A 65,030-nucleotide genomic window follows, 5' to 3' on the forward strand; every position below is an offset into this window, starting at 1 on the left:
AGAAGATGGTCTTGAGAAGAAAAGATTTTCCCTCCTTGGGACACCTGGGTGGTTCAGTTCAGCTTGGCCCATGATCCCAGGTTCCTAGGATCAAGTCCCACATCAGGATCCTTGCTCAGGGGGGAGTCTGCTTCTCCCTCTGGCTGCTGCTCCCCCTGCTAGTGCTCTCTCTCTCTCTGACAAATAAATACAATTAAAAAAAAAAAAAAAGATTTCCCTCTCCTTGCTTCTCATACCCTTCCCCACCCTTTTACAAAAGAAAGTGATGTGTTGGTGAACTTTGAGTCTGCAGACTTGGATTTGTGTCCAGGCTCTGCCCTTGCCCTCTAACCACTTCAGTTTCTCTATATGTAAAATTGAAGAGCTAGCCCACCAGCCCTGAAATCATAGGGTCTGATACTGGTTAAAACTCTAAGTTTTGAGTTAGGAATACTGGTTGTGAACCCTGGCTCTGCCACTTGCTTGCTGTGTGACTCAGGGTAATTACAGAACTTCACGGAGCCTTGGTTTCCCCTTCTGTAAAGTGGGTTTAATGATCTCTACTTCATGGTATTGTTACAAAAATCCAGTAAAACAATACACATCGATTACTTAGTACACAGTAAGTGCCTAATAAGTGGTTGTTACCACTACCAATAATGAGATAGAGAGACAGGTACAATTATTTCCACTTATAGTCAAAATACAGGAGGGTCACAAAGGTTGGAGGACTTTATTGGTCTAGAGCAGGCCCAGGTATGGATTTTTTTTTTAATCTCCCTAGATGATTCATTCTTTGAGAAACTCTGCCCTAGAGAAACTTCCACACACATGCCCAAAAAATCATACAAGAATTTCACTGCCATGTGTTTGTAACAGAAAAGGACCTGATTTGGCTTAGGTCATGATCCTGGGGTCGTGGGATGGAGCTCCACACTTACCACCGAGTCTGCTTGAAATTCTCTCTCCCTCTCCCTCTGCCCCTCCCACTCGTGCTCTCTCTCTCTCTCTCTCTGTCTCTAAAATAAGTAAATAAGTAAGTCTTAAAAAAAAAAAAAAAGAAATAGATCATATTACCAATGCTCTGAAGCCCTGGGCATCCTCTCTGGTGTCACTTCCCCTTCCTTCCCTCCCAGAGACAATCACTGTCTTGAATTTGTTGCTTTTATATCCATACATGGCTTCTTGTTTTTAACCATATGTATATACTCTTAATAATATATAGCAATATTCTACACGCTTTTACATGTTATATATACATTGTGTATCCTCCTGCATTTTTTTTGGTTTAGCATTATATTGTAGAGATTTATATTAATGTTGATACAGTTAGTTTGAGCTCAGCAACTGTCGATTGCTGGGTTGTACTCCACTTACGATTTCCCATTACCTGTTGATAGCTATTTGGATCATTCCTAGTCCTTTTTTTTCCTTTTTAAAGATTTATTTATTCATTTGAGAGAGAGAGAGAGAGGCAGAGAGAGCACAAGCAGGGGGAGAGAGAGAGGGAGAGGGAGAAGCAGGCTCCCCACTGAGCAGGGAGCCCAATGAGGGACTTGATCCCAGGACCGTGGGATCATGACCTGAGCCGAAGGCAGCCACTTAACCATCTGAGCCACCCAGGTGCCCCAATATGGTATTTCTTAAACTGGAGACTTGGCACACAGGTACCCATTTTATTATTTATGTCTTCTGGATGTCTGAAATACTTCATAATTTAAAAGTAGACATGCATAAAAAATATCTAGTACAACTGCCCATGGGAATTTTTTCCTTATTATTGTTTGTGACCCCATTTTGCTTCTATTCTATCTGTGATCCCATTTTGCTTTTAGGAAATAAAGTGGTTGTAAAAACCTTGTAAGGTGATGGACAGTAACTGCACTCTTCATGGTGAGCACTGAGCGAGGTACAGAATTGCCGCATCACTATGTCATATACCCGAAACTAATATGATATTGTATGTCAACTACACTTCAATTTAAAAAAAGGGGGGGGGAATAAAGTAGTTGGTTATTTTGGCTATTTAACAAGAAAAGAGTTATGTTTAATTTATTGAAAGTAAGAAACATCACTTCCCCAAGTGATTGGCTCTGAAAGCAACAGTTGGCATATCTGAGATCATCCTGAATCCAGAGCAGGAGCCTTGGGCCCAAGGACACCTACGGGGTGTTCCCCCAAACCCTGCCTCTTGGGGATGCCCCAGGCACTGGGCCTGACCGCACTGGGTATACAAACTGAAGATGTCAGTAGTCAGGGAGAAGGGCTGCTGGGGTGGGGGTGGGGGGTTGCTCTTCGGCAGCAGCTCTAAGTTAGGAGAGAAAAAAAAATCCAAGCAGGCTGGGAGATGAGAGGAAGAGGGGGTGTCAGGGGAAGGGGGGACCAGTATGGTGCATTCTCTTTTAAATGAAGTTGAGTCATTCTGGAGCCATTTCAAGGCAATATAGCCTCCATTTGGGGAGTTTTGTGCTTCCTAAGCAATAGAATCCGACTCTGCCTCCAAGAAGCGCTTGACTGCTGTTTCTTAAAGACGCATAAGCGTTTGTTTTGTTTTGTTTTGTTTTGTTTTGCAGTTGTCAAGAGTCAAGGTAAGCTTTTAGAGAACTCCTCTGTAGGCCACGAGGAGTGCCATTTCCACCCAACATGGAATGCTTAAGGTGGAGCAAACCAACTTTTGAATATCGCTTCAGGGACCCTGTTTTGTGCATTCAATGCAGCTGAAGGCAGTCAAGAAAATTGAGAAGGTCTCCTGACAAAGAGACTGGATGGGGGAAGTGATGCCCGTGAAATTACTACCCCCTAGTGGTCACAGGCAGTGGTGCGATCATCTGCCGAGAGGCATCTATGACGTTCCTTCCTGTGTTCCACCAGCCACCATCTCCCGCCCATTTTAAAAGCCTAAAACGGGGATTACGGTCTGGCAGCCCTCCGTAGCCAGTGGGCAGACATACCAACTGTTTGAAAATCTGGAGAGTTTGCTTAAAAATCTAGGCCTGACATCTCTCTTGAAAAATTAGAAAATCTGTCAACTTTTGGACTTAATACATTTTTTACACAATAAATGTAGGCTAGAGCTGAGAAGTTGCTGCCCCCTTTGGATAAGGCAGGTACTCTCACCTTCTCCACACTCCCCACCTCCCCCTGTTGTCTCATGCCCAGGCAATTTTACTCATCCATGGATCTTGTGTAGCCTCTGGGCTTGCTACCCATCTTTCTAAGCTCATTGAAGAGGCGACGCTGGCACCTCAGAATGTGGAAAGTGGATGGTGCCTTTAAGTTTTTTAATTTTTTCTTTTTCTTTCTTTTTTTTTTTTTTTTTAAAGATTTTACTTACTTGAGAGACAGAGACAGCGAGCGAGCACAAGCAGGGGTGAGGGGCAGAGGGAGTGGGAGAGCAGGGAGCCTGCCACAGGGCTTGATCCCAGGACCCTGGGATCGTGACCCAAGCGGAAAGTAGATGCTTAACTGACTGAGCCACCCAAGTGCCCCAGACAGTGCCTTTATAAGCAAATGATGACATCACCTTATGCCTGGGAGGGGTAGAGGTCCACAAGCCCAGGATACCCAGTTCAGTGGGTAAGAGACCTGCTCCAGGACACACAGCTAATAAAAGATACACCCTGCAACTGAACACCTACCGGCTGGACCCCTGAGTTTCAATTCTTTCTACTCCACCAACCATTCCCCATAACTAGCTGGTTGCATAGTAGGCCATCTTCTGAGGAAAGTTTTTACAACACTACTGCTTGGGCCATCAGAAGCAAAATTCACAAGACTTCAAGAGAACAATGTTGGATTCTTTGTTTAAAAAATAGAAACAAGAAGCCCCAGAAATAACCACTATCCTGATTTTGTTTCTTAAAAACAACATGGTTTGTCCTGCTTTGGGTATTTCTTATTTGAGTCAACAAAATTTCTCAAGCATTTACTAGATGCCAATTTCCATGCCAAGGCTAGGAGCTGGGGGAATGGGGAATGGTTACAAGATATAAACAGGAAGCACAGCCAGCAAGGGCCAAAGTTGTTTGGTCCTTCACTTTGCAATGACCCCCACCCCCGCCCCATGGTGTCTTTTACGACAGCACACTTGCCTAAACTGGAAGCAGACTGAGACCTATGAGAGGACACGGAGTCAATCCCCAGGGACTGGAGCCACCTGCAGCTCTGACAATTTCTTCTGTGAGTAACAAAACAGCAATGACTTTATGTCTTCTCTAGGAATAATTGCAACAGCAGATACTTATCAAATGTTTGCTTTGTGCCAGACATGTAGGATCTCACTTCCCTGTCACACTAAACTTTATGAGGAGGGAATGTCATCACACTGTCCCCCTTTTACAGAAAAGCAGACGGGACCAGTGAAATCAAGTCACTTGCTGAATGTAACTCCGTTTCCAAGTGGCAGAGCTGGTATTAGAACCCAGGGCTGTGTGGCTTCAGTGTGACACCCACAGCCACTGCCTGATAGGGGCTCCCAAGGGAATGTGTGTCGTGGAGGAGGTCAGATCTTGAAGGTCAGGCCTTCTGCAGATCCTGAACTTGGTGGTGGTCAGGCCAAAGGTGGGATTGGCTGTTTGTCCCCATTTTACAAATGGAAAAACTGAGGCTTGGAGCAACACCCAAGATCACACAGAGCTTAGGTGACAAAGTCTGGATTGAAGCCAGGGTCTCTCTGCCTCCAGAAACTATAGGCTAACATCTAATTGCTCAGCATTTCTGGGCACGTCCTGGATGTTGAATTCCAGTATTTGTGAACAAGGATGCAGGTTTCAGCTCTCTGCTTCGAGGAAAAATACCAGTCTCTCTGAGAAGCTAAATAAACCAGCCAGTTCCTTCTCGAGTGGATACAAATTAAAAAGTTTGGGAGAAAAATGGAAAGAGAGGTGAGAAAGAGGGGGAAGGGGGCAAGCCTGGTATCACAGGGTGGTGACTAAGAGCAGGAGCTCTGAAGTCAGACAAAAAGGGGGCGGATCATCCACATTTTCCACCTAAGGAAACGGAGGCCCAGGAGAGCGGCCCCGCACAATGAGCAGAAGAACAGCACTTCACAGCAGGTGGAATTGAGAGTTTCCGGTCGCGGAACCTATCGAACCCCCATATAGCCGCCCCGCGGGTTTTCCGCCCGCTACTCCCGCCTGCCGCCGAGCCCCGCCCCTACGGCTACCTATTGGCTGCTGAGTGCAGGAGACCAACACAGGAGCCAGCCAATAGGGGTGACCCACGGCGCGTCTTTCCCGGGGAAGCAGACACAGGGGCTAGAACCCGGAAGTGCGAAGCGGGGACAAGTCGGGTAAACCAATCCGCCGCGACGAGGATGGCGGGCCGACCAATTGCGAGTCGCCGGGGGCGGGGCCAGAGGGGTAGCGGCGGAGCGGGGCCTGGGAGCCGGGGGCTGCGGACCCTCCGAGCGCCTGGAAAGCAGCCGCAGGGGTCGGGCAGCAGCGCGCGCGGTAGGAGGGGGCGAGCCCCAGGAGCTCGGAAGGGGCAAGCTGGGCAGGGGGCAGCGGGGAAGTGAGGCCTGGGCGGAATTCAGAGGGACCTAAGTCCAGCCACTGCGCCCCTCTGGGCCTCAGTTTCCCCCTTCCTAGAGTAGTGAGGGGTGAGACGTTCTTATCTCCTGCCTCCCCCGCGCAGACCTGGGTCCCTGGAGAACTCCAGACCTGCCGCGGATCCCGTCGCTCCGGGAGCCTCTCAGAGCACCTGGACGAAGCAGTGACCCATACCCTCTTCTAAAGCCCGACAGCATGCCCAGCGTACCCCGGTTAGAGCGCAGACCGGGCCACTTCAGGTTTATCAACGAGCCAGGCTCCCTCATTAGACTCCAAGCCCTGGGCAATCAGAAACCTAATCAGTCATTTTTGGGTCTTGGAGGCCCAGCACCAGGAGCAGGCTGGAGCAGGGGTGCATGGGTCCTGGTTGGAAATAGAGGCTAAGACCTGGGTGCTCTTCCCAGATGTACTGGGGATGCCATTCATTCATGGCGCTTCTGTTTACTCCCGTGGCCTTCTAGAGACTGACTTACTCTGCTTTAGTTTCTCTTGTCTGTAAAATGGAGTTGGGGGTAGCTTTCCTTCATAAGGTATTGATGTTTGAGATAATGCATGGCTAGCACTCAGCTTAGTGCTCAGTACACCACAGTTGCCCAATAAATGCTTATTGTTAGCATAATGGTGCTTGCATACCTGACCCCTCCACTCCCAGCCCAAAGCACATACCCACTGTCATGTGGGGGGTGAGTGGTCACCCACTCTAGCCCGCAGCTTGAGTTCCTTTTGAGATGCTTGGACTGCCCAAGCTCTCGGTGAGATCCTTTCTGGACAGGTCAGGGAAGGCAGGCTAGAGAGGGGAGCAGCACTGCAGCTAATCCCAGGATGTGGGCATGAATTGACAGCCACCATGAGGCAGCAAATCAGGCCACCAAACAGCTGTGTGTATCAAAGACTAGACCTCAGAACTGCTTTGGCCAATCTGGGTATGTGTGTGGCCAGAGACCTGTGGTCAAGGGAGGGGACTTCAGAGCCATGGGTTCCTGAATTCAAGTCCTAAGGCTGTCACTTACTCACTGGGTGACTTTGGGCAAGGGGCTTCATCTCTCTGAGCCTGTTTCCTCATGTGGAGAAATGGGATGACTGTAGCCATCAGCTTCTGTTGAAGATTGCAAGAGATAGTGTGAGGTCCTTAGTGCTTGGCCCAGGGCCTGGCATACAGTAAGTGCTCAGTAAATGTTGAGTGCCATGGCATTATTTTTCAGAGTCACGGGGCCCTGGAAGTGGCACCTGTCCTCCAGGCTGGCCCCTTCCCATTTATATCCACTTCCTGCCTTGCCCCAACCCCCTGGTCATAGTGAAATAGGAGGTGTGGGAGCCTCCAAGCCCCCACTGAATTCAGAAACTTATCTGGTACATGCCCACTTCCCCTGCCTCATCTACAACTCTTGGTTCCCTGCAGATCTTGTTCTCAGGCAACTGAGTATGTGCAGGGGCCCACCCCTGAGTCCAGATGACACTCATGCCGACGGCTTCAGTGATGGCAGTGACTGAACTAAAATGGGTCTCCATCTGGGGCCGTTTCCTGTGGGTTATGCTGCTGAGCATGGTGCTGGGGTCCCTGCTGGCGCTGCTGCTACCACTGGGAGCCTTAGAAGAGCAGTGTCTAACCGTGCTCAAGGGCTTCTACCTGCTCAGGAGCAAGCTGGACAGGGTGCAGCATGCCGTCACCAAGTGCAGCAGACCATCCACAGAGCTCAGTGTCACCGCCAGGGACCCGGCACTGCTGGCGGTCAAGACCAAGGCCTCTCCAGGTAAGGCAGACCAGACACCGCTCCTCACCACTTCTTAATTGGATAGCTGTGTGGAGTGCCTGCAGTGTCCCACGTGCAGGGTACAGGGTACTCGGCGAACAAGACTGCCCAGAGCTCCCAGCCTAGACAAACGGACAGTCAGCTAAGATAATAAGCATCACCAGCGGTGATGGGGAGACAAGGGAGCACACCAAGTAGGTTCCCTGGAGGGGATGCCTGAGCTGAGACCCCACTGTAAACAGGAAAATGACCCAAAGGAAAAGGAATGGGGGGCAAGTACAACCAGGTGGCGACCAGAGGGTGAGAGAGCCTGAGGATGTGAGGAAAAGCAGCCCCGTGTGTGGCGGACACACAGCGGGTGGGGGGCTGGTGATGGGAGGGCTAGATCTAGAGCAGTTTCTCTCCCTCCACACTGTCCTCTGGGGTGCATTGCAGGATACTGAGCAGGATCTCTGGGCTCTACCCACTGGATGCCAGTAGCACCCCCCCCAACTGTGACAACCCAACAAGTCTTCAGACACTGTCCCCTGGGGGGGAAATCACCCCTGGTTGAGAACCACTGGGTTAAAAGACTTGAAGAACAGCCCAGAGATGGGGAAACCTCCAGAGCCTAGCATCAGCTGTAAACAGCCTAGGCCTGAGGGGCCAGGGGCCAGGGACCAGGGCCAGGATCACCAGGACTGACACAGGACAGCAGAGAGTGGAGAATACGGGAGAAACACCTAACAGGAGCTGTAGCCACAGCCACTCACTGCGGCACTCAGAGGCAGGGGGCCAGGGAATCCAGGCGGTATCTCCCAGGGCAGAGAATGGCTTTGGGGACACACAAAGACCAGCTGCGGGGCACAAATGCATCGATATGTGTAGCGTGGAACAGTGAGCAGAGGGGCTGGAACGAGCACACTGAAGGCCCAGCACAGGGGACAGCTCCCCTGAACATTCTTTGCCCACCCTCCAACCCTCTCTGCCAACGCTTCTCTGGCTCTTTTCTAGCTGGTAAATTGGAAGCCAAAGCAGCTCTGAACCAGGCCCTGGAGATGAAACGCCAAGGCAAGCGGGAAAAGGCCCACAAGCTCTTCCTGCACGCCCTCAAAATGGACCCGGACTTCGTGGATGCCCTCAACGAGTTTGGCATCTTTTCAGAAGAGGATAAGGACATCATCCAGGCGGATTACTTATACACCAGAGCGTTGACCATATCGCCCTACCATGAGAAAGCGCTGGTCAACCGGGACCGTACACTGCCGCTGGTCGAGGAGATCGACCAGAGGTATTTTAGCATCATCGACAGCAAAGTGAAGAAGGTCATGTCCATCCCCAAGGGCAACTCCGCGCTGCGCCGGGTCATGGAGGAAACTTACTACCATCACATCTACCATACGGTCGCGATCGAGGGCAACACCCTCACCCTCTCAGAAATCAGGCACATCCTGGAGACCCGCTACGCTGTGCCGGGGAAAAGCCTGGAGGAGCAGAACGAGGTCATTGGCATGCACGCAGCCATGACGTACATCAACACAACACTAGTCTCCCGCATCGGGTCTGTCACCATCAGCGACGTGCTGGAGATCCATAGGCGTGTGCTGGGTTACGTGGATCCAGTGGAAGCTGGCAGGTTTCGGACGACACAGGTCCTCGTGGGACACCACATCCCTCCCCATCCTCAAGATGTGGAAAAGCAGATGCAGGAGTTCATCCAATGGCTCAACTCCGAGGATGCCATGAATCTGCACCCAGTGGAGTTTGCAGCCTTGGCCCATTATAAACTGGTTTACATCCACCCTTTCATCGACGGCAATGGAAGGACCTCACGCCTGCTGATGAACCTCATACTGATGCAGGCAGGCTACCCACCCATCACCATCCGCAAGGAGCAGAGGTCTGAGTACTACCACGTACTGGAGGTCGCCAATGAAGGCGACGTGAGGCCATTCATCCGCTTCATTGCCAAGTGTACGGAGACCACTCTGGACACCCTGCTCTTTGCCACAACGGAGTACCCGGTGGCACTGCCTGAAGCCAAACCCAACCACTCCGGGTTTAAGGAGACCTTGCCTGTGAAGCCCTAACCCTGGAAATCCTCCCTGGGTGACAAGGGATGTCCCGAGGCAGGGGAAACCTTAGCATTTCTAGAAACCTAATTGTCTCCTAAAGCAAAAGGAGACAGAAAAAGAACTTAAACATTCTTTACCTCCAGATGTTTTAGTTCAGAAAAAGAAAACCTAAATTATTAAGCCTGATCTGTAAGGTAACTTATAATTCAGCCCAAGTTATTATTTATTTTCTTCTGTGGGGCTAGTAAATGTTGTGTGGTGTCCGCTGTCTGCACTGGTGGCCCGAAGGAGGCTTTGGGGGCATCAGTGCTCTGTGTGTGACCAGAACACAGGTTCTGGAGCAGAATTTGCACTCAAGTGGGGAGAGGCCAGAAGTATGGAAGGAGGTCCAGAAGCCATAGGAGAAACTCCTCCAAGTGCCCTATGACTTGACCTGAGAGGTCAGCACTCTTGGGGAGAACCTGGTCCCGGTTTTGAGAAATGACTGAAAGCTTGCTTCTACAAAGAGATGGGCGTTGTGACTAATTCTCACTGGTAGAGCAAACTTTGGAGATACGAAATAAAATTAATGTTGACAACATTTCTAGTTAGATACCTTGCTCATTTCAAGGAGGTCCTTGAGTCCTACCTAGTTAGTTCGCAGACTCTAGTACCAGAGGCTGTTAACATTCCCTCATCAAGACTGTTTTTCTAATTAAGAATAGGGGAGTGGCCAGTTAGGTTTTCTCTGTGTATAAAATGTTTCTTGCACTTTGTTTGCAGCAACTCAGACCAGACGTTTTAGTCTACAAGTCCTCTGCGCTTGTCACACAACTGAATCCTAGCGCAGATCAGGTATTGTACGAGTATCCAAGTCTGCCCTCACTGACCCTTCGGTGGAACACCTCATGTAGGTAGATATTCGAGAACACATCTAAGAAAACAGCTGCCACGTCAACACCAAATAAGCCTTTTCGATAATGAATTAGAGGGAGCTGCTAGCAAACCAAGAAAACCCTTTCACCCAGCCAGGAGGTGTCCCTTTTGTCACGCAGTCTTCCCCACTTACTGACTCCGCGCCCACCTTCCCCAGCCCTGGTACTGTCCCGCATCCCCTAGGGGAAGCTGAAGAGATTGCCTTGGAGTGGCCTTATTTTTCTAACAACTTGTAAAATGATAAAATGTCCCATGTAACGCGGCCAAGTTTCCAAGTCTTCATTCTATGGAAGAAGCCTCCTCTCTACCAGTAGCATGTTGGCCCAGGTGCCGAAATGGCCACTGCTGTGCTGCTCAGACTCCAAATGGCCACAGGCTCCTTTCCCAGCGGCAAAGCATGCTGTCGTGCCCTGGGTCGGCGTCAGAATGTGGTGAAAACATGCAAAGTCACACCCTGACAGCAAGGAGGTCACTCTTCTGAGGTGGCAGGTGTTTCTATAGTTATTTAACTGTGTAATAGGCACAGAGTAGCTTTCTGAACGATTAAGAAAAAGCTGTGTGAAGTGGCCCCAAGGGATATTCAAACCTTTATAAAAAGTATTTTCATACTCGTATGCTGCCATAAGGTCTCTCGGCAACCTGAACTCTCCTATCGTCTTGGTTTTATAAGCACACCAAGAAAGCCTGACAGAAGTACATGCTTTGTCATAGAATCGTGCACTTTAGCTCTGTTGTAAAGGAGGTTATTTTAACAGATTACTGACTCTAATAAAGTATTTTATTACATAAAGGCCTGAGACCCTGCCATCTTATTCAGGCAGTGTTCCCGTCTGTCACAAGGATGAAGGAGGAATCCTCTCGGAACATCAAGCCCCGTTTGTACTGTGGTATGAGACACCCGTCTCGACCAGCAGATGAGACGGAACTATGGGGGGACGCCACCTACCTGCGCTGGCAGGCCTGGTCTTCTGCTAACACGCCAGTAACGCAAATGGTGTTTCGTGCTTCTCTTTACCATCAGTTCTTGATTTCCTGGGGAAAACACATAAACCCACTCACATGTTCCTGACAGTCCGTTTCACGGACCATCCACACCCTGAGCCCAAGTCTGAGTGGGTTCAATTCTGTAATGAGCCTGTGCTGACACAAGAAAGCATGAAGTGAGGGCCGAAGACAGGCCAACAGCAAGAGAGCGGAACAGTGAAATGGGCAGTGGCAGGAGTGAATCCATGTCAGCCTGGACTAGGGAGGAGACACTCAGGGCTCCTCGATTGCAGGCCCTGCATGTCCCCCGTCTGCTCACCTCACCAACAAGCTTCCATGGGGTGGGGGTAGGGGGTTGGGAGAGGTTGGTGCCCATTCCAAGGAACACAGGAGGGACCAGGGACACAGCATGTGTTCTTCTGGCCACTATGAATTTAATTCACAACTAACACCTAACAAAAAATGTTTTGTGAAAAGGAGAGACAAGGTAGAGGGGACCTGTTAGATTAAAAGACTTCAGATGTTTATCAACCTACCCTAACTTCCCAGGGTAGGTGGGGGGATGCACTTATAAAACAGGAAACTAGGAATTTGGATAGTTGAGGACCTTAAGGCATTACTGCTCATGTTTCTAGGAGTAATGACAAAACCATGGCCTGTAGGGCCTTATCTCTTGGAGGCACTTGCTGTAGTCCCTGGTTGGGAGGGCTGGCGGGCAGGGGGTGGGGTACTGTGATGTCTGACACAGCCTTCAATGTAACAGGGAGGGCGGGTGCAGCAGAGATGAAGGACCCTGTGCTAGACGGATGCTGAAGCTCAAGGACGGGCACTAGAGTTCCTTTTGCTCTTTTGTCAACACTTTTGGATGACACTTCCAATTTCCCATTAAAAATGTAGTAAAGGCTGATGTACAAAATTAAAAAACAGATAAAGTGGGTTGATTTCTAGCACGCATGAAAGCATTTCCTGATTTCTTCTCCCAGAATGTCTTGATAAAAAAGTTGTGTTTCCCTACTGAACTGGGAACATGGCTTTTAAAATAATAAATATTTGATAAGAGATGAAGATAAAAAGTAAAGAAAGAAAGAAATAAAACCCTAGAAACTGAAGGGCCAAAATGCAGGAAAGCCAAGTTTAAAACTGAAGACCCAGAACAACTGAAATGATTGAAATCAAAGGGACAACGGGATCTGACTTACAAAAGTTCTATTTACACATCTGTTAGGTAACACAAGTGCACCCATTTCAAAATCCATCCACGTTTGAATGCACATCTGAGTACCATTCAGCAAGAAGCTTTGAAGAGAACTTCAGTTTAATAAACAAAGCTAAGTGGGGAGAATTTAAGTTTGCACTTGACGTGGTATTTAAACAAAACCAAAGGGCTGAAACTCAGTATTTAGACAAAGAACACGGTTCACTAATCACTAGGCAAAGAAAATGGTCCAGAGCAGGTGGCACACACAGCTCCCATATAAAACAAAGGTCACAAATATTTTGCTTTTAGGAAACATAAAACAGTGGGCTGATGTGTCATTTACAAATACATAATATAAAAACGCACAACCCCCCCCCCCAACAAAAATCCATCAAATGTTTTTTATGTGACTTCCCCAGTCCCCACCACCCCTTTACTAAAATAGGCCATTCTGGTGAATTACTAGCATCTGCCATTTTGTCTTTTAAAATTAAAAGAGTGACGGGCACATGAGCTGTGCAGGCTGTTAAGAGAAGTGTCTTATAAAAGGGGGCCAGAGCTGACCAAAAATGTTTGGACAAGTAGGTCTCAAAATGGTGTGTTTGAGTTTCACTTCTGTTTCTCACTCTGTAAGACACAAAAATAGCTTAAGAAACTACACACTGGGCTCAACCCGTGGAGTGGTCACTTTCCTCCCCTTGCCCTCAATATGAGGGAGCACTTCAAGCCTCTTTCCTTGGACACCCTCATCCCTTTCTGTCTAACCGCGAGGAAAATACACAGGACGGGTGCTGCCCCGGGCCCTTCCATACCCAGAGTACAGCTGGGTGCCGGCTGCTCTTCCTGGCCAGCGTGCAGTAAGGCATTTCCCTTCTCCAGAGTCCCATTCACTTTCTCAGAAGCAACTTGGCAAAATCGGCATTGGACATCTTGGGTGCCTCGGTGGCTGCTGAGGTGGTGACCGCTGGCTGCGGAGCAGGGCCGTTCTCGGCCTGGGCGACTGTCACACTTGGGCGCTGCAGGGCACGAGGCAGCAGGGAGAGCTGGGTTCTCCCCTTCCCCCGCCTGGAAGAACAAACACTGGATGTATCCTTGCAAAGCAACCACTCGTGGTCCCTGCTTCATTTGCAAAAATAAGCGAGGATGGTCTTCAATCACTCGAAGCTACAAAGTGAAGACCATACTTTCTGGGCTCACTTCTATAGTTTATTAGTAGTAGAGAACTTTCTCAGAGCGTGTAAAGTATCAAGTTAATAGGTGAAGAGTAAAAACCAGAGAAGGAAAATGATTCCTGTCCTCCGTAACTTTGACTAACAGGTAAAACCAGTTTAACAAACCGCCTTTTCCACAATTTGGGGAAAGACCACCCTGTGCAACAGTTACATGTAGCTACGCTAGACAGAAACGCTATCCTCTTTCAGACCTCACCAAGCCACCTCACAATTTCGCTGTCCCCTTCCAACCAGGTGAAAAGCCAGGTTTCCTCTGGTTACAGCCAGAGTGCAGATTACCGCAGCAAGCACACAGCTGTCAGGTTCAGAATCCACACATACGCATTCTACTGCCAAAGGAGACTAAAACAATCACTGCCTAGAAACCAAATGACCTCAGATAAGCCACACCTGTAAACTGGCAAACACCAGGAAGGGTTCCACTTCCGGGCTTGCGCTCTGCGTGGACCCGCTCTGGGGAATGGCAGTGAGCATCCGCAGAGCGGCAGGCCCTGGCTTCCCGCCCCAGCTCGCTGTACCGGCAGGAAACGAATCCACCGTGGTGCCGGCCAGAGCCGAGCGCGTGCAGGGCACATGCACACACTTACGCTCCATAAATCTGCCGCGGCACCATGGCGCCACCTGGAGCTTTCCTTGCCTCTGGCTTCTCTGGAACCTTCCTCTGAGGGGGATTGCTGATGGCCACTTTGATGACATTCTCTTTGATAGTCATGCCATCCATCTTCAGTACAGCCTGGGATGCCTGGGACTCATTTTCATACTCCACATAGGCCAGACCCTGAAAGAGGCAAGATCCAGAGTCAGATCAGGTGCGGGTGAGCCAGGACCCAACTTCCTGCCTCAGTCCAGAAGCCAATACTGGGCAGGCACCCTGACATCGGGTTCCCTTCTCCACCACCATCCTTCGTCTATAGGTTTATGCACTGGCCCTACTCTTCCTCCCTGTTTCTGCAACTGACTGTAACTTCAGATAACCTTTGTGAGGTCAGTATACCTTGTGCTTGCTCCAGCAAAAAAAAAAAAAAAAAAGGAAAATATAAAAAAAATTAAAAAGGAACAATACGGAGGGAGGGAGGGAGGGGAGGGACAGACAGACCAGTATAAATCCAGCAAGAGCAAATGAATGAGGCGGTTGGACACAGGGTGAGATCTCATGTCTGGGCCTTGGCCGCTCCTTACTTCATCCTCTTCAACTCTCCTCTCCAGCAGCCCTCTGGGGGCTGGGGGAAAGACAGGTAACCCAAATTCGTGCCTAAACAACTAGTCAGAATGTGGCATGAGAAGAGCTAGTGGGCAGACAGGATGGGGTCTTGGCCTGGAGGAGGTGCCTGCAGGCCTGGTGAAGAGGCAAGTCTGGGCAGGAGGGCGCACCCAGCCAGGGGTCTGCACTGTGACCCGTTACTCGTGGGAAGTTTTCTTTCCCCCAATGCCCTGCTCTTTTCAGTATAATTAGCTAGAAACAGGCTAATCTGACTCCAAATGCAACTAGAGCCAAGTGTCCCTATTGTTAACTTGTCTGTTTCTCAGCAAATGAGGAACCCACTCAGAACCTAGTAATCCAAACAGACGGACAACTAGGTTTGCCCAAGCCTCGGGAAGCTAACGCTGTCTGGCAGACGCTGACCTTCGGTTTCCCTGCCCGGTTGGTAACCAGCCTGATGTCCTTCACAGTGCCATGAGCCTTACAGATTTCTTCTAGTTCCTCTTTGGTGCAGGAAAAAGGCAGGCCTGAGACAAACAGCTTGTGTTTCTCCAGGGCGGTGCTATACCTGAACACCTACAGGAAGAAGGGAGGGAAAGAGTCAAACTCCCACGGCCTAACCCAGTGCACCATACTGTAGCCGGTACCAGACGTGGCCACAGGCTTTGCCCCAGAGACCAGAGCTGACTCTGGGTGCTGCGAACTGTTAATGGGGTCACCCTGGGCAGGTAACTTAACCTCTCAAAACCCCCACTCCCTCCCGGACACGTGGCAGGAATGAAAGCCGCTATTCTGAGTTGGGGTGAGGATCCGACAAGGTAAACAGTAAGTACTCTGCACAGCCCTTGCCACTTTGCAACATTCAGTGGCAAGTAGCTATCATTACAATTTCTAATTTTCTCATCATTTGTCAACTAGCATGAGCTCGAAGTGACCAAGATGTGAGTCAGGGCTCACCTACCCAGCTCAGAAGAGACCCTGGTTAAAGTCTAGCTCTTAACGGACTATAGGTATCCCACATAAATTCTAAATGTTAGTTGCAGGAGGCAAAGAGCGTTCAGTCTATCGACCGCAACATGGAAGGTGTTTTCTGCAGACCCACCTTGAAATCGGGATTTTTGCTCTTATCCACACAGGGGGAAACAAACATCGGCCTCCCTTCCACAGTCTTCCGGTCCAACTGCAGCGCCTGCAGGGCGGACTTCTCCTCTTTAAACTCCACATAGCAGTAGCCTCGGAAATCGCCCCGGTTGCTGAAGATGGGGCGGATCTCTGCCACCTCCCCACAGGCCTCAAAGAGCGGCCGGAGCTTCAGGTCCGGCTCACCCAGGCTGTAGGGCAGGTTGCTGACGAAGACGGTGATGCTGTCCTTGCTGCTGTCATGGGGCACCTTGGGCATGTCCCTCTTCAGGGCGGCTGCCCTCTCCTTCTGCTTGGAGGGGGGGTCGACGTCTACAGGCGCACTCTTCCCAAAGAGGCCGGTTTCTGCCTCTAGGTCCTGTGCTTCCCCGGCTGGAGGAGTGCTGTTCTCCACCTTCCTGCGTTTGGAAGGCTGCTCTACAAGATGAAGGAAGAAAAGCAGCAATGTGGATGAACTGCTAATTCTCCTCGGTGAGGAGCTTGATGCGCGCCCTCCCCCCAGTGCGACAGCAGGCCTGCAACGGCTGCATGGGACACGCCCATTCCCGTCTCTGAGCCCAGCACCCACCACGCCCTCTGTCCATCACACCCTCTGTCGATTCCTGCCTGACCCACTCAGCTGGTCCTCTGACTTTCTGGGCCCCAGGTACACTGATATAAGTGGACTAAATCAAGGGAGGTAGTAACACAAGTCCCAGCTATCCACTCTTAATTGCACAGTGGACCCCCTGAACAACACGGGCTTGAACTGCACAGGTGCACTCACATGCGGACTGTTTTGGATAAATACAAACTGTATTTTCTCTCCCTTGTGATTTTTGCAACAGTGTTTCCTTGACTCGAGCCTTACTATAAGCAGACGGTACAGAACACATAAAAACATATAAAATGTGTTAGCCAACTGTCCTGCTAAGGCTCCCAGTCAGAGCAGGCTATCAGCAGTTAAGTGTCTGGAGAATCAAAAGATAAACATGGCTAAACATGGATTTTTGACTGAGTAGGGGGTCAGTACCCCTAAGCCCCAAGGTTCAAGGGTCAATTGCATAAAAGGTCAGCAGTTCTCAAAGTTCAGATGGCAAATTCTAGTACTGCTCTCCTAGAAAGCCTGGGGTAGCAGGAGAAGGATGGAGCCTGGGGACTTAAGGGTTTTTTTTGTGTTTTTTAAGATTTTAATTGTTTATTTGAGAGAGCGAGAGAAAGCATGTGCAGGCATTCAAGTGGGGGAGAGGGAGAGGGAAAGCACCTCAAGCAGACTCCGCACTGAGCAAGGACCCCAACATGGGGCTCAATCCTGCAACCCTGAGATCATGACCTGGGCTGAAACCCAACAGTTGGATACTTAACCAACTGAACCCCCAGGCACCCCTGGGGACTGCATTTAAACAGGCACCTAGGTAACTCTGATGTATGCACTCCACAGGCCACACCCTGCAAAATACTGTAATTCCTCTACATTCACTGTTGTCTTGTGTCCTTCAGCAGAGTGGAAAAATATTCTACACCAACCCATCTGCCCCATGGCCTGCAGAGGGTCAGTACTGAAAGCCAGCTGCATTGGACCCACTTCCAAATCTTTCCTTCAATTCCCCACTGCTTTCCTAATGAAGTCTAACCAGTGCACACCACCGGCTACCCCAGCCTCACCTACCCCAGCACACAGCCTTCAGCATGCACCAGGGCTCTAACAAACTCATTTGCTGCTCAGGGAAAATTCCAGGGTGTTCTGTGCCTCATGCATTGCTGACAGTGGCGCTCTGTCTGGCTTACCCTTCCCTTCCTTTGCACTTGACAGCCACCCACTCCCACCTCCAGACGCTGAGGTGCATGAAGTCTTTCCTGCAGGGAGCTGACCCACCAGAGCCTCCTTTGGCCTCCACCAGTAATCCAGGCTGCCCTCTCCCATGATCCTGATCATACGCCACTGCAGTCACACATCACATCTGCCTTCCCCATGGGGTGCCTGGGTGGCTCAAGTGGGTTAAGCCTCTGCCTTCAGCTCAGGTCATGATCCCAGGGTCCTGGGATCAATCCCCACATCGGGCTCTCTGCTCAGCAAGGAGCCTGCTTCCCCCTCTCTCTGCCTGCCTCCCTGCCTACTTGTGATCTCTCTCTCTCTCTCTCTCTCTCTCTCTCTCTCTCTGTCAAATAAATAAATAAATAAATTTTTAAAAAAACAACCAAAAAAAAAAAAAAACCACATCTGCCTTCTCCTGCAGCCCTGAAGACCAGCGAGCTACCCAGCCATGGTCATTTCAAGGTGCACAAGAACGGCCCCTCTGGCTGATACCTTTGTACTAGGAAAACACCTGCAGTCCTTGAATGTCCACAAACAATGCTTTCCCTTGCCGGATGTTCCTGACCCACACCTGCCCACCCCTGAAATGGCAGAGGCGAGAGAAGCCCCAGCTGGAAACTCCACCAAGTCAAAACCACCTGGTGTGCTGAGCAAGGCAGGTGTGTGCGCAGGCTGCAGTGTGGGATGCTGGAACCTGAGTGGATGAAAGGCAGGGACAGCCAGGCTGTGGGAGCCTGAGCAGGGTGAAGGGGCACCACACAGGAGGCGGGTGGAGGGGGCAATGGCACTGTGGACAGAGTGGAGCCTGGGTGGATGGGTGGGAGCTGCTACAGGGCAGTGCCAGGCGGATGGCAGGGAACCCGAGCAGAGGGAGGATGACGCCCACGTGGATGACAGGCAGAGAAAGGAAGGGAGACGGGGCACCATGTGAGCAACTCATTCTCGGTTCAAGACAGAAGTTCTCTGTACAGTGTCTGTAACTCCTCTGGAAGTTAGAGATGTTCCCAAATAACATTTCCAGAAAGCTCTACCTTCTTCATCATCTCCCCACTCCTTCTCATCATCCTCTTCTGCTTTGCGCTTGTCTGCGCCTCTGGTCTTTTTCTTCTTTTTCAACGCTTTCTTCTCGGCCCGTGCCCTTTTCCGCTGTTCGGCCTTTTCTTCCTCTTGCTGGGCGAAGGCTGCTTCCTTCTCTGCAGCCTGGGAAGATGGGAATATAGGACGCATCACTAGGACACAGCGACTGCGGGAACTCTACGGGCTCATGACGAGCATAGAGGAAAGGGGATGCAGAGTGTGGAAATTGGCTACCCCAGAGAAAGGAGAGGTCATGGGGAAGAGGAAGAGGAGGACAGCATGTTCACAACTTTCCCTGCCAGAGCTTATTCAGGCTTCTTGGGATTCCGTATCTCACATCTACAGAATGTTCTGCAACATCCCCAGTAATTACTCACCAAAAGAAAGGAAACAAAGTATAAAACTGGGGCTCTGATTAATTTGGATGTGTTTACCTTCCATTCACAGGGCTGAGTGAGGCTCCATTCTTAACTTTTCCATCTACATCCCAGTAAACTTTAGGTCCCAAATTCCCCAACTATATAAAGTTTTTATCGTCGGGGCTAAAGTTCTAAGCCAAACCAAGTAAATGATGTAAGACAGGCTTAAATACACTGATTCAAGTATTTCACGAATACTCCCTGAGGAAAAGATACTTCTTAGGAAGACCTCAGAGGTTGTGACAAACATTCATACCACACGCAAAGTAGCTAGCAGAGCTTCAAAACTTGAATAGCATCGTTACCTTAACTCTCTGCTCATTAACACGAGCTAGTCGAGTTTCGGTTTTCTGAACAGCTATATCCCAATCTTCTAGGGTACCTTGACAGAAACAGAAGCAAACTGTCACGTTTTAGAATTTTAAAGGATAGAATAGAAAATTTTCTTATTCCCCACCACAAGAGATCTCTCCCATGAGGAATAAGAACTGTAGAGCTCGCTCCCCACTTCCAGATTTCCTTACTGTGGGCCTGAACTTTTTAGAATTTGAAAAGTTCTTCCAAATGTGGTTTTTTAAAAAAAAAACAAACACATTTTATTTATCTGAAAGAGAAAGAAGAGACAAAGCATGAGCGGAGGGAGGGAGAGGGACAGAGTGAGTGGGAAAAGCAGACTCCCTGCTGAGCAGGGGGAATGTGGGGCTTGATCCTAGGACTCCAGGATCGCGCCCTGAGCTGAAGGCAGACGGCAGACTTCTAACCAACTAAGCCACCCAAGCACCCCCCTCTAGGTGTATTGAAAACATCCCCTCTCCTGGGGCACCTGGGTGGCTCAGTCAGTGGAGCAGCCAACTCCTGATTTCACCTCAGGTCATGATCTCAGGGTTCTGGGATTGAGCCCCGTGTATCTCCCTCTGCCCCTCCCCACGCCCTCCACTCAAGCGTGTTCCCTGTGTGCTCACGTTCTCCCTCTAATCTTAGAGAAAAAAAAAATCCCTTTTTTTTTTAAATGACCTGAAAACCAGAATATGATGTTATTCTCATTAGCTAAGATTATAAAGACATTCTCATGTAAAAGGTACAAGACATGACATGTATAAGAAGGACTGAAGGGTTTTAAAAGCTGCTCAAATGATAAACGTTGGGTTTTTTTTTTTAAGATTTTATTTATTTATTTGACAAACAGAGATCACAAGTAGGCAGAGAGGCAGGCAGAGAAAGGGTGGGGGAAACAGGCTCCCTGCTGAGCAGAGAGCTGGATGTGGGGCTCGATCCCAGGACCCCTGGGATCGTGACCTGAGCCGAAGGCAGAGGCTTTAACCCACCGAGCAAACCAGGCGCCCCTGGGGTGTTTTTTAATTTGCTGTTGTTACTTGGGTGTTTTACTTCCAGTTCTGAGGAGTTCAAACCCCAAATCTAAATCAATGCCTATGGATAAATTCACTATTTCCCTATTGAGAACTTAATACCGAGGCTCTAAACTTTTTAAGGGATGCAACATGAGCAAAGCCCGTGTTTAAGCCCTCTGCCTCTCAGCGTGCCTTTGGTGTCCATGACACTGTGCTACAGCAGATTCTCAGCTACAGCAATCTGGATCCCCAGGCAACAAGTCTGGAGACATTTCTGTCATGACTGGGAGCAAGGGAAGGGTGCTACTGGTACCTAGCGAGTAGAGAGAACAGCATCCACCACAAAGAACCAAGAGAACTCTGCAGAGGAACATCACAGAGAGCCCTCCTTGCATTCGGAGACTCTGAGGAGAGGAGTTTCGTGGGCTCCCATGACAGTCTAATCACCGAGCGCCACTTGAGTGGCTATACCGTATGCAGTCTGTCCTCACAGACTATAGTCTTAAGACAAGAGGGCGGATGGGACAGACGCCAAGCCAGCATCAGAGAGCTGAGGGTCCCCACCTTCTGTCCTCTCCATGGTGAGCAACACTTCACAGACGTGCTCTGGGTAGTCACTGGTGCACTGGACTGCCCGGTGCAGGGCCTTCCGACAGTGCTGGGTGTCACCGTGTGCCCTAGGACAGAAAACAAACCGTTGCTGCCACCAGGACACAAAGCAGAAGGCACGCAAAGGGAGGCGCTGTCTTCTCACAGGTAGTGTCACAAGATCAGAAGCTCTGCAGCGACTTTGGCTTCCAAAATTATCCACAGCTCTTTGTACTACGCCACTTAAAATGTTTTCTCCTCTTTCCTCCAGTCAAAACTAAGGCTTTCTTCTAAGTTACCCTTTCCATTAGCAAGGAGATGCTACTAGAAAATACACCTGGGACAGTAGTCTGAGACCAGGTGTCCAGCCTTTATAGCACTGGCACTTGCAACACAGGTGGGGGAATCCAAGAATGCAACACTAACTTGATAACCTGGGAGAAATTCTAGAAGGCCATCCTATCCAAGGGGAGAATCACCAATCCAGAGGACGGTCAGATTTCATGCCCAGAGTTACACATTGTGATGCACACATGGAAAGATACACTGCTCATCACAGTAATTAAAAACTATGTTCTCTTACAACAGTTCCGAAACACTATGTTCCCATTTCTATTTAAAAAAACTTAAAAATACACATAAAAATTATAAATATATATTAGAATACTGGAAAAAAAAATTACACCAGCAGTTCTCAAAGTAGGATCCATGTACCCCTAAAGGTCTCTTAAGACCCTTTCAGGCGATCTGCAAAGTCAGAACTACTTTATTATTGAACATTGACTTTTTCACTGTGTTGACATCTGCACTGATGGTGCAAAAGCTGCGGTGGCCCCTGGCACAAATCGAGGCTGCGCACATATTTCTCACATTTTGTGCGACAGAAGTAGATGTGCTTTATGTGAACATATAAAGCACCTTTTCTGCACACCAGAGTACAATGGTCGTCACAAAGAAAAGCCTATCTTTTTGTTTGGGGTGTAAGCTGTACTAGTTTGTTTTTTCACGGAACACCATTTTTACTTGAGAAAACAGCTCAGCGACAAAAACAGTGGTTAGGTGGACCTGAGTATTTGGCAGACATTTCTGAAAATTAATGAAGGAAGTCTGTCACTTCAAGGAAAACCCCTGGCCATATTTGTTGCCATAATAAAATGGCAGCTTTTAAGTGAAAATCAGAATTTTGGAAAATCTGTATCTGCCACTTTCAGTTTGACAGCTTCCTACTTTAAAAGACTTTTCTATTAGGGCACCTACCTGGGTGACTCAGTGGGTTGAGCGTCTGACTCTTGGTTTCAGCTCAGGTCAGGATCTTGGAGTCGTGGGATCGAGCCCCCCACCCCCACCTCAGTCAGGCTCCGTGCTCTGTGGGGAGTCAGCCTGAGATTCTCTTTCTTACTCTCCCTTTGCACCTCACACTTGCATATGCACATTCTCTAATAAATAAATCTTTAAAAAAAAAAGAACAACTTTTCTAAGATCACTGAGGATATGAACAAATGTAATTTGTTAAATACTGCATGATGAAATGTGTCCATACTGGGAAGAGCTACATGACTTAGTGAATGAGTATTCTCCAAATGGAACAATGGCTGTCACAGAATTGTGTGTGGGTAAAAGGTCTATTGAAAGTACAAAGAAAATCAATGTTAAATGGTTTCAGATTCCACACTGCAACTATTTAAGAAACAACCACTTGCTAATTTTGCTCTAGTATGAAAGAATATCCACAATTATCTGGGAAGGTGAAATACCCCTTTCTTCTAACCTCCTACACGTATGAAGCCAAATTTTCCTCATATTTTTCAATGAGAATTCACAACAGTGAATGTAGAAACAGACATCAGAATCCAGCTATTTTCCAAGCCAGACTAAGGACACTTGCAAAGATAACAAAACCATGCCACTTTTCTCCCTAAATTATTTTCGGGTTTGGAAAACATTTTTCGTAAAAAATATATTCTTTACGTTAAATGTAATCAATTTATTATTTTGACAAATAACTTTTTCTCAGTTTTCTAATATGCTGATATTGATATTTAATAATATTTGTCAGCATTTCTAATATGGTAATATTAAATATATATGATTCACATGAATAAAAGCTTCTCAGGGTTCTCAAACTTTAAGAGTATAAGGGGTCCTGAGACCAAAAAATTTGAGAACTGCTGACCCAGAGGAATAGTCAAGAACCTTTTTTTTTTTTTTTAAAGATTTTATTTATTTATTTGACAGAGAGAAAGAGCACAAGCAGGGGGAGCAGCAGGCAGAGGGAGAGGGAACAGCAGACCCCCCTCTGCAGAACAGGGAGCCCAGGACCCTGGGATCATGACCTGAGTCAAAGGCAGATGCTTAACTAACTGAGCCTCCCAGGCGCCCCTTCAAGAAGCTTTAATAGTGGTCATCTCTAGGGGTGAGATGGTAATAAACTTTCTACCACATAGTTTGGCAAATGTTTCATTTAAATTTGAGCATGTGTTATTTTTTAAATTGGGGAAAAAAACCAAAACACTCAAAAATGAAAAAAATATATGAAAAAATATATATATATATATTTTAAAGATTTTATTTATTTATTTTACAGAGCGAGAGATCACAAGTAGGCAGAAAGGCAGAGAGAGAGAGAGGGAAAAGCAGGCTCCCCACTGAGCAGAGAGCCCGATGTGGGGCTCGATCCCAGGACCCCGAGATCATGATCTGAGCTGAAGGCAGAGGCTTAACCTACTGAGCCACATAGGCACCCCTAAAAATGTATTTATTGAGATGCAACGCTCAAGATACAATGAACAGAAAGGCTGGTCATATTCTTTACATCTTCCCCATGATATAAATATTACTGGTTACATTTATTTAAAGTAGTTTTAGAGATTTCTAACATGTACACTGTCACTGTATTTTCTTTAGGAAAAAAAAAAATTAAGCATAGAAAAATCTCAAAGAATATACCCAAAGCATTAGCTAATGGGTTATGTCTCTGGGTCTGCCACTGTAGATTAATTTTGGAGTTTTTCTCCTTGCTTTTTAGTATTTTCCACTTTTACATACAAAGCAAATACAAAAAATAGTTCCCCAAAAAGTTAAATAAAATATTTCTATCCAAAAACCAAAATAACAGAAAGAAACATATGGTTGTATGACAAGCCCAGACACAAAATTTCAGGTTGAGTTCCCTAGCCTCTCCCAGTACACACAGAGCCTCGAACAAAGGACAGGCTGCCAGAGGCCAGGGCCCTGTGGAGAGGGGCAAGCCAAGGCCAAGAGGAGTCAGCCAGGACTGAACACAGCTTACCCCTGACAGGCACCACCAACCCCGCCCCCAAGCCAATTACCTTTCCAGGTTGTAATACTCGAGCCACATGTTGGCATACTTGGCATTCCCTTTGGTCATGATGCTGTCCCAGAGTTCCCGAGCCTTCTGCATATTATTGCACAGTCGAGCCTAAAACGCATTAACAGGCTCCATTAGGAAAAGACGCAAACCTTAGCACACTGGCACCCATTACAAAGCATGCCTCAAACGGCCGTGCCTTAAAACCCCTCACTGACGATCTGTGTTACTTGACTCCCTGGATATTTCCCAGCCACTGTCCACAGCAGCATGCCCAGCTCAACCACTTCAGGCTTTGAGAGGAGACAAGCCTCAAGCTGTCTGCCTATTTGCCTGTCTATTTGAGAGCAAGGAGCAGAAGCCCACAGGTACTTAAAACAGAACTGGCAAGTCACTTTTTATTTTTATCAAGCTTAACTACAAGCATTTAATCTGAGTGCAATGTGGAGAAAAGAAAGACCGATCTAGGAGGAGGTCCCAGCTCTGCCATTTATTAAGTGACTTTGGCAAGTGAACCCTTCTGAACCTGACAGACACTGGTTCTTTGACCTGACTCCCTCAGAAAATAAAACAGGATGAGAATTCCCAACTCTGTTACATGATCAAGGGCAGATTCCATACCTTACTCACTTGGGGTCCTTGGTCCAAAAACAACATTGAATTCATTATATCCCTTAATTATCTGTCAAATTTCTGTCTCCCATAGGAGATCAAAGACATGGGAGCACCGAGCAGGATTCCCCTCATCTCGCCAGCACACAGTAAAATGCCTGGCAGACAGTCCACACCCAGGATCCTCTCACAAACCAGACACCAAGGGGAGGGGGGCAGAAGTCCACGAGTCAATGCCTGGCATTCCGACGTTTGCTGCGTACTTCTTACCCGAGTGCTAGTGTCTTCTCTAAGATACAGATGAACGTGCACCAAGCTAGATGCAGAGCACAAATCCCTACAGACCCCAACTATCACCGGGGATGCTGACACAACCGCAGCCACATCGTTACACACGTCCTTCAAAGGTGCATGTCACTGGCACATCTGTCAAAAACACTTACCTCGATCCTAGCCCAGTTCTGCATGATCATGCAGCTTGGATCTCCGCTCTCATTAAAACCTTTAAGAAGAGAAGCAGCCAAAATTAGAGAAGAATTTAGAGACAAAGAGCCTCTGCCGGAGAAGGCACGCCCACCAAGTAGGGGAAAGACAACCGCAGGGAGGAGCGGGTGAAGCCGCACTTACGCTCCTCCACCTCCTGCTTCAGATACTCCAAGGCGCGAGTGAACGCAGACCTCAGCTCTTCCAGCTCTTTACTGGAATCTGTCAGGAGTTGCAAGAAAGTTTTGGCTTCAAGAAACTGCATACCATTTTTTTTTTAAATGCTACAGTGGGCTCCTGAGTGGCCTGGTTGATTAAGCATCGGGCTCTTGATCTCACGGTCATGAGTTCAAGCCCCACGTTGGGATCCAAACTGTACGTGGAGCCTGCTTAAATGCTACAGTAAACTCCTGGGAGCCTGCTGTGCACCTGGCATCAGGCTGGGGACACAGAAATAAAATTGCCAGTCCTGCCCTCATCATGTGGTTGGGGAGAAAGACAATGGAACAAATAGCACATTATGGACAGTGCTGGCAGGACTCGGTATAGAACATAAGGACCCTAAGTATCTTCCCTTACAATTCACAACAGGATTTAAGGATTTAAGAAGTGAAAATTACGGGGGGAAACAGTTGTCAATGGCTGGTCTACACCATTTGCCTCATCATGATGTATCTGGGCAACTAGGATAACTCACTGAAAGACATGTTAGGAAAAAATTCGGAACTGAATCTGACACTTGAATTTAAATACCTTGTTTGAAATCAACCCTTCTCCTCAGGTAATCAAGGTACGCCTGCCAAATCTCCACATAATCAGTGGCCTGAATGAAGCCAGCGCTCAAAGCTTTCTCAAAGGTCACTGGAATTGAAGAATAAGCCAGGATTTGTTACCAGTTCAAAAAGAAGTTAATACAAATTACCGAGATTGTTATAAAAACTACTATATGACTTCATAATAATGACAGGGGGAAACAAAGTGAAATGAGCTAGAGAGAAATGTTTTTAAAAAAAAAAAAAAAAAGAGCCTCCAGGATTTACATGAACTTTGTTCTAGAAAGGGCATGTTCCACAAGATGCCCCGCACTAAAAGAATTCTGGGTCAGTAGTTTTGGAGAAAAGATGCCAACTTCCCAGAAAATCACAATGAAATGTTAGCATTTTTACATTTAACATAAAGCTTATGATCAGTTTATCTCCCACTTGGGGCCTTTTCTGTCACTAATACCCTATGTCCCAAAGCTAACACCCAGGGGAAGGCTGATTTAATGACTGTCACAGCACTAGGTTTCTGGCCTGGGACAGAAAGCTTTCGAGTCTTCCCACAAAAACATTCGCACCAGAAATCACTTGGTGGTCAACTCCATGTCTTTCCATGGCCAAGAGGTAACGACTCCATAGAGCAACTGTCCATGGGCAGTTTCTAACAGCACGGTTATGTACAGATAAAACCAAATCCTTCACTTTCAGCTGCCGATCCTACAATAAAGAAGTCCAGAGTTAGGAGAGAAAGTGCTACCATTACAGACTTTACCATCCGTGACACATCCCCAGCGCAACCAGCTAACAAATTTCTTTAGAAATGTCTCTCGTGGGGCGCCTGGGTGGCTCAGTGGGTTAAGCCGCTGCCTTCAGCTCAGGTCATGATCTCAGGGTCCTGGGATCGAGTCCCGCATCGGGCTCTTTGCTCAGCAGGGAGCCTGCTTCCCTCTCTCCCTCTCCGCCTGCCTCTCTGTCTACTTGTGATCGCTCTCTGTCAAATAAATAAATAAAATCTTTAAAAAAAAAAAAAGAAAGAAAGAAAGAAATGCCTCTCATGACTGGTTTCTTCAACAAAGAAATTATGAGGAGTTAGGGTAGAAGAAGAGAGGTAGAGAGGGAACCAACAGATGAAAACAGCCTTAAGAGATATCAGCCAATCCTAATGAATGGACCCTGCCTGGATCCTGATTCAAATCTTTTATATACGTGTACTGAAATATTTACCAATGAAATGTGACTTCTGGGATCGGCTTCAAAATCCCATGAAGAGGAAGAAGATTAAGGACATAGACGAAATTAGACTAGTGCCATGAGTTAACTGTTAGAGCTGGGCGATGGGCCCATGAGGTTTCACCTTATTAATCTATGTTCTAATGCTTACGTTTTTTCCCATAATGAAAAGTTACAAGAAAAAAAGTAATCTGTCATAAAGTCCTCAGTAAGAAGACTGTGCAAATTTTTTTTACAGTGTCAGTCTGAAATGACTTGGAACATCGGAAGAACTCCCTGAGTGAGTTGGCAGAGGGGAAAGAAGGATGAGGGGAAAATGAGGAAGCAGAGAGGGGTGGCACAGAACTAACTCCCAACACTCCTGCTGATTTTCTTTGAACAGGCTCCCAATCGGTAAGAAGGAGAGAAAGTAGAAGTCGAGTGGTCTTACGAGGAACTGAGTGTAGCGGATCCACAGGTCTGGGACGAGGCAGTTCTCGACAAGGGCACGCTCGAAGATCAACTGCACGCGAGCAGGGTCACCAATTTTCATCTCAAAGTCGATGTACGCTTGATATTCAGCCAGCCTGGGTGACTCTGCTTGCAACTAAGGCAAAAGGGAAGCATAATGAGATTGAAATAAGCTACCTGACACTGTTAGGAAGCACAACATATCTTCATAGTAAATTCTGGCAAGACTGGCTATGTCAGTAAAAGTCCCCCATTCCCACTCGCAGAACCTCTGGCATGCCGGGGTCTACAACACAACGGGCAGACTAAGAGTCCACAGCGCCTCTTCATGGCAACAGTTAGAAAGGTTCCACGAACCCTTTTCCAAACCCACCCTCAGGCCACAGGGGGCTTCTGATGGGAACATCCATCAGCAACTAAATGAAAGAGAAACACCTTTGCCAGTGACCATGGACAGCCATCCCTCCGAAACGGAAGTCACTTTCTCAGCCTACTGAGTGGAGTGAACACATCCACACTGGAGCGATTTGCTGCCTTCATTCCAAGGCTTCTCATTCCAGTATCAGCTCCTGCCAGCGTGCAGGCACATGCAGAACATGAAAGAGGCTAGGCTGAATGTTTACTGAGCCAAAGAGCTACAATCGAAATTCTTTTCAGACAAAATCCCTACACAACCTTCCTCTTCAGCTACTCTCTTCTAATGGTCGTAACAAAATGAATTAGCTGAAGATTTCATTAAAGAGGCTTTAATAAATACAACTACCTACCAGTCATTTACATGTGAAAAAGGGAGAGGGTTCACAGGCCAGCCAGCAGGAGAGCACACATGCTCTGAGTAGAAAAAGAGGATGTCTTAGTTTCAGTTTCTAGTTTTAATGACAAACGGGTTACCCAGAGAGACTGCCACTGAAAACTACAAAAACTGCTGGATTCGATATGAAAAACATCTTGAAAATCATCAGCAAACTAGCAAAGACACAAGAAATACTAAGGACAAAATCTAGGTGAAGGTTAAGCTTTTGCTGGTGTAAGATATATTAAGGATTTGATCTTCACAGTGGGGATCATTATCATCCCATATTACATTCAAGGGGACTGAAACACACGGAGGGTAAGGACAAGCTCAAAGTCAGAGAGCCAGCAACTGACAGAGCTAACATTCGAACTTGAGGTGGCCTGGCTCTCAAAGTCACTGTTCTTACTATACCACAAGATACCAAAAACAGAGCCCAACCAACCACGAACAAGATAAATACAAAGATATCCACCCCTGGACCTAATGTACTGAAACTATGGGACATCAAACAAAACCTATGAGATTTTAAAATGGGCCAGAGAGAAAACAAGGACTGCCATCACAGAAGCGGACGTCTCAACAGCGACAGCAGGAGCCAGGAAGACAGGACGCGTAACTGTCGATCTAGAATTCTACATCCTGAGAAATGAACTTTTAAGAAGAGCGAAGTGAAGACCTTTTCAAATTAAAATCTGTTACCAGCAAATATCCAGGGCAGGTGACTTTAAAGGGTGTACCTGAAGCAAAATAAAAATGATTCCAGATGAGAGCTCCGGGATACAAGGGAAGAAGAGCAAAGGAAGTGGGAAATGCATGTAGTGAATGTAATGAAGCTGGGCTGTATAATTCAAGATGAATTGCTAACAACAATGACTTGCAGGTCAAACAGGACGAGAAAACACGAGGATAAGTCTGAGGCACAGTAAATGTAGCTGAAAGTATTCTAAGACCAAGACAGGTAGAAAAACACCACTTATTACAAACAATATTATGGTCAAAAACCAAATATTATGGTCAACATGGAAAATCCAAAAATCAAAAAAAATCTACTGATCATTAATAAAAATTTATAAAGTTCAACAGACAAAAAAATTAGTATAAAAACCAAATTACAATTTATATAGCAAGAACAATTAGAAAAGCAAATCTTTTTAAAAAGGTGGCATTTTCTATACAATCAAAAATATCTTAGAAATAGGTCTAAAAAATGTGTTCAAGGGACCAGATGAAATTATAAATTTATAAAACTTTAGAGAAAGATAAGGCCTAAGTAGCAAAGGCCTATACCACATTCATAGATTAGAAGATTCAGTATTTCTAAGATGTAGTCTTCTTCCAATTGATCAGTGCAATTCGAATACAAAATTCAACAGGTTTTTTTCAGTAAAATCTGAAAAGCTGATTCTAAATCCAAGTTATTAAGAACTAAAGAAAGAAAGGGAAGACACTCTTGAAGAGGAACAACGTGGATGGGATTCATGTTACCTACAAGCAAAACTTATGAAACTGGGGCGCCTGGGTGGCTCAGGTGGTTAAGCGTTGCCTTCAGCTCAGGTCCTGATCCTAGGGTCCTGGGATCAAGCCCCACTTTGGGTTCCCTGCTCAGCAGAGAGTCTGCTTTCCCCCTCTGCCTCTCACCTCTCCTTGTGTTCTCTCTCTCAAATGAATTTAAAACAAACAAACAAACAAAAAACTTACAAAACTGTCATTATTAGGACAGTGTAATTTAAGCCAGTGGGGCAGAAGAGAAAGCCCAGAAATAGATGGACAGCTGATCTATGACTGATGTGGGCCAGCACATCGATGCGGGGAGGATAGAACTATCAAAATCAGTGCTGGAACAACTGTTTGTCGTATGGACAAACGAAACTGGCCCCTCACCTCACGCCATACACAAAAATCAATTCCATATAAAGATCTAAACATGAAATACACAGCTATAAACTTCTGGAAGAAAAGAGAGCTAAGAATATTCATGAGTTTGGAACCTGGAGAGATTTCTTAAGCGTAAAAGCAGAAACCGTAAGAGAAAGAATGATAAACCCAATTAGAGTAAAACTGAGAACCGCTTGTCAAAAGATGCCATTAAAAAACTAAAAAGACAAACCACAACCTGGGAGAAGCTTCTATAATACATACAACCAAAATAAGGAATATGATCCAGAATTCCTAAGAATTAATGAGAAAAAAATACAGATGAAAGAAAAATGAGTCAGAGACTTCAGGCACCTCACAAAAAAAGGACATCCGAATGGCCAACAGATGTGGAACAAACACTTAACTTTTGTTAGCTATCAGGGAAATGCAGATTAAAACTACAACTTCAGACCCATCTCAGTGGCTCATATTTAGGTCAGTATCAAAGGCTGGAGAGACCAAAGAGAACCCTCGGTTCAGGGAGAACTCCTGGGCAGGAGTGCCAACTATTAACACAGAAAACAGTTCGGCACAATCCTCTGATCCAGCAAGTCCTCCTGGGGATGCCCTCTGGAGAAAGCCTATTCACGTGTGCACCGAGAGACATGCACAAGAAAGGCCAGAAACATGCTGCTCCTCCTAGCAACAAACTGGAAAACGACCCGGCTAGGAACACGGATGTATAAAGTGTGGCATACACATACGACTTCATGGCCGTGAAAACAGACTATACTGATCAGTACGAGTACAACCCACAAACACGTTCAGTGAAATACACAGCATGATTCCATTACATAAAAGCTCAAAGACAAGCAAAATTAAACAATATATTAATCAAGGATATGGTCATAGGTTGTAAAACTATAAAGAAAAGCAAGGGAACGATTATCACAAAAGTCAGGAAAGTGATTACCTCTCGGGAGAGGGAAGAGGAGGCAATCGGAGAGGGGCACATAGGAGACTTCTAAGGTACTGGCAATGTTCTATTTCTTAACCTGGGTGGTGGGTACATGGATGTTCACTTTATTATTAGTATGTAAACTGTATGCAGACATTTATACACTCTATAGATTTCACAACAAAACAAATTTTAAAGATGCAACTATTGATTAGGGAAAAATTTGCAGCGAGAAGTTCACTGTAAAGAGGCCGACACTTACCAGTGCTTCTTCATAGGGTTTGTATCTCTCCAACTGCTGTAGTGCTTTGTTATAGTTCTGAATTACCGACTCTGGTATTGGGTCTTCTGACCACTCTTCATACTCTGCAAATGTGGCCTCCATATCTATTGAGAGATGAATTCAGCCCCATAGGTCTTGCCACTGAGTTTTATCAACCCAGAGATTAAACCATGAGACTCAGAGGATGCCAGCCCCTCCCATGAGTGACCACAGCAACTCTTATGCTCGAATCTTCTCCTGGGCCCAGACTTGACCTTAGATTCTGTCTCAAAGCAATCCCCCCGGAAGCCCTACCAATTAATCCATCAGTTAATTAAATAATAGCAACACTTACCTAGTGCTTCCTATGTTCTAAACTCTCCATTCGCTAACTCATCCAATCCTGCCAGCTCTAGGGAGTAGATTCTACCATGATCTCCATTTTGCAGTTGAGGAAACGCAAGTAAAGGATTACATCAACTGTCTGCAGGTCACAGTAGAGCAAGGCCTTGAACCAGGCAGTCTGGCTCAAGTACATGCTCTACTCACTGTACTATGCCACGTCACATTGGTATGGGAGAGGAAACCTGCAGGCTGCTCAGTTCTAGCCTTTTCTGCAGTTGAATCACCCAAGGATTCAACTGGAAAGCCACTTTATAATTTGTTAAATCAAATCCAAATAAGCCACGAAGTATAAAGAGCAATTACGTCTGGGCTCAAGCAGTTGTCCAGAGGTGCCAAGGGCGTACAATGTGAAACTACGCCTGGAGAACAAACAAGATGGCAGCACAAAACTCTTCCCATGCCCAGAAAAATCCTCCAGATGCTGCTCATGCTCTAGCTCTAGCTCGAGAGTTTCAAGGCTTGGCTTACCAAAATATGTTCACCCAAACAGGAAAATCCTTACCAAACCCCCGAGAAATTCAGGTATGAACACTTCCAACCAACAGGGCTCCTGAACCAATCACCCCCACAGAAGAATGCTACAAGCCTGTGGGAAATCCTCATTCTGATACGGAAGAGGTTACTGCTAAAGAGAAAATGCTCACCACGGAGCTCTTACTCAATAAAGTTTCCCCAGAAAACACAGGGAGGTTCGTTTCCCTATTCCTTATAGTAACTCTACCTCTCCAACAGTGTCTTAATAGAGAAAACTGCGAGTCAGGAAGTCTGGCTTCCAGGTCTGACCACTGACCCTCAATCCTCTTGACCATTAACAATTCAAGGTACGTTTTTTAACCAAAGGCCTCATCCACAGTGACACCGTCCAGTGAGAGTAAGAACACCAGCAACATCTGCCTCACAGGGTGCTGGGAAAGACCTAACGACAGGACATGCCCCAAAGCATTTTAAAAACCACGGAGGGCCAGCTGTCGACAGGTCCGTTTCTCTTACCATAGAGTGGGATCGCCAGCTGTCGCCGGAAGAGACTGTGGACTTTCTCCAGCTGTGAATCAAAGGTTTGTTCCCGGTCAAAAGGGGAAAGGAAGACAGCTATGGGCTAAAGAAGTAAATTTGTAGTAAATGGCAAACTTGGCAGTCCTTCCTACTTCAAAAAGATATTGCAACAAATTTTTTAGTTCAAACTAAAAATACATTTATGTGACCTCTGATACATGAGGTATTGTGTCAAATGCTGAGAGAGGCACAAAAATAAACGTCTTTGCTACTAAGTGTTTCTGACTGGGTAAAAAGCAAAAAGGAATGTTAGAAATGTATATACTGACAACATATGCACAAATGACTATAATGAAACATCAGGAAAGAAAGTATCACAAGGCTTGCTTTCTGCTGGTGTTTAAGGCTGAGTTTTTTTATGAAGGGAGGAAAGCAGCACAAACTCCAGGAGGAGCAGGCAGTTGGGATGCATCTACAGGCTCTCCTGCCATAGTAAGAGGAGGAAACGGACTCCCAGTCGAAGGAACCGTGTAAGTACAGTGGCCAGCAAGTGCACAACTGTGGAGGGGCACGTGGGAGCAGAGTCCACACAGAGTTATGTCTGATGCTGGAGGGCCACAAATGTCAGCCAAAGGAGTTAGCCCCGATGCCTCCATCAGAGTGAGCTGAAGGCACCACTGCAGACTTCTCAACAGGGATGTAATCAACAAGGGACTGGGCTACTTTAATAATAACCATCTAACTACTAGAGGGCTCCACTAGTTACGGATGGTAATGCACACACACACACAGGAGAGGGAACACTGGGAGGGGACTGTAAACCCTTGAATCAGAGTTCAAAAAAATCCAATTATGATGGGGTCAAATCTCTTACACCTCTTGCCAGTTATTATTGGACATGACTAATATATATACACTTCTTTTAAGAGACACAGTTATTCTGGTGTATTCACCTGGAACCAATAACTGAAGTAGTATTTTTAAGTATCAGAAAAATTACAAGGTCATCTGTTTTTAGTCAAAGAAATCATTCTTGTTGTTCCACAAACACTACTGATTTTATTTTACTGCCCACCCACTAAAGGACTGGTGAGGACCATTTCATTAACTATGTTCTTCCGAGGCCACTTACAAAGACAGCCCCAACTAGTCGAAGGCAAGCACTGGTCACAGAGACCAGGCCACTCACCCGGGCAGCTTCCACAATGGCACTTTCAAACTCCCTGTAAGCCTCCCAGATGGCGAGTCCTTTGGTCATATGTAAGCCAACTGACGAGAGCGCCCTTTCAAACACAGAACGGACTTTCTCAAGGCCACCTTTCTGACCAATTCCACCGACTGAGTACTGGCCATACTCCAGCCAAATGTTAGGACCTAAGAAGGAGAAGTGCTCCATTAATTCAGGATATGAAATACCCAAAGATTAAAACTTTTGTTCCGCTGAGTCACAAAAGAAATATGCCCACCAAAACAATACTCATTCACGCAAAAAGGCAAGAGCACATCAGCAAGCATCCAATGTACATAAATTACTAATACTGCAGCTAGAAAGGAAAGTATATCTTAAACAATGTCTCTACTAGGTTACAATTACTGCCATTTTACTGCATAAACAGAATATGCCAGCAGGTAATATGTAATATGCTCATGATTAAAAAGCCCATTTATTAAAATAGAAGCAATTCAATGAAAATATTCAATGCAAATAGTTACAAATCTAAATACTTTCAGAATGATTTCAAAGCTTAGAATTTTTTAACTTTTGAATCTTTTTAAGCCTTCTGGTCAAAATCAAAGAACAAATTAAAACCACCAATTCTGTAACCAGAAGTCTGTATTTTAAGTCTCTCTTTGTAATGATGTTTAAACAGCAACAACGGAAAAGACCCGATTGCCCTTTTTTTGGTCACTTTCTTCTTAAACTTTATATACACTCACCCCTGCAGCTTTAAGAGCAGACTAATGAATTAAACTCTTTAGGAGTGCTTGCTTGGGCAGCACATATATTAATCTCTTTAAGAATGCAGTGGTTCCCAATGCACACGTTTTGCATATTAAGTCACTTTTCAGAGATCTGAAAATATTTCATAGGTCTATCCATTAACCTTGTAAAATAAAAATACTTAGAAGATAAAGCTGATTTGACAATTACTGTATGTTTTCCCGAGGACTGCTTTTTTCATGAAGCAGGTTTATTTCAAAGAACTTAGCCAAACTTTGTTAGCTACTCTGTTTTAGCTCACCAATACAGAGCAGCCATATGGGATGCAAAACAAAAAAGGAAGAGGGGGCGCCTGGCTGACTCAATTGGTAGAGCATGCGACTCTTAAAGCAGGCCAGAGTGGCTTCCGAACATTCTCAAAACAAGGGACATAATTTCCATGCTCTAGGGCTCCTGAAACTAACATAAGAACCCCATGGGCCCCCATTCAAAACTACTTTAAGAAACCTAATCTGAGGAGCACGGTTATCTGGCTTCTGGACCCCCAGCAGCCCTGAAGCAGTTGGGCAGCGAAAGGCACACTGACCTCAGCACTGACAGTGGCAGCCCCACAGCAGGGTGACTGTAAACCATCAAGGACCGAAAAGCATTAGTCTGGGGAGGTACTGGTAATGATGACTCTGAGACATTCACAGAGGGGTTCCAGGATCATCAAAAAACATGGAAGCATCAAGCCCTTGGAACTGTCAAAAGGTTCTAAGAAGCCACATGGACAGATTGGGGCAGAGACCCAAGAACATTAAAAGTACATAATAGGGGAATTTCATATTCACAAAACACCTGTAATTTTCAGTATCCGGATTATAAAAACTAAAAACTGATCAATTCTCTTGGCTGATAAAGGTACATGGAAAATGCTCTTCCTCGGGGCAGTCTATCTTCAAGTTCCAGTGCCTGTCAAAAGGGGAAATGCCCACAGTGGGGAAAACCAGATATGGAAGAAGGATGTTTAATTTAAAAGGAGGAAATCTGGGGGCGGGGGTGGGGGGATGCCTGGGTGGCTCAGCCGGTTGGGCATCCAACTCTTGATTTCAGCTCAGGTCATGATCTCTGGGTCAGGCTGAGCACAGAGCCTGCTTGTTCCTCTTCCTCTGCTCCTCCCCGCTCCCCAGCCCACACTTGCAAGTGCACACTCTCTCTCAAATACATAAAATCTTTTAAAAAAAAAATTAAAAAATTTTTTAAAAGGGAGAAATTTTTAAAACTTTTTTAAAAAAACATTTTGTCCATAGCATTCTCTGATGTGTCCTATAGGTAAAAAGCGTATTTAGAGAATCATACTGCCAACAGGGGAAGGTAAAGAAACTTCGAGAGAAGGTGTCTACTCCACTTGCACTAACAAAAATTCAACACGAGTAGACAATGCACAGCATACACCTGTGTGGTGATGGAGGTTCTCTAAGTCAACTGCAGTGGCGGTTACCAGAATCTACACGTGGGGTAAAACATCACAGAAGCAGACACGCACATTGTACTAAGATCAATTCTCTGGTTTTGATTTTGTATAGCAGTTACAGGACACTGAGGAAAGCAGGATGAAGTTTAGGAACTCTCTGTACTACTGTCCTGTAAATCATTTATTTTATTTTTTTTTAATCGTTTATTTTAAAGTAAGAAGTTTTAAAAAGCTTTTTAATATTAATATTAATTAATAAATTAAAATTTAAAAATTAAAATTAATATTAATTTTTAATATTAAAAAATATTTAAAAAAATTTTTTTAAAAAAGCATTCTGTCCAAAACTTCTAAAAATCCAAACTATGTATAAAAGGCAACCTTTAGGGGCGCCTAGGTGGCTCAGTGGGTTAAAGCCTCAGCCTTCGGCTCAGTTCATGATCTCAGGGTCCTGGGATCGGGCCCTGCATTGGGCTCTCTGCTCAGCAGGCAGCCTGCTTTCCCCCTCTCTCTGCCTGCCTCTCTGCCTGCTTGTGATCTCTCTCTCCATCAAATAAATAAATAAAATCTTTTAAAAAATTAAAAAACAAAGAAAAGGCAACCTTTAGTCATCTGAAAATACCACGTAAGTTCTCCCCACCAAAAAAATGCTGGGTGAGTATGTTCACTCCCTTACTACAAACATTTCTCCTAACTGTATTTTAAAACCAAATATCCTCAAATGAAAACCACAGACAGTGGGCGTGGACAGCTGGGTGGCTCCGTTGGTTAAGCAGCTGCCTGCGGCTCAGGTCATGATCCTGGAGTCCTGGGATCAAGTCCCACATCGGGCTCTCTTCTCACTGGCGAGTCTGCTTCTTCCTCTGCCCTTCACCCTGCTCTCAAGCTCTCTCTCAATCTCTGTCTTTTAAATAAATGAAATCTTTAAGAAAGGAAGGAAGCAGGGGGCACCTGGGTGGGTCAGTGGGTTAAGCCTCTGCCTTCGGCTCAGGTCATGATCTCAGGGTCCTGGGATCAAGCCCCGCATCAGGCTCTCCGCTCAGCGGGGAGCCTGCTTCCCCCTCTTTCTCTGCCTGCCTCTCTGCCTACTTGTGATGTCTGTCTGTCAAATAAATAAAAATCTTAAAAAAAAAAAAAAGGAAGGAAGGAAGGAAAAAAGAAAAGAAAGAAAGCCAAAATGAGCATAATAAGTAAACTCAAATCTTTCTAATTGCTGGACTAACGCTCTCCTTTCTGAGGAGAAACCCATCATGAGGCAACCCCGGACAGCAGAGATGGAAGCATCTGCAGACACCTTGAAAAAGCACGCAGGGAACTTACAAATATAATCCTTCACAGCTTTCTCAAAGAGGTCGTACACGTGCTCTCTGTCCAGGCCATCCAGAGCCATGCTGATCTCGTCATGCAGCCACTCCAACCAGAGCTCTGCAAGACAACAGCACTTCCTGCATGACCATCTCCTTCACCAAAGGGCAAGATGACAGCAGGGACTTTACTGTAAGTCACCAGTGCACCCACGTCTCACCCATCTCACACAGCCTGCCACGGTTCACAGAAATTCAATTCTTAAAACTTGTACCAAGCACATATAAAGTTTATGCTTCCAAATAAGACCAAGTAATTAAAATCATAATACCGTACATCTGTATTTTATGGGCATTTTATATTTTTGCTAAGTACTTACGTATATATATTTCTCATTCAATCTTTTTTAAACTCCTGTAGATGATAGTCATAATAATGAGTAACGATGGCACCTATCTAAGCATTTATGATATGCTAGGGCATTTATTATGTGTTGTACCCACAATACCTCATCCAATCCATGTACTATAACGTAGAAACTACTGCTAGCCCATCTTACTGCTGGGAAAACTGAGTCTGACAATGTTTGCATAATTCGCTGAAGGTCTCACAACTAGTAAGATGTACTGTCAGGAACAAATCTGGACACTCTGATTTCAGCTCCTACACTCAGCAGTTATGCTTTTGGGCAGGGAGGGGGGAAAGAGCTGGATCTGGGACCTGTATTCTCCCAACCCCTCCCTAAAAGATCAATTACGAACTCACGAAGGACTGGTCTACAAGACGCACAGGGTAATTCTGTTTCAAATAAGTAAGTAAAAGTAATCTAAATTCTAACTACCATGTAACAAACAAGGTATGAAATGTTTACACTAAAAATCATTTATTAAAGTTTAACTGTAATACAATTAACTGGTCCTGAGAAAATGGATTAAAGAAAACACCAGAATGGGAAACAGAAAGATGTGGGAAAGATTAATCATGACGGAAGATTAAAAAAAAAAAAATCAGGATCCAAAACATGAGTCTGTACTACACAATCACAATTATGTTTTGCAAAAAACTAAAAGATGAAAAACTAGAAATCACTGACACTGGATAATGAATTTTCTTCTTTCCACTGTTATTTCTATGTTCCACATTTCTGTAAGGAACACATCCAAGTTTCAGCACTGAAAACAGAATGTATACTCTTCAGTTCTCTGTGTTTACAAAAGCAGGCCTACTGCTGATATGTTACCTTCAGTCAAAGGAAAGATCTCACTCATCTTCTGGCGAGCCATCCTCACTTTGGTAAGCTCCCCTTCCAGCCGGAGCAGCCGGATCAGGTCTACATGGCAGTTGTAGTCATAGACGTTGATAGACAGCTAAGAGGAAAAGAGCACAAGGTGAAATTTAAAACGCCACCATCAAAAGAACTTAGCATTCTTCACCAATGGTGACAACGCTACAAACAAGAGATGTGCTATCTGGGAGTGCCACTGAAACAGCAAGGCCACATTTACCCCCAGGAAGAGGAAGAAAAATCAATGAACAAGCCTTTCTCTAATAAACACACACAGAGCCTCCACTCTGTTCCAGTCCCTGTAAGAACCCAGCTGGGTTGTTCTCTGAAATACAGGAAACATTCTGATGAAACAAACACCAAGTGTGACCTCAGGCAGGTCATTAACTTTGCTCAGCCTCTATTTTCTCATCTGTGAAATGGGGATATCACTAGGGTCTAGTCCGTAAGGTTCTTGTGAGGATTTTAAAATGTGATTAATAATGTGCTTTAGCACCTGCCGGCTGTGTAGGTAAGAGCTCTTTTACCAAACAAAAACAACAAAAAGGAAACCCCTAATGGGAGGAGCGAGAATGGCAGCACCTGCTGAAGCTAAGCAATAGGTACATTAGAGATTTATTTCTATTATTTGAAACTTTTCAAATTGAAAGTTAAAACAAATGAAAATAACTGCTTAAAAAGGTATCGGACATCTGAGACAACAGAAAACTAAAAGAACCTACCACTAGCAGACTTTTCTCTTAAAGACAGTGAAAGGAAGAGAAAGGAAATGATCAAAGAAATCTTGTAGCATCAGGAAGGAAGGAAGAGCTCAAAGAGCATGAAATACAGACAAGTATCCTGGAAGATCCTTCTCATGAGTTTTCTAAGCTGTATGTGATAACTGACACAAAAATTTTAAGACCACCTGATACTCAAAACAATGATACTTAAAAGTGGGGATGCTAAATGCAAGGACGTCCTCAATGGAAGGACCATTTCCACACTTCACCCGGTGGTAGAACACAGCTACCGTGTAAGTCAAATCAACTATTCCTAAGGCAACCACTAAGAAACTATACAAAGCAATACACTAAAAATCACTATAAATAAATCAAGACAGAATCCTAAAAAATGTCCTTCCCAGGAAGGCAAGAAAAGAGAAACAGAAGAATAAGAAACACAGGAAACAAATAGAAAATAATAAAATGTCAGGCTTTAGACCTAACATAGCAATAATTATCTTAAACGTTTATGCTCTTGGGACACCTGGGTGACTTAGTCGGTTAACCATCTGCCCTCAGCTCAGGTCTTGATCCCAGGGTCCCACATTGGGCTCCTTCTCTCTGCTTCTCTCTCTGCCACTCCCCCTGCTTGTGCACCGTACTATTCCCCTCTTTCTTTCTGACAAATAAATAAAATATATCTTTTAAATATTTATGGTCTCAATATACTAATTAAGGGGCACCTGGGTGGTGCAGTTGGTTAGGCATCTGACTCTTAATTTCAGCTCGGGTCATGATCTCAGGGTCATGGGACTGAGCCCCACATGGGGCTCTATGCTCAGTGGGGAGTCTGCTTCTCTCCCTCTCCCTTCGCCCCTCCACTCATTCACTCTTTCCATAAAATAAACAAATATGGGCTACCTGGGTGGCTCAGTCAGTTCAGCGGCTGCCTTCAGCTCAGGTCATGATCCCAGGGCCCTGGGATTGAGCCCCGCATTGGGCTCCCTGCACAGTGGACAGCCCGTTTCTCCCTCTCCCTCTGCCTGCTGCTCTGCCTACTTTCTCTAGCTCTCTGTCAAATAAATAAAATCTTTAAAATAAATAAATAAAAATAAACAAATAAATCTTTTAAAAACATATATGCTAGTTAAAAGGCACAGAATGGGAGAGTAGATAAAAACACAACCTAACTATATGCTGATTACAAGAAACTCACTTCAAATTCAGGACCTAGGAAGGCTGAAAGTAAAAAGATAAAAAAAACAAATAGCATATAAACATTAGTCCAAAAAAAGAAGTGGCTATATTAATATCACATAAAGCAGACTTCAGAGAAAATATAACTACCAAGGATAAAACAGGGCATCACAAAATGATGAAAGGCTCAACCCACCAGCAAGACAAAGAAATCCTAAATGTGTATCAAACAAACAACAAACCCTCAAAATAGATTAAGCAAGACTGTTCAAGCTAAAAGAAGAGACATACACACTCACAATGGGGACTTCAAAATCCTCCACTTCAGCAACTAGAACTACTAGACGAAAAATCAGCAAGCAGACAGAAGAGCCTCAGCATCAACCAACAGGACCTAATTAACATATACAGCACATTCCATCTGATAGTAACAGAACACAGCTTTTTCTTCCTCCAGAGCCCATGGAAGGTTTAGTGAGACCAAAGCATGGACTGTAAGACAAACTGACAAATTTTTAAAAGTGAAATCATATAGAAGATGTTTTCTGATCACAATACAATTAAATTAGAAATCTGTAATGGCAAATAAAAAAAAGGAGGGGTGCCTGGATGGCTCAGTGGGTTAAAGCCTCCGCCTTCGGCTCAGGTCACGATCCTAGGGTCCTGGGATCTAGCCCCGCATCAGGCTCTCTGCTCAGCGGGAAGTCTGCTTCCTCCTCTCTCTCTCTCTCTCTGCCTGCCTCTCTGCCTACCAGTGATCTCTGTTAAAACAACAACAACAACAACAACAACAACCACCCTGTAATGGTAGGGAAATCCTTAAACATTTGGAAATTAAGCGATATACTTGTAAATAACACATAGGTCAAAGAGGAAGTCTTGAGGAAAACTTAAAAATATGTAGAACTGAATGAAAATGAAGATACAGGGGCACCTGGGTGGCTCAGTGGGTTAAAGCCTCTGCCTTCAGCTCAGGTCATGATTCCAGGGTCCTGGGATCGAGCCCCGCATCAGGCTGTCTGCTCAGCAGGGAGCCTGCTTCCCTTCCTCTCTCTCTGCCTGCCTCTCTACTTGTGAACTCTGTCAAATAAGTAAATAAAATCTTTAAAAAAAGAAAAGAAAATGAAGATACAGCAAATCAAAATAAGGATACAGCTACCACAATATGGAGAGGAAAACTTAAGGAACTAAATTCAATGTATAAAAAGAATCATACACCATGACTAAGTTGAATCTGTTCCAGGTACATAAGGCGAGTTCATACTGCAGTCTGTGAAAATCAATCACTGTAACCCACTAGCTCAACAGGCTAAACCAAAATCACGGTATCACTGATACAGAAAATGCATCTGACAAAATCTAACAACCATTTGTGATAAAATTCTATACCAGTTAGGCCCTTATTAAAATGTAAACTTTTTGCTCTATGAAAGAGTCTACCAAGGATGCAAAAACAAGCTACAGAATTCAAAAAATATATGTACAAACCACATGTCCTCTACCCAGCAAAGGACAAGTATCTAAAAGATACAACTCCAAACTCAGCACTAAAAAACCAAGAATCCAATTAAAACATGGGTAAAAGACATGAACCAACAGGTACATAGAGGACACAAGACAGCAAGTTAAGTGCACAAGGTAGTCAACATCATGAACTATCAGAGAAATGCAAATTAAAACCACAATGAGAAATCATTATACATCTAGAATGACTAAAATAAAAAATAGTGACAATACCAATTGCTGGAGAAGATAAGAAAAAAAAAAATGAACTGGCTCACTCATACTTGCTGATACTGCTGATGGGAATGTAAAATGTGGATGGCAGCTCTGGAAAAGAGCTGGGCCATTTCTTATAAATTCCACACACAATTATCACATCACCCAGCAAGTGCACCCTTGGGTACTTTTCCAGAGAAATAAAACCTATGTACCCACAAAACCTGTATGTGAATGTTCCTAACAGCTTTATTCCTAGTAGCCAAACCTGGAAACCCAGATGTCCTTCGATGGTGAATGGTTCCAGTAACCGTGGGGCACCCATACTGTGGACTACTACTTAGCCAGAATGAGGAAATGAACAACATGTATCCAACTTAGATGAATCTTTTTTTTTTAAGATTTTATTTATTTATTTGACCCAGTCGGGGGCAGGGGGGAGACACAAGCAGGGGTAGAGGAAGAAGAAGCAGGCTCCCCTCTGAGCAGGGAGCCCAACATGGGGCTGGATCCCAGGACCCTGGCATCTTGACCTGAGCCAAAGGCAGATGCTTAACTGACTGAGCCCCCAGGGGCCCCATAAGTCAGATGAATCTTAAGGGAATTATGCTGAATAAGAAAAGCTAATCCAAAAAGATTACATACTATACGATTCCATTTACATAATATCCTTGAAACGACAAAATTATAGAAATAGAGAACAGATTAGTGGTTGCCAGAGGTCAGGAACTGTAACTATAAAAGGACAACAGGAAGGACCCTTGCGATGACTGATCTGTGCTGACTGTATCTACGTCGACCTCTGGGTGGTGGTGGTATACTAGTTTTACAAAAGGTTACCATTGGGAGAAACCAGTAAAGGGTACACAGGATCCCTGTAGAATTTCTTAAAACTGCAGGGAATCTACAACTATCTCAAAATGAAAAGTTTAATTTTTTCAAAAAGCTTTCGTATGAGTTGGGATATGGGGTTCCCTTAAGTCTACATATGAACACCAGGGTCTACTCTTCCAACATCTGCCACATTTCAGCACTAAGTTATTTCCCTCTCCTTCATTTAACTAACACTCTGACAATGTACTCAACAATCTAGACACGAGGTACTGTATTAAAATACACAGAGGAGAATCTGTCTCACCAGGTAGCAAGACTCCGTAACAATGATTTAGAGCACGGAAATGACACAGGACTGACAAACTGACCAACACAACAAAAAGAGAACGCTGAGAAACACTCCCATGCAGACAGAAAACATATGACAGAACAACACTGGTTCTATCTATCAAAATGAATTTATGACTCACGACTATAACCCCAGTTTGAAAAACACTCAGAGAAATCCTTATACATATATATATATACATATATATAGAGAGAGAAATCCTATATACACAAATCCTTCAACATACATGTTGAATAAGAGCACATTTCAACAGTAACAATGTTCCTTGTAGCTCGTTGGTAACAGGACCAAAGTAAAAGAAAATAAAACAAAAACTGTGATCAATCCTAATGCCAGAAGAAGTGATAACACCCTCCAACGGTGTAGTAAATACACAGCAGGCAAAATGAATGAACTGTAGCTACAAGCAACACGGAGGAGCCCCAAAACACACTGCCGCGCGGGAAGCCGTCCCAAACGATTAAACGCCACACGATACACTTCCCAAACACTCAGAAATTAGCAAAAGTGAGCAATATATTACCTAGGGACACATATGTAGCTGAAAAAAATATACACTTTTTAAAAGAGAAGGAAGCACACCAGTTCAAAAAAGTAGTTACTTGGGCTTTAAGGAGGGGAGGCAGGGCCACGGAATAGGGGAAAAGCCGATTAGGTATGTACAACTGTACTGATCAGGTTCTAACTCTTAGACCAAGTGGTGGGGTACGTAGTGTTCACTTGACCACCACACTTCACAATTTACAGGCCTGAACTGCTTTGTATGTATCAAATTACATGCAAAAAGACAATACTCAATAATAGGCAAGAGTCTGACCTAAAATTTTTATCTTAAGACTTTTAGCAATGTTCTCCTGCTCATGAGATATAAATTTTAACAAGCTAAGCCCATCCCATGATTACATGATGAGTTTAAAAAGGACTGGACTAGGGATGCCTGGGTGGCTCAGTGCGTTAAAGCCTCTGCCTTTGGCTCAGGTCATGATCCCAGAGTCCTGGGATCAAGCCCTACATCGGGCTCTCTGCTCAGCAGGGAGTCTGCTTCTCTCTCTGCCTCTGCCTGCCACTTTGCCTGCTTGTGCTCTCTCTCTCTCTGACAAATAAATAAATAAAATCTTTAAAAAAAAAAAGGACGGGACTAGGTCAGGACACAAACGTTCTAATCTCCCCTAGTTCTTGGCTTCTTCATTTGTACCAGGAAGGAGCCAGAGTAAACCTCTGCTTCTCAAGTGGTTTGTCCTGACACACTCATGTTTCACAACTGTCAAGTGTGCAGCCAAGTCACACTAACTAAAGAAGTGAGGTTTGCCCAAAATGTACTTTTCTTGCTAAACAAGAGGCAGAGGCTTTCCCTGTCACCCAATGCTCTCAAGTCACCTGGGTCTGAAGGTGGTTTTGGAGCAGGAAGGGGGATGAGACAGTCCTGTTAGAGTGACTAACGTCCATACAGCTCCTCTTACACGAATACCATTTGTAGGTCAGGAAAAAAAGGTGTAAAAGTCAACAAAGTACAGAAACTGCTTCCCAGGATGGCTTTTGGTCTAAATTTCTGACTTCTAGGCCCAAATAATAAAGAGTAAGAGGTACTCCGAAAGTATGTGTATTTAACTGCATACTGAGATGCATTTATGAGACTTTCCACAGAGTTCACTCAGCACCCACAAGTGAGAACATATACTGGTCTATTCTGGTCTCAGAACATCATGAACAACAAAGGACAACTTAAAGAAAGAGACGGCTTAGCCAGTGCACACAACGATGTACTGTTTTCCTGATCCCCTAACAACCTGGATCCCGAGCGGTGGTAGAGAAATAACGAGGCCTGGTCCTAGAAGACACAACCACCGCAATTCCGGACAGGGTGGGGAAAGCACACAGCAGGCCACGGCACCGCACCTACTGTGTGTCAAATTTGCCGGGAGCTTTATAAGCATGGGTCACTTAAGCTCCACTACAGTCCTACGACCCTTGTTTCGACCACGGAGGACACCGCAGGCTCAGGGAGCTGGAATAACTTATAAGGCACCAGGAGGTGCCACTTTTAGTTTCAGGACATAAACACAGATAAAGGGAAATCTTTGCTTTTGTTACATGGATGGGTACCACAACTAATGTTGAGCTCCCATACAATATACTCAGAGAACTGGAATTTGCAGAGACGACAAGGCTGAGGTTTTCACAGGCCTGTCTTGATGTTATCCATCGTCACACTCCACCGTAAGAGCACTTACAGCAGGAACTAGAGGCGATGGGATCGGGATGAGGTGGGAGGGAGGTATGCAAAAATTGGAAAAATCAATCTCCAGACCCCATCCAAACAGGTCAATAAGAGCCATTCATTCACATCACAGTGTGGTCACCGTGTGAGCTCCAAACCACTTTCTGTGACCTGAGGTAGTGCAGGTAACTAGAGGACACCAGTAACCAGGAGACCTCTGCTCTGACCCATCCTGCTCTCTTGCTAACTAGTTACTCTGACCAAGGACTTACTCTGCTTCCAAGCTTCCCCTTCCGCTCAAACAGCTAATCCTATTTCCCCTGACTCACAGAAGAGTAAGCGAATGGCTTGTAGAAAAGCCCAAGGCTGCAAAGAAGTCAGAAGCACAGATTTCCATCAGGACAGGGACAGAGTCAGCCTGGCACCCTCTGTTACACTTTTGTGTAGTGAATGAATAAAAGACTGTGAATGAATAAAACACGAGTAAACACTGGAGTACTTATTTCTAAAAAGCAGAAAAGATAACTACTTGCCTACCCCTACTGGGCTCCTTTGATATTCAAATGTGATGATGAATGAAACAAGTGATACTGATGGGTATCGTCACTATTTCACAACAAAGGTATGACTGCCAAAGAGGACATTATAAGGAATCTCACACCCAGCAAAGTTAAGTGAGTAAGGTAGGTTAACAACTTCACCTAGCTAAGTGATTTCTTATCAGTGTGGCTTTTGGCCCACAGACAACCCTGATAAATTCAATTCCCCTTGTGAGTGACTCTAGGCAAATCATTTCATCACCTGTTCCAAGCCTGTTTCCTCATTGCTAAAACGAAAATGTTCTCGATTTGTTTGCCTTTCCAATTTCTTTTTCAAAGATTTTATTTATTTTTGCAAGAGAGAGAGTACACGTGTGCAGGGAGGAGGGTCAGAGGGAGCAGGGAGCCCAATAACCCTGGGATCATGACCTGAGCCAAAGATAGACGCTTTACAAAGTGAGCCACCTAGGTGCCCTGCCCTCCCAATTCTACTTCCCCTTCTCATCTCTGTCCTGTGCCCTCCTGTGTGGACCACATCCAGGGAGTCTCTGGCTCTCTCGCTTCCAGCAGGGTTTGCCCAGCAGAAGGCACCAGCAAATGTTTGGAGAGAGAGAGGTCAGGGTATTCCCTCCCTCACCCCAATCCCTGATGGGAAGCTGGGGCTGTACCCCTGCCTAAAGGTCTCCCCTGCTCTCAGGTGCCCTCTCAACACAGCTATTTAGAAAACTGGTCTGTCTTCTCTCTCCCCTCACCTCTTCAGGCCTAGAAGCAGACACAAGGTCCCGCAGTCACTAGCCCTGAGGTACTGCACATCCACTCCTGATCTCTCTGACCACACTTTAATAAACACAGCAGTCCCTTTATTAACCTTCTCTCAAATTATCCTAATCTGAGCAGACCACCTTTCTCCTCCTGAGATCCTGGATTACACAGGAGTTACAAATTATAGATCATGGTACCATCAGGTGCCAGGCACTGGGCTATTAGTTACTGTTACAACTACATGATGCAGAACTTGTTGCTCCCAATTTACAGGTGAGAAAGCTGAGGCTCAGAGAAGTTAAGAAATGTGCCTAAGCTCACACAAACATGGACTAGCTACAACTGGGGCCTCAGCCTCCAGACGCTGAGATTTCTACCATCCCATTTCTATCATCACAGTCACGGTCACTGCTTTGTCTATCATACCGTAGTTCACCATTGTGGGCACTGCTACTTAAAAGGAAGAAAGAAATCTCTTTTAAGTACAATTTCATTGCGATTGCTGACCACAATTTAACGGTGTGGTTAAAAGCGGGAGCTCTAAAAAAAAAAAAAAAAAAAAAAGCGGGAGCTCTGTAGTCGTTCCAAAGTTCGAGACCTGGCTCGCCACTTGCAGAAGTGTAATCTTCAGCAAGAGAATTCCCGCCAAGAGAAGCCTCAATCTCCTCCCCTAAAAAGGGGAATACACTACTTCCTTCCTTGGGTCGCTGTTAGCGTTTAATGGGATATCGCATGCAAAACACCCGGCAAGCAATAAACGCTCAAATGACGGGACCTGTAATGATTAATAGCGGTTTTGCGGCCTTGGCGGCTTCACTACCGCCGGAGACCTGGGAGAAGAGCCGCGACCCGGAAACCTGAGGGAAGGAGCCCGCCGCCCAGCCCCGGACCGACCTGCTCCTCCAGCCGCTCGATTTCCAGCTGGTTCTTCTCCTCCTCTTCGTCATACTCCCATTCGTACTCCCCAGGGGAGCTCTCGGCGGAGGAAGCCATGGCGTACTCCTCGTCCCCATCGCTCTCACTCACGCCTTCCTCCGGCTGGTCCCACCCCGGCCCCACGGCCTTGTACGTCGCAGTGGCCACGGCCCGCGACAACACCTTCCTCCTCGTCCTAGCCGTCTTAACGTCATCCTCCTCGCCCTCCGCTGTGGGCCCGGCCTTGGGCTCAGCCTCCGCTTCTGAAGCCGATGTTGCGGCCGCTGTCGCCATCTTGCGCATCTAGTGACTCCCGGGTCTTCTCGCGGCCGCCGAAGACCCGCTGAAGGAAGAGCTGCCCGCGGCGTGCGCCTGACCTAAACCCCGCTCTCCTTGCGACGGAAAGGGAAACTGTGAGCCTCGAACGACGGGAAAATCTCGGAACCCGTGAAATTTCGTATTGCTTTTACATAGGTATAGAAGTTCTTTCAGAATAAGAACTCCCCAACACGGCATGTGTTTCATCGCAACTTCGGACAGAGATTGGGTCTTTGAACAGGAAGTGTAGGCCGTAGAGGAAGTCATGGAGAGATGACTGAAGGGAAGGGTTTGGCGCCATCTTGAGAAGGTCAAAAGGAATCTGGGAATGAAAGCCTTCCTTACAGCCTTGTCGGATCAGGCGCGTGGTTCAGTCTCCCCAGCAACTGAACCGAAAACGCAGGGAAAACTCCAAGTACCCGGGGAAGGATCGACTGCACCGTTCACGAGAAAAACATATTTCACAGAGCTTCCTCCTTTTTATGTAAACCTGGTGCCTTAAGCGTTAAATACACATGTGGGTTTTCTTGTATGAAATCATGTTCTGCAAGCCAGTATTAATAAATTTCATTACTAAGCGTTTATTAGAAACTCTTCATTTCCAGGCATTGGTCATATAAATATGTCAGCATGCTGATGAAGAGAAATAGATGTAGACATACACATACATACTTTAAAAAAAAATCAGGGTATGGCGTGTTCGTTTTCCGCAATTAAGCTACCATTTTTGAGGTAGGAAAATATTGTTTATTTGCTGCCTTTCTCCCTCATTAGCAAGGTTAATTGTGTAAGGAATTAATGTGTTTTTCTTTGTTGGATCCCCAAAGCCTAGGATAACGCCTTGAATTGCTCTTGAATTAGTATAAAAGCGAGGATCAAGGCTTAAAGAGATTATGTCATTCGCCTAGGGCCACACAGCCGGGAAGGAGCAGACTCCGGATTCTAACCCAGAATTGTCCTTGCTTGAATCTCAAATAAGACTGGGCAATCTTGGAGAAGTTACTAAACCTCTCTGACCCTCAACTTCCTAAACTGCAAAATCGAGCTGTGAACAGTAGTGGTTGATCCACTGAGCCGCATTCCGGCGACGGGTAGGCTTGGTGAACGCAAACTTGGGCTCCCACTCCTGCCTGAGACCCCTCAGATTCAAAACCCCGCGCTCGGAACAAACCCTCCAACTTCAGTCTTTGAGTTCGGTTTCCCGCCCACCCTAGAGGGGGCGTGGTCAAGACCTGACCAAAGGCAGACCTGTGCATGGAGGGGGAGGGCGCAGGCGCGAAGTCGCGGTGACGTAAAAGGGTGCGCGCTCCAAGCCGGGAACCGACGCGCGGGCGCGTCCCTCCCCTCCGTCTCGCGCTCGGCCTAAGCTGGCGCAAGCCGGGAAGATGGCGGCGGCTGGAGCGGGCCGTCTGAGACGGGCGGCGTCGGCCCTGCTGCTGCGGAGTCCGCGCCTGCCTGCCCGGGAACTGTCTGCTCCGGCCCGGCTCTATCACAAGAAGGTAGGGGCAGATGAGGGAATGCGCGGGACCCGCACTGGTAAGGCGGCGGGATGGCGAGGACCAGCGAGAGGACCCAGGTATGCCGGAGCTCGACGGAGGCCGGACCTGGGGAGTGGCTGCGGGGTTATGCGCGGCCTTGGGAGCCCCCACTGCGGCGGGGATAGGGGCCACCCCCTCGCGCGACTCTGACTGGACTACGTTTCCTTTGCTGCACGGATAAAACTAACCGCTGCCCGTGGGCCCCGCCGCTGGCTGCGATTTCGTGCCTCAAAACCCAGCGGCCCAGGAAGGAGGGCCCGTTATGACCTGCCAGCCTCACTCCAGGGACAGACACACTGGCGCGGGCTCCGGCTTCAGGGAGGCCGTTGCCCTAGCCAGATGACCTTGGGCAAGTCCCTGCTCTGCGATGAACCTGTTTTCCCCATTTGTAAAGTGAGTTCTTAGCTTTCCCCTACACGAGATAGATAGTGCTTGTGCAGTCCTCGGCGTGGTGCCCAGCACATGGAGATCATTTACGGTGCAGTTACTGTTATAGGAACTCACAGTCTCCGAGTGGAGTCAGACACGTAATCAACAGTTGCAGTGTTTTAATTTTGTCCTGTTTTTTTGTTGTTGTTTTTTGGTGGGGAGTAGGGGGGACAGCGTCGGGGAATGGGAATAGGTGCATAGTTTGCAGCCCTTGCCTTCCGGGGGCGTAAAGTCCCCTAGAACAGAAACTTTCCCACTCTGGAAACGACTAAGAACGCGGTGAGTCAACATGGGGCAAAAGTCCCCATGAGGTATTATCTTGTAGGTCCTTGGGCTTGGAATCAAAATCCGTGGTCGGGAAGAGACACTGGAAGAAGATCGGGAGACTTAAGGCTAGATTTAAGGCTAACTGGTAGACACGCCTCAAAGTTACATTAAAGTCTCCTGTGTGCCAGTTTGAATAGATACTGTTCTGTCCTGGCTTCAGCTCGTCTGCCAGGGACTTCGCTCCTCCCCTACCTAGGGGTGTGTTTTGTTGACAAAACACCCTCTACGAACGTGGGCTAGCAGCCTTTCAGCCACCAGGGTGCGCTGCTCCACCAGAGTGATTTCCGGGCTTGACATTCAGTAATGGGACGGTTACTGTTTTATCATATACAAATGAATACATTCCATAGCATTGTTCCTCGTATAACATTCTCCTTGAGACCTCTGGGAAATCCTTCGATTGCTGGACCATACTTGTTTTTTGAAAAGTTTTTAATAGTAATCATCCTTTGAGGATGGATTTATTTGGAAATAACCAGAAATGCTGTTTGAGCCCAAATCTGGTGACTTAGGTGGTAAAGATCAGCTAATTATTTGTGATTTAAAAACCCTATGGAGGGATGCCTGGGTGGCTCAGTCAGTTAAGCCTCTGCCTTCAGCTCAGGTCATGAGCCCGGGGCCCTAGTATAGAGCCCCAGGTTGGGCTCTCAGCTCGCGGGGAGTTTGCTTCTCCCTTTCTACCCCTTCCCCTGCTTGTGCTTTGTCTCTTGCTCTCAAATAAAGTCTTCAAAAAAAAAAAAAAAACAACCTATGGATTTAAGACATGATTTTGCTGATTTTTCTCCAGTAACTCAAATTTCTGAGGGTAGTTGGAAAAGAGGTCCAAACGGTTGGGTCATAAAGTCTCACTGACGTAAGTGTAAGCCTTCCTCCCCAGGTGATGTCTGATGCTTAGCGACTGACTGCCTGCCAGGTTCAGCTTGCTGACTTCAAGAAACTTGAAGGAGCTTACCATCAAGTTGGGGAGACAAAAAAGAGTAATCATTGGATTTCTCTTAACCTTCTAATTTCAGGTTGTTGATCATTATGAAAATCCTAGAAACGTGGGGTCCCTTGACAAGACTTCAAAAAATGTCGGAACTGGATTGGTGGGGGCGCCAGCATGTGGTGATGTAATGAAACTGCAGGTACCTCTGGTTTTCGTTTTTAATGGTAATGACAGTAATCCCTTTGCTCATATAGTGCTTCGTTGTTTACAAAGCATTTGCATGCACAGCTTTCCCCTTGGTCTCTGCCTGGATTCCTGTGAGATGATGGGACGGTTAATTGTTATCAATTATTAGGTAGGGACTGAATCTTAGTTGTCCCATACACTGTGCTGACCCTTTCTGGTGTCAGTTTTCTACTCAGTCTATCAGCTTAAATTCCAACTTCAGCCAAGTAGAAAGTTTTGTGAATTTTAGTGAGCAAAGGAAAACCACAACCATTCGGTTAGCAATCCCCAGTGAGACAGGAAATGCCACATATCAAGCCTCCGCCTGATTGGAAACAACACAAAGGTAGTGACTGGCACTTTGAGTAAACTGTAGCTTTGTCCACATCTGCTTCATCGTGGTGAAGGGGCAGCTTGCCAGAGGTCTCCATGCCTACCTTGGAAAACAGAAACAAGGCAGGAGGAAACCACTAGATGTCATTTCATACCAAACTAAAAAGCCCTAACTAGGGACCTTATTACAGACTCTCCCAGTGTTTAAAGATGCAGATTGAGCAGCCAAGAGAACTTCATAGCCAAAGAGAGACTAGAGTTACAAAACCAAAAATTGGGGGTGGAGGGTATATTTTTCAGCTTATCTTTACCCTGTAGGCCTGTATCGTTCTGATGATCATTCCTACATTTTACTCTTCATCACCGAGCCCTTTGTAACAAAACAAATTCAGTAATGAATGTTAAAACTTAGGGTATGGAAAGCAAGACCAAAGCCCTTGGGGAGAGCCTCAGTGAACCCCCTATAAATGCAGGTTCTGTGTGGCAGCACCAGGAACCACTGCTTAACTCCTGTGTCTTTTCTAGATTCAAGTGGATGAAAAGGGGAAGATTGTGGACGCCAGGTTTAAAACATTTGGCTGTGGGTCTGCTATTGCCTCTAGCTCATTAGCCACTGAATGGGTAAAAGGGAAGACGGTAAGTTTGCTTGCAGATTGACAGAATTAAATCACATTTCTGACAAACCTGCCTCTGAGTTAAGGGAAGGGTCTAATTATTAGGGGGAAGGAAGGGAGGGCTGATTTTTTTCAAAATATTCTAAGAATTTCTTTAATTTCTCCTGTTCAGGTTTTGATTAAATTCTTCACATTGAGGATTATGGATCATTTTGTTAAGCTTTTTATTTTGGGGTTTTTTTTTTTGTCGATCATTTTTATTTGTTTGGAGGTTTGGGTGGTGTTTTGTTTAGGGCTTTTTTGTTTTCTGTTTTGGGTGGCGGGGCAGAGGGAGAGAGTCATAAGTAGGACCCATGCCCAGCACAGTGCCCAAGGCAGGACTCAGTCTCATAACCAGGTCATGACTGAGCCAAAATCAAGAATTGGATGCTTAACCAACAGAACCACCCAGGCACCCGTTCAGTTTTGTTTTTAATTAAATAGGAAAAATATCCTCACCTCCCCCACTAACCGAAAAGAACGGCAAAGAACTCTATGGCTTTCTGCAAGGTTGCTGATTACAATTTCTTAGAAGTCTAAGGGTGGGAGAGGCTATATTGTGGTTTGTGTTCTTGTTTATTTCTTTCTATCATGTTTCAAAAAGGATTGCAGGTGGTTTATAAGGGTTCATGAAATAACAAACTAGCCGGTGCGAAAAGGGATTAAAGGATCAGAAACACCAAAGATGGAGGCAAAGGAAACAAATAAATCAGAACAGTGATCCCGGTGGCTGGTCCACAGGCCCTCTGAGGGTGGAAATGAGACAAGCTGGAACACTGTTTCTGTTCTTCTCTCTGCCAAAGCCTCTTTCCCAGAAGCTGCAGAGGTAGAAGGTCCCAAACCTGGTGAAGGACTGGAGTTTCTAAGATCCAGTCATAAAACCACTCAGAAAAGCCAAAATATAGGGCTGCTTATCTTTGTAGCCCCAAGGGACCAGGTTCAGGGGCTGAGTCACAGAGGAGTGTGCATGGGGAGCTGGGCGGCTCTACAGCAATGCTGGGAGCAGGGCCACGTGCCCCCGGCTTCCTGTGGCTCCGGGCCTTCTGGCTGACGAGCTCCCTGGGCGAGCACAGACCTAACCTGATCTGGAGGAGATGCCTCTGAAGCAATTTGTTAAGACCTATGCTCCGGGAAAGGGGAAGCAAGACAAGGCACCTGTGCTCCCAGGATCTGGCCTTTGAGCTGTGATCAGAAAGAGGAGGAAGAGGGCCTTTCTTTGACCTTGTGGTCCTCTCTGAGTTTCTAAGAACAGAACGTGAAGCATTATCCTTGAAGTCAACAGAATTGGGAAATTGGGGGACAGAAGGGGAACTCTGGCTCCTCTTAAGGCAGCAGGGCTCCTTCCATGTGGGCCTCCTTCACGTGTCCTCGGACACTCGAGCAAACTCAGGGCATCCTTTCCAGTCTGTTTGGCCAAGATAGATTCTCTTCCGGCAGAGGATGATCCCAAGACCGGTCTGTGCCACTGCCAAATGCTAGAGTGCCACTGGCCTATTTGCCACCTCTCTGACCGCCCTGACACCATTCAGCACTTCTGGTTGAAGGGATTTATTCTAAACATTTGGTGTAAAGACATCACCGAAGCTGATCCTCACAAAACCAGAATAGGAGAAATCACTGCCTTTAAATAAAAAAAAAAAAGCAAGATTCCTGTTGCTGGCCTGAAGCGGACCCCTAAGAGCGGTCACGGGCTGGCTTGTCGAAGTGTCTTTGCCGGCAGTGCTTACCCCAGCCACGCCACACGACGGAGTGTGTACTCCGTATCGCAGAGCCCCAGCTGCAGCCTTGACGCACAAGTGTGCGTCCTCAGGGGTTCTTAATGGCAGTCATCCCCACCACCCCATTCTGAGGGCCTCTTTGGCCTCCTTTTTGATTGCCTGTTCCTTGAGTTAGAGCTTCACTGAGACTGTCCCGCTCTCCTCCATGCCTCTCAGGTGGAAGAAGCCTTGACGATTAAGAACACGGACATCGCCAAGGAGCTCTGTCTGCCCCCCGTGAAGCTGCACTGCTCCAGTGAGTTTCCGCTCTGTAATGCCCACGAGCTTGCACGGCTGGGAGCATTTCTGTAATGGCATTAACTGGCATTTGTGCGGAGTAATGGCGAGGCCGTGTTGGTTGTGGCGTCCGTAACCTTCAGATGGCAAAAGCCTCGAGGCCTCACTGCCCATCTCCAGGAGGGTCTTAACAGGAGGTGGGGTGTGCTGGGCGTCATGCGAGCACTTCGTGGCGTCATTTCTAAGCCTCAGGAATGTCCTCTAGTCCACAGACAGCATCATTATCTCTCCCTCTTACCAGGAAAGCGGGGCTCAGCTTAAAGCACCCCAGTCACATGGCTTCTAAGTGGGAAAGCCAGGCCCTAAGCCCCAATCTTTGATTTTAGAATCTGTGCTGGTCCCACCCATTGGAGTCAAGTTTGGACCAGTAAAGGAGATAATTCTGCTTCTGCCATCATTCTGTCGCATGTGTTACCACTTCCTTCCCAGGTGCTGTTACTGTGTATATAGTCTGAGTCCGTGTATACAGATTGACTAAGTCCAGTTGTGCAACAGTCCCCTGTACACTGTCCTAGGAGAAAGCCTAGATGACTTAAGACTTATACTTGGCTTTCCAATTTGGCCTTTTTCTTAAATCTAAAGTGTTTTCCATCTTCTCTCAACCTTCTAGGGGAAGGAGGAATGAGAAACAGTAGCCTTAACTTACTGACCAAATTAGTTTAAAATCAGCAGAGAGCCAGGCCTCTTGCCAGAGTAAGACTCACAAGGAAAATCGGGGGCAGGGATGTGCTAACAGTCGTCAGGAAGTCTACTATGACCCGAGTTCTTTCCACCCGAGCTGGGATTCCCCAGTATGCAGGAATAAAGGCCATAGCTTGTCGACATTTTCATAAAACCCCCAGCCTCTTCATTTGGCCTTCTTGGGCACCGCCACCTTTAGCTGCTCCTCTCTGCCTGTTGCTTACTATTTCCCCCCATAGTCATTATAATTCTGACTCCAAAGTAAAAGTTTTCAAAGTTGGGATCCCTCCAGAGGATGTGGCAGTTGCCACCTGTCAATTAGTGGCATGACCCACGTTACACCAGCTTGCTCAGCCAGCATCCGCTACATTTACTCCAGACTTCCCTGGGGACAGATGAGAACGGACGTCTCTTGTGGCCCTCTGACATGTCAGTTTATTAAGCCCTCACCCTATCCCAGCAAAGGGAGAATGTCCCAGTTTTATAGAACAGAAAGGGGATTCCAGGAGGCTGAGGCTAGCCTAGAATCCCAGGTATTTAAACTCTAATCTGCCTCCGAAGCCACGGACAGGCGTAATCAGGCTCAGGAAACGGCTGGCTGGCTTTCCAGGCTTGCTCCTCACTCCCCACCCCCCAGCCGGGGGGTTCTGATAAGCCCTTCCCCAGCGCCGCTGCCCTCTAGCTCTTAGAGGTGTGATGCCCAAGACCCTCTCTGTACAGTCTACAGACTGAGGCTCTTTCCTTGTGCTCTTTCCAGTGCTGGCCGAAGACGCAATCAAGGCTGCCCTAGCAGATTACAAACTGAAGCAAGAGCCCACGGGAGAGGCAGAGAAGGGGGAGGGGAAATGAGCCCTCGGCGAAGCATCTAGCGGGCCGACCTGCTGTGTGTACACCCACCGCGCCGTCGCTGCAGATGTTCAGAACCCCCACCCCACCACAGTAAAAGAGCTCGGAGTCACGCGCAGCGCTTGCTGGTCACGTGGCGGCTCCCATGCCTGCAAAATACACCGTTTACTTGTCCTAAGTCCTGTGCTTTCTTTCGGCCCACTCTTAGCGCCTTAACCCCGTTTGTATATATTTTGAATTGTGCGCGTGGCCTCTAGCTGAAATCAGTCACAAATTCTCAAGTGTGGTAGTCAAAGTGTGCAAATACCTAATTTCACCTGAAACTGTCTTGGGGAAGAGTACCAATACGATTATTTGATAGAACCAATTATTGTACATAAAACAGATGTGCATATATATATATATATATAATAAAGGATATAAGACCATGTTTTTCTCTGAAAAGCCTTCTCTCTTGGATCCCTCACTCGCTCCAGGGTCCTGCCCGGAGCCCCCTTGGGGCTGCCAGCTGCTGGGCTGTGATGACACTCGTACCTTTCTGAGCAAACCGGACAATAAGGCCCATGGGCAGAGCCGGCCAGACGTGTGTCACGTTTTACAGAATGGGGTCGAAGGTGAAAGGAGAGCGCCATCTCTTTTTGTTGTTCTTTGCAAAGTAGTAGATTGACAAATCAACATGAGTCCAGAATACTCTATAATTTCACTGGTTTGTGAAACACTAAAACCTGAGAAACCCTGGCCCTGACAATCGCAGAAAGTCACGGAGCAACTGGGGGGAGGGGGTGGAGCCTGTGTCTGGGGGGCACCCACCTGCCTGCTGCTGGTGGCCTTGTCACCTTCCGGTAGAAGTGTGGAGTTGGTGGCCACCAGACTGGGATGAACTGCGCACTCAGTGGAAGCAGCGATGCCAAACCAAGCCACGGCCGGTGCCACGGCGGCTGCCGGACCGCCCTCTGGCGCTGTGGAATTGGCAGGCCCTTAGGTCTTGCAGGCCACGAAGCACGTGGAGCCTCGGGCAAAACAAGCTGTTCAAAGTCTACCAAAATCTGCTTTCAGGGTACCACCACCGCGGGGGGGTTGACCCCAGATGACAAAACGTTAAGCAGCGCGAACGCAGGCATAAGGCCTACTGCCACTGAAGGACAAAGGAGCTGCTCACCTACAAGTGATGCTTTTAAAATCACCCCGACAGGAGGATCTCCACACACAGCAGCCAGAAGGGACAGAGCTAACGATTTTCTAGAAGGCAAAGCTAAAAACACGAACAGATGATGAATTTAAAATTTTACTAGTTTATGTATAGAGGTACCAGCTCTTACACTAAAATGCCCCAGCTACAAATGTTAAAAATGATGTAGCACAGGCTGCATCAAAAGCCTTGGTGTCCCTCTCTTTGTATGTGAGGATCTTCAATCAGATTATAGAATATTTGGAGATTCATACTCAATAATTGTGGGTAAATGTATGCAATTTGAGTAGAAACATGGATATTACTCATGTAGCAAGTTATTTGGTACCTACTTCACAGCAAAGTGAATGTGCCCATCTGCGCTCAAGGGGCCCCCAATCTAGTGCGAGAGTGATAAGCTGGTGATTAAAATCCAGTGTGATTAATACTGTGATGGAATTAGCACAGGCCGTTGCTCCTCTCATTGGGAGGAAAGGCTGCTGAGCTTTCAGAGAACTGGCCCAGCTGCTTGGAACCTTGAAATAAAAAATGAATTTAGCCACAACTTTGACCCAAGAAGTTGATCTAGGTATGTATACATCCCTGATGGAATTCAGATTTCATACATTAAAGGCTGTAACAGTAGGAGTCCTAAAAAAAAAACAAAAACAAAACAAAAACAACAACAACAACAACAAAAAACTCCACCTGGGGGTCAGTTGAAAATGGAGATTTCTAGGCCCAGCATTTGGCTTTAGGCCTGTGCAGGTGATTCTAATGCCTGTGACTTCGGGTGGCTGCCGGCAGTTCTGGGGGGCAGGGGAGCCAAGCCACAGGGGAGCAGTTGGCTTTGTCCAGGCTCCGTCCTGCCCTGCACAGGTGTGCTGTTCGAGTAGTTCATTCCGAACGGTCTGTCCGTTTACGGTGACCTGAGTTTTTTTTTTTTTTTTTCAGAGCTTGAACCAAGTTATCTTTATGATTTCTTCCAAACTTGTTATTTTACAAATCTGTAAATTTGGTATTGCTGGCAGTTAGATGATTGATATAGTCATTCATCTGTATCCCACAGTATTATGTTTTTTTTTTTTTTTAATTTTATTTTTCATAAACATATAATATCTTTTTATCCCCAGGGGTACAGGTCTGTGAATCGCCAGGTTTACACACTTCACAGCACTCACCATAGCACATACCCTCCCCAATGTTCATAATCCCCCCCCCCCACCCCCCCCCCATTAACCCTCAGTTTGTTTTGTGAGATTAAGAGTCACTTATGGTTTGTCTCCCTCCCAATCCCATCTTGTTTCATTTACTCTTCTCCTACCCCCTTAACCCCCCATGTTGCATCTCCTCTCCCTCATATCAGGGAGATCATATGATAGTTGTCTTTCTCCGATTGACTTATTTCGCTAAGCATGATACCCTCTAGTTCCATCCATGTCGTCGCAAAAGGCAAGATTTCATTTCTTTTGATGGCTGCATAGTATTCCATTGTGTATATATACCACATCTTCTTTATCCATTCGTCTGTTGATGGACATCTAGGTTCTTTCCATAGTTTGGCTATTGTAGACATTGCTGCTATAAACATTCGGGTGCACGTGCCCCTTTGGATCACTACGTTTGTATCTTTAGGGTAAATACCCAGCAGTGCAATTGCTGGGTCATAGGGTAGCTCTATTTTCAACATTTTGAGGAACCTCCATGCTGTTTTCCAGAGTGGCTGCACCAGCCTGCATTCCCACCAACAGTGTAGGAGGGTTCCCCTTTCTCCGCATCCTCGCCAGCATCTGTCATCTCCTGACTTGTTAATTTTAGCCATTCTGACTGGTGTGAGGTGGTATCTCATTGTGGTTTTGATTTGTATTTCCCTGATGCCGAGTGATGTGGAGCACTTTTTCATGTGTCTGTTGGCCATCTGGATGTCTTCCTTGCAGAAATGTCTGTTCATGTCTTCTGCCCATTTCTTGATTGGATTATTTGTTCTTTGGGTGTTGAGTTTGCTAAGTTCTTTATAGATTCTGGACACTAGCCCTTTATCCGATATGTCATTTGCAAATATCTTCTCCCATTCTGTCAGTTGTCTTTTGGTTTTGTTAACTGTTTCCTTTGCTGGTGACCTGAGTTTTAAAGAACAGCCATCCCTGGCCCAGCATGCCTAACATTCTACCCACTGTCCCTCCTGAACCCTGTCTGCGCCCCAGGGTTGTGTATCATTCCAAGGTACCCACAGTCCTGCATCAGCCAAAATCCCACTAAAGGAGGCCCTGGGATCTAAAGTACCAGCTAACCATTTGAGATCTCCTTCATCTCTTCAATAATGAGATGTGCTTTTTTCTGATGGTGGGTTTTTTTTGTCCAGGCATGGGCTGGCTGTCTCTTCTCTTAAATATACCTCCTTTGTTAAAAAAAGAAAAAGAAGAAAAGGAAAACAAAACAAAACAAAACAAAACGTCCCTGAGTCCTGGAGAAGTGCACAGAACTTCAAAGGCCATTCCCTCCATGGCCTGTGGAGAGGGCCAGGGCCTTCCTAAGACTTTTCGGTTAGGGCCGCCGGGTGGGGACATGTCAGGAGACATGTCAGATTGGTCTGCGTGGCACATGCTGCCATTTCAGCCCCTCTGAGCTAAGCTGGTCTCCTTCCTTGCTTCATCATATGTGGCAACACTGCAATTCCCCCACCGCTTCTCTTTGTAATTTAGAAAAACGAGATCTCTCTGCCAGGGTGAGTATCCTCTGAGAGTTGAACCAGAATTCTGCACGTCACAGGCCGCTCCCAAACAGCTCGGGCAGTATTGCCAGAACAGCCCAAACCTCAAAATACGCGGTTGTGCAGCTAAAAGAATTTCTGTGACTTACATTCCAGACTACCCCCACACACACCCCCGACCCCGCTTTGCCCAAACAAATCTAGTTTTAACCACAGGAGGGCATCGCATGCCCTTGAATGAGCTTAAAGCTAGATCTGAGTGTGTCGGAGTCAAACTTCCTCAGGGAGATGTGTGTATCCCGCACACACGCCCTGGGCCAGGCCCTCACAATGGTATTGTGTTCCCTCTCGTGACAACCCTCCGAGGTGGACGTTATTTAAACCAACTCAAGCCAAAGCCCAGGCTTCACCTTCCTGGTTTCCTTCTGGCAGAAACACCAAAGATTCCGACCGACCGTACATCAGACGCTCACCTGGGCCTTGAGCCTTCACAGGAAGAAGATGCACCAACACAGGACAAGCCCCAATCCATTCATTCAGCCATCTCGGCCCCAAGCACCAGGGCCCTTACCTGGCTAATGCATCAGAACTGCCAGGGAGCCCAGTTTAACCCCGACACCCCGTTAAATCTCATGGCCTGGCGGTGGGGTCTGGGCGCTGGTGTTTCTGCCCATCTCCAAAAAAGCTCCTGAGTCCCTTCCTCTCTCGACCCTACACCCCCACCCCCCTAGCATCTGCCTCAGTCTAGACCTTCCTCCTCTCTCCTGGCCTCCCCACTGGTCTCCCTGCCTCCAGCCTCACTGCTGGGATCCACGTTGCACGTGACTAAACAAAAGTGACCCTGCCCCTGGCTCCCTAATTGTCCATACTTTTCCTACCACATCGATGGATTTGCTCCAGGATGCTGAACCTTCCCCTTAGGACTTCCCCTTGTTATTCCTTCTGCCAGGAATGCCCTCGCCAGGGGTCTTCCCTTAACCTCCGCTCGGGCTGGGAGCCTCATCTCAGGCATCACCTCCTCTGGGAAGCCTCCTAGATTGTCCCAGGCTGAGCTAGGTGTCACTCTCTGCTCCCACAGTCCCCTATACTTCTTAATCACATATGTGTCATGGACAACATCATAATTTGCTGTTCTCTTGTCTTTCCATATCATTATGCAGACACTGAGTCTGTCTTTTTTTTTTTTTAATTTTAAATAGGTAACATGCTCCAAGAAAAAAAAATCCAAACAACACAAAATGGAAGAGAGCTAATGTCCTTGCCATCATCCCTAATCCCCTGCCTCCTTCCCCAGAGGCAGTCTCTGATTCTCGTTTCTCAGGTGTCCTTCCAGAAATTCTCTGGGCAAATCGAAATACACATGTGTTCAAATAGACCGTTTTCTTCTTTTTTACACATGTGGTGACATACCATATACTTCTGCCACGTTTATTTTCCTCTTGACTGTACTTCTGAAGGCCATTCCCTATCCATTCTTACAGACCTGCCAGATTCTTAACGGCTGCACAGCATTATGAAGGTCCATAATTTAGTTTTCTGTTGATGTTTGTGTAGATTACCCTCATGGCAATGTCTTAATTAGGGGACCCAGCATCTGGTATAGTTCTTAACTCACTGGGGAGCTCCCTAAATGCCTACTGAGTGGATGGATGGGTGGTTCATGGGTAAGTGGATAGATGGGTGGACGGGTGGGTCAGTGGCTGGGTGGATGGATGGAGACTGTGGGAGTGAGTGGGTGGGTAGATGGATGGATGGATGGGTGGGTTAGTGGGTGGATATGTGGTGGATGGGTGGGTTAGTGGGTGAACGAACACATAGATGGATGGTGGGTGGGTAGGTGTGTGGGAGGAGAAACAGGCTTAGAATGAAATGACTTGCCCCAGATGACACAGCTTGGAAGCAGTAGGTTAGCTGAGGTCCTCTGCTGAGGTCCTCTAACCCCCTCCCACCCCTTTCAAAGGACCACACCACACCTATGACCATGTCTCTAATTTAACCTCTCCTAGATTTTATTCCTGGATTTTGGCCACTTAGGACCACATCAGAATGTACAGTTTTAGAACCTCACATTAAGCATGTCCTGTTAAAACTAGCTGTCCCTATCCTGGAATCTTCTTTAAAAGCCAAACAAATGAGGGACGCCTGGGTGGCTCAGTCGGTTAAGCGTCTGCCTTTGGCTCAGGTCATGATCTTAGGGTCCTGGAATCGAGCCCCGCATAGGGCTCCCTGCTCAGTGGGGAATCTGCTCCCTCTCCTCCTCCCCCTTGCTTGGTGCTCTCTCTCTCTCTCATGAATGAATGCCAAACAAATGAGAGGAAACTGCCATGAACTTGAGGCAGGAGTGCAGGCTCTGTGTCCATCATCATGGGTAGGACAGAATACTTCTAGACCCACTGAGTCTTGGCAGAGTGATGGGGTCCCGGCAGACAAGCTCCAGCCCCAACCAAAAGATGGACTGGAGTAGATTCTTTATCAATGGCTCTTTCTGGCCTCTCTGCTGGCTTTCTCCCCCCATCCAAGGTGACATCAGCCAACCCTCAAAAAGCCACCTCCCCCAAGAAGGCCGTCGCCACACAGGGAGACACCAGCAGAGCAAAGCAGATTGAGCTGGGAGCACTGGAGTCCGACAAGAGTGGGTTCAAATGCCGTCTGCCCCTGTGTAACCCTGAATAAGAGACTTAGAGCAGCCTGAGCTGCTCAAGCCTCAGCTTTTCCATCTGCAAAATGGGAATGAAAACAGCACCTACGCAGTCAGGTTGACATGACAATTAAATGAGACAATGCAAGAAAGCACGTGGTCCATAGAGCTCGTTGTCACGGTGTTGGTTATGATCACGCACAACAGCTCAGCCCTGACGCAGACCAGGCCCACTTGCTCGGTGTTGATACAGAGGAGCTCATGGACTCCTTCCAGGAAGCCTCAAATGCTATTATTATCCCATTTGGCCGATGAAGAAACTAAAGGGTAAAGTGACATGTCCAAGACCACACAGCTAGGAAGTGAAAGAGACAGGATCCGAACTCAAGGCGATAGGATCCAGACTGCCGGCACTCCACTTGCTGCTTCTCTACTCCGTTCCCTCCCCTGCCCTGAGTACTGCTAGCACAGGTATCATGACCATTCTGAATGGTAACTGCTGTTACTCTTACTTCTGTTGCTGCTACTTCTACTGTTACTCTTTTTAAGATACCAGAACCTCAAAAAAAAAAAAAAAAAAAAGATACCGGAACCTCCAGGCTTCTACCCTATGGTGTCTTCGTCACCAGACCAGCCCTCACAGTATGACCTTCCAAATACTGCAGAGCCCTCATCGGGCTGTCCTGGTGCAGGACACACACAGAGAGGACTTCTGTCCCACACAGCTTGTTGGGCAAGCTGCCTCCACTGTGCTCGGCTGACCACAGGGCATGGCTCTCCCCGGGGCCCAGCCTCAGATACCACCACCACCCTCCCCACCCAGCTATCTTTGGAAAACTCTAGCTCCCGGCCTTACCCCAGAGAAACCCAGCTCCCAGAATAACTCCAAGAGGCCCCCAGGGTGAGGACAACCATTAATGTCCTAGAGCTTCTGGTGCCAGAGAAGTGGCAGGAGCCTCCTGCCCTGCCCCCGGTGCCTTGGGCCAATGCGTCGCAGGAAGCCCCAGTGGGGAAACTGGGCCGGACACCCCCTCTGCCCAAACGCTTCCACAGCATACGCAACCCTGTGTTGCTGGCTCCTTTGAGCAGGACCACAGGGCCTTAGGGAGCAGCCCTGGATGGGGACCTGGGAACTTGGATTCTGATCCCAGCTCTGCCATGATCACTGCATGTGACTGTAAGCAGGTACTGAACCTCTCTGAGCCTTGATTTCCCTTCCTGAAAAATCAGCAGAAAACTAGCTCCTAAGTCATAGAATTGTTGAGAGGATTGAATGGATTGTCACAGGTCAAGTTAAAAAAACCACAGAGCTGGGCATGTAGTAAGCACTCAATAAATGTTAACTGCCATCCCCTCTACCATCACCCCCACAACCACCATCGACATCATCAGCATCACCATCATCCCGTTCATCATCACCACCATCCCCCTCATCATCACCATGATCCCCATCATCATTACTATCATTGTCATCTCTATGATCACCACCTTCATCACCATTATCATCATCCCTATCATCACCAGCATCATCACCACCACCATCCCCATCCCCACCATCACCACCAACCCCATCATCATCACCACAAGCATC

General features: G+C 46.5%; 3 protein-coding genes across 5 annotated transcripts; 2 read left to right on the forward strand and 1 right to left on the reverse strand.

Annotated features, from left to right (window-relative positions):
* The first annotated feature begins 6,784 nt into the window (after window positions 1-6,784).
* On the forward strand, window positions 6,785-11,023 carry LOC111156544 (FIC domain containing). The gene is made up of 2 exons (XM_022517512.1): window positions 6,785-7,279; window positions 8,273-11,023. The coding sequence occupies exons 1-2, from the start codon at window positions 6,979-6,981 to the stop codon at window positions 9,346-9,348; spliced, it is 1,377 nt and encodes a 458-aa protein (XP_022373220.1). The 5' UTR covers window positions 6,785-6,978; the 3' UTR covers window positions 9,349-11,023.
* Window positions 11,024-11,218: 195 nt separating this feature from the next.
* LOC111156426 (squamous cell carcinoma antigen recognized by T-cells 3) lies at window positions 11,219-48,942 on the reverse strand. 2 transcript variants are annotated; one of them, XR_002641204.1, is made up of 20 exons: window positions 48,571-48,942; window positions 39,310-39,436; window positions 38,085-38,189; window positions 34,556-34,740; window positions 33,364-33,415; window positions 31,969-32,093; window positions 28,076-28,231; window positions 26,994-27,132; window positions 26,408-26,515; window positions 25,799-25,876; window positions 25,615-25,673; window positions 24,561-24,670; window positions 21,208-21,320; window positions 19,600-19,676; window positions 18,830-18,998; window positions 15,966-16,420; window positions 15,287-15,439; window positions 14,250-14,440; window positions 13,243-13,495; window positions 11,219-11,280 (listed from the first exon to the last, which is right to left on the reverse strand). XR_002641204.1 is itself a non-coding variant. In XM_022517317.1 (19 exons), exons 1-19 carry the CDS (start codon window positions 48,892-48,894, stop codon window positions 13,318-13,320), a joined length of 2,904 nt encoding a protein of 967 aa, XP_022373025.1. In that variant the 5' UTR covers window positions 48,895-48,942; the 3' UTR covers window positions 12,422-13,317. The 2 variants fall into 2 exon arrangements, 1 of the variants encoding a protein (XP_022373025.1); XM_022517317.1 differs by lacking the exon at window positions 11,219-11,280 and having other exon boundaries at window positions 12,422-13,495.
* A 1,294-nt stretch (window positions 48,943-50,236) lies between these two features.
* LOC111156514 (iron-sulfur cluster assembly enzyme) lies at window positions 50,237-57,351 on the forward strand. 2 transcript variants are annotated; one of them, XM_022517460.1, is made up of 5 exons: window positions 50,237-50,408; window positions 52,217-52,330; window positions 53,215-53,325; window positions 55,277-55,355; window positions 56,007-56,822. In XM_022517460.1, exons 1-5 carry the CDS (start codon window positions 50,295-50,297, stop codon window positions 56,057-56,059), a joined length of 471 nt encoding a protein of 156 aa, XP_022373168.1. In that variant the 5' UTR covers window positions 50,237-50,294; the 3' UTR covers window positions 56,060-56,822. The 2 variants fall into 2 exon arrangements, with proteins under 2 accessions (XP_022373168.1, XP_022373167.1); XM_022517459.1 differs by lacking the exon at window positions 56,007-56,822 and adding an exon at window positions 56,835-57,351 and having other exon boundaries at window positions 50,243-50,408.
* Window positions 57,352-65,030: the final 7,679 nt, after the last annotated feature.

Source organism: Enhydra lutris, unplaced genomic scaffold, assembly GCF_002288905.1.
Source record: "Enhydra lutris kenyoni isolate GAN:26980312 unplaced genomic scaffold, ASM228890v2 scaffoldscaffold46, whole genome shotgun sequence".
Classification (NCBI taxonomy): Eukaryota; Metazoa; Chordata; class Mammalia; order Carnivora; family Mustelidae; genus Enhydra; species Enhydra lutris.

Excerpts from the sequence above, each read along its gene's own strand:
- LOC111156544 (XM_022517512.1), top strand. The coding sequence starts at position 6,979 with ATGACACTCATGCCGACGGCTTCAGTGATGGCAGTGACTGAACTAAAA. Across the intron at positions 7,280-8,272 it reads CAAGACCAAGGCCTCTCCAG|CTGGTAAATTGGAAGCCAAA; the intron begins GTAAGGCAGACC and ends GCTCTTTTCTAG.
- LOC111156426 (XM_022517317.1), bottom strand. The coding sequence starts at position 48,894 with ATGCGCAAGATGGCGACAGCGGCCGCAACATCGGCTTCAGAAGCGGAG. Across the intron at positions 34,741-38,084 it reads AGCTGTGAAGGATTATATTT|GTCCTAACATTTGGCTGGAG; the intron begins GTAAGTTCCCTG and ends TCTCCTTCTTAG. Across the intron at positions 19,677-21,207 it reads CACCATGGAGAGGACAGAAG|GTACCCTAGAAGATTGGGAT; the intron begins GTGGGGACCCTC and ends GTTTCTGTCAAG.
- LOC111156514 (XM_022517459.1), top strand. The coding sequence starts at position 50,295 with ATGGCGGCGGCTGGAGCGGGCCGTCTGAGACGGGCGGCGTCGGCCCTG. Across the intron at positions 53,326-55,276 it reads AATGGGTAAAAGGGAAGACG|GTGGAAGAAGCCTTGACGAT; the intron begins GTAAGTTTGCTT and ends CATGCCTCTCAG. Across the intron at positions 55,356-56,834 it reads CGTGAAGCTGCACTGCTCCA|TGCTGGCCGAAGACGCAATC; the intron begins GTGAGTTTCCGC and ends TGCTCTTTCCAG.